This window comes from Manis javanica, chromosome 7 (assembly GCF_040802235.1).
Source record: "Manis javanica isolate MJ-LG chromosome 7, MJ_LKY, whole genome shotgun sequence".
Classification (NCBI taxonomy): Eukaryota; Metazoa; Chordata; class Mammalia; order Pholidota; family Manidae; genus Manis; species Manis javanica.
In genome coordinates this window covers 135,803,752-135,875,182 of record NC_133162.1, presented here as the reverse complement: position 1 = coordinate 135,875,182, position 71,431 = coordinate 135,803,752, and the positions used below count along the sequence as shown (strand labels likewise).

Sequence of the window (71,431 nt, the reverse complement as noted above, 5' to 3'; positions counted from 1 at the left end):
CCTCATGCCATATATAACAATAAATTCCAAAATGGGGTAGAGATCTAAATATAAAAGCCATAACACTTCTAGAAGAAAACATAAGAGAAAACTTTTGTGACCTTGGGTAAGTTGAAGATTTCTTAGCTAGGACACAAAAACATGAGTTAACTGGACTTCATCAAAATTTAAAATATTTCCTCATCAAAAGACATAGTTAGGTAATAAAAGACAAACCATAGACTGAGATAAAATTTTTGCAAAATACTTATGTTTTAAAGGACTTGTTGCCAGAATACATAAAAATTCTCAAAACTCAAAAAAAATCAAAGGTTTAAACAGACACATCACCAAAGAGGATATTGGAATGGCAAATAAACACATGAAAAGATGCTTATCATCATTAATGATTAGGGAAAATGAAATTAAAGCTACAATGATGTATTTCCATACAGCTGTTAAAACAGCTCAGAAACACACACATGTGAGCACTAAGTGGTGGGACGATGCAGGGTGACTGGAACATCTGTATGTTGCTTGTAAGAATGCAAAATGGCACAGCCACTTTTGATAAGAGTTTTGGCTTTTTTATTTTTGTATAAAAGCAAACATGTACTTAGCACATGACTCAGGAATCCCATTCCTAGATATTTTCCCAATAGGACTGAAAACATAGACCCACACAAACACCTGTATGTGAATGTTCTAGTGGCTTTACTTAAAAATAGCCAAGAATTGGTGAATGGGTAAGTACATACACTGTAGTACATCCATACAATGGAAACCACTCAGCAACAGAAGGAAACTACTGATACACACATCCCCATGGAGGAGTCTCAAAAGCTTTATGTTGAATGAAAGAAGCCAGGCTTACCCGGCTATGTACAGTAGGATTCCATTTACATGCCACAGAAATCCCGATCGGTGGTTGCCAGGGCCTGGGGGGTGGGGGCACGGGAAATCTGAGGGTGACAGAATGCCCCACACCGTGATTGTGCTGGTGGTACACTGTGACAGAACATGTGTCACACCAGAATTGTACATTTGAAGAGTGCATTATATCGTATGATTTTTTTAAAAAAGTCAGCGTGTCTTTGTGCCGCTGCCGCAGGCCTGCAGCCACCCACCTCCAGTCCCCGAGGGGCGCTCCGCAGAGCCTCTGCCTGCCTCTCCCGGCCCAGGCCGAGCCTTGCAGCGCCGTCCTGGGCTGGACGCTCTCTGTGCTCAGTGTGGGACCTCGCCTTCTCCGCCAACAGAGGAAGCCCGCTGCTGATGGCTTGTGAAGCCCCAGGCTCTGCCCACCTTGCAGAAACTATTTAATTAAATCCTTCTAACAACCACCCGTGGTGGATGCTATTTTTGGTCCATTTTACAGATGTGGAAATCGAGGCCAGGGGAAGTTTACATAACCCATCCAGGCAGGAGGCCAGTTGAGGTGTAAACCCGCGTGAGCCTGCGTTCTTCCCTCCGGTGGCCTCTGCGTTAGGCCAACAGAGAGGCCTGGGCCCTTGCTTCGGATTCGCCCACCTCCCGAGCTCAAGCTGACCAGGGTTCTGAGGCCCCACTCCGAAGGGGCTGGGCAGAGGATCTGATCGACCCTGGGGTCAGGGTCAGGCGACAGCGCAGGGAGTGGGGCGGGTCACGTGCGAGTGGGGCGGGACGGGGATCAGGGCTTGGAGGGGTGTAGTCTAGTCCTCCAAGGAGGGGGTAGGTACGCAGGAAATGGGGCGCCTCCGGCCCTGCGGGGCCAGGGATTTACGCTGATAGACGGCAGGCCCCACACAGGCTCCAGCCGTTCCCTCTGCCCTCTGCTTTCCTGCTTGTCAGCCATGAACTGACCGCAGCCTTTCCAGAATCCTGTTTATTTTCCTCACTTGTTCACAAAGGTGGCCAAGCGGTGCCAGAAGACCTGAATTCTAATCCAGACCTGCCACTGATGAGATCGGTGAATTTGGGCAAGTAACAAAAGATTTCTGAGTGTCCTCATCTGCCAAGTAGGGGTTATAGGAATAGCCAGGAGCAGGTGTGTGTGGGGGGTCTAGCAGAGTGCCCAGCACCCACATAGCAGGGACACTGAAGGCATGTCTCCTCATTTTACATCACGGAAATCAGAAATTGGGGTGGTGTGTCACTGTGATTGACAGTGACTCTTGTTTTACTCTGGCTCATGAAATAGGTGCATCTTGTAATTAATGGCATCTTAGAGTTGGTGAAATACGGAATCCTTCAGTGTGCTGATCTGGGGCAAGATGTCCCCATCTGCACAATGGGCCCGGCATTCCTCCCACAGCCAGCCACTCAGGGGCGAAAATGAGGCCACATCTTGGCAGTGCCAGTCCCTCACCCTCCTCCCTCCTGGATGGCACCGCTGGCGGGCAGAAGGCTTTAGACAAGCACTGCCATCCTGAGCTGGGAACTTGTTTATCTGTGGAGAGGGCGGCCCCAGCATCGAGGGCCGAGCAAATATTTGCAGTTACGGATTAACTCAGTTCCAGACTGTCATGGCGGCAGGAGGGCAAACTTGCAGTCCCACGGCCCACCCCAGTAAGTGCCCTTCAAGACAGGCCTGTGAGGGGGCTGGAGGGGGCTGAGCGGGCTGGCAACGCCTCGAGCTGGGGTTCCAGAGGCCAGCTGGAGCTGGGTGTAAAGGGGAGTCAGGGCTCTGCCGCCGGCCAGGCCAGGGCTGCTGGTTGGCATTCCTTAGGCCTGGGAGCCATGAGGTCTTCTTCCTTGATTGTCAGGCAACTGGAAGTAGGCTGAGGGCCTCCAGGGCCCAGGGCTACGGCCAGAGGCAGCTTGGAGCACAGGACCTTCTACTACATGCTCACCACCACAGACCTGGGGCATCGGATGTAAATGTCAGTCTCAGAGGGAGTCAGTGGGGGAAGAAGGTGAGGTCAGATGTTGGGGGATGCAGATGGGGCAGGAGGCTTACCTCTGCCTCGGTCTTGGAGGCAGTGAAGGGTCCTAGGTGTCCAGCCAGCAGGGTTACCTCTGAGGCCTTTTGGGTCACCCAGTGATTTGGGACAGGCTCCAGGTGTGGAGCCATACAGGCCTGGGCTTGAGTCCTAGCTCTGCCCCTCCCTGGTTGGGGGTTTTAATAAGCTACTTCACTCTTCTGAGCTTCAGTTCTCCCCTCTGTGAAGTAGGGTGACAACATTAGTACCTCTTGGTGGTCATGAATCTTGACTGAGATAATAGTAGTGCTTCCCGACCATTTGCTGTGTGCAAACAGGGTTTTAAGAGTTTTATGTGGATTAACGCATTTAATTTTCACACACCCCTGAAAGGCAGAGGTACAGTTTTCTACCCATTTTACAAATGAGGAAACTGAGGCATGTAGCAGTTAGGCCTCTTGCCTGGTGGTGCTGTCTGGACCTGGGATCTGCACCAGCTGTCTGACTTGGTGGCCCAAACCATGTACAAATTGTTGAAAGACACCATGAAGGTCTGATAAAAGTCATTACTCATAACATGGCCATTAGATCAGCAAAGGCAGGTCCCCAACCCTGTCCAGAGAATGGGGCGAGGCAGGGCACGGGTATTCTGGGGGCTGAGTCCCTCGATCTTCGTCAGGACTCGGCCCTTTCCACTTTGTCTCCTCACCCTTCACACTCAGAGCATGTTGTGTGAGCTTAGCTCCGTTTGGAGAAGGAGACTGAGATGCCAGGAGGCTGTCTGTCTGTCTAGCGACCAGGAACCCCATGATGGTCACCATTCACGGGAGGCCGTTTCACTCAGTGCCCACCTGCGGCAGGGGGTCAGGGGGGTCCAGCAGTCCCACCAGTGTGAGCAGGCACTGGTGGGGCTGCCGGGAGCTCACAAGTCCTCCTCAGACAGGTGTCAGCAACTCCAGAATGTGGCAGCTCGCAAGCCTCTTTCTGTTTGTGACCTTCTGGGGGATTTCCAGCACACCAGCTACTCTGGGTAAGGCCAGTCTTCCACCCCACACCCAACCCTCCTGGGACCCTCAGAGCCTCCCCACGGCTTCCCCGGAACCTGTGCAGGCCTTCCACATCTCCTCTGAGCTTCAGGCCTTGAGGACAGGTTACTGTGTGAATGCAGGGAGCCCCAGGGGCACTTCCTGAAGCTCCTTCCTGCCCCCTGGGGAGTGGATCAGAGCCCCTGGGGCCTTCCTGCACCACCCCCTCACTCCCTCAAGTGTGAAAGCCCCAGGCCCAGGCCACCAAGCCAGGGTGGCCTCTCCTTCAAAGATGCACATCTGCAGTTCCATTGCCCTGCCCCCCCCCCCTACCAACAGGAAGGGGCCTGGATGCCCCAGAGGCCTTCAGGAGGAATGAGCTGCCTGGTTTACGCTATAGCCCCCATGTCTCCTTGAGCCACACAGGCTGTTTCTTGCATGTCGGCCTCTCCTTGAGCTGCTTACCCACCCGGGGTGCCCCTCCCCTTGACTCCCACCTGCGGTCCACATGGCCATCTGTCTAGACTCAGTTCTGGCATGCCTTTATTTCCTGGCCTTTCACGCTCCATGAGCACACACTGTGACCTGATCCCTCCATCTCAGCTGTCCCCCTCTGCCCGAGACAAAGAGCCCAGGAGACATTTGTGGTGCTCACTGGGTGACAGGCCTGCTCCCCGCCAGGTGTGCCCGCCCACAGGTTAGGCATGGGAAATGCTCAGTGGGGGGAGGCCCAGGAGGAGCGGAGGGGAGCAAGGGATCAAGGGGGTTGCACAGGTGCATTCAGAGATTAACTGTCACTGTTGCCCACTTCGGTACTGGCCATTGTACAAGTGTTTTGCATGATTATCTCATCTTCAGTTTAGATGAGGTTTAGAGAAGTAAAGACACTGGCTGAAGGTCACACAGAGGCCAGGCTGGGGTTCACACGGAGGTCTGTCTGTCCCAGCACGTACACTTTGGCCAAGTCTCCTGTCCTCCAGTGGACAGCCACCTGCTTTGAGCAGAAGAGCAGGGGACCACATCCTTACCTGGAATCTGAAGTCCTGAGGGGCCAAGACAAGCCTTCCCAGCCCTCCCCCACAGCTTGGGCCCTGCAAGGCCCCCCACCAAAGTGAGCTCCCCTCCCCTCAAACAGACTCAGTGTTCTCCAGCAGCCAGCACGCCCACCAGGTGCTGCGGCTCCGCAAACGTGCCAACACCTTCCTGGAGGAGCTCCGGGCCAGCAGCCTGGAGCGGGAGTGCAGAGAGGAGATCTGTGACTTCGAGGAGGCCCAGGAGATTTTCCAGAATGTGGATGACACAGTAAGGCCACCAGCTGGATCTGGAGGATGAAGCTTAGGGGTGGGCTGGTGCCCGGCTGGTGCCTGGCTGCTGAGGCCTTCTTGGAGACTGGGGAGGGGGCTGGTGGGGGTGTGAGTGGATGAATGACACTGGCCCTGTGGTCTTAGTCTGGGCACATGTGGCTGTAAGAAACAGAACTCTGCAACTAGCTCCAGGAAGAGAGTTTGGGGAAGCCTTAGGCCGGGACTCCCACTGACCCCACTCAGGGAGCTCAGCCCATCCTCCACCTGACTGGCCACCACTGCGTCCCCGTTCTCCCTCTGTGTGACGGGAAGGCCGTCACCTCTGCTTCCACACAGGTGCCTGGTGCGTGTGACCCAAGAGCCCCTGACGTTTGTCCGCATACACTCACTGTACCTCAGTCTAAATTCTCAGGGACAAAACTGATTGCTCAGGAACCTGAGGAAAAGGTCTAGTCCTCTCCGGGCCCCATGGCAGTGGCCGTCAGGTGGCAGGATGGACCAGGGTAAGGGAGGAGGCTCAGCCCCCTCAATCTCCAAGGGCTGGCTTGGGCTGCTAGCACCTGGGGCTCTGTGCACCCCTGGGGCCCCTTCCAACCTGTTTGTAGGGGCGCCCTTCCCACCCAGACTGAAGGGGGCGCTCTAGCCTGCTCCTCTGTCCTCAGCGGTCCCCTCCTTGACTAGATGCCCCGCTTCTTTCCCCAAATGGCCTCCCAGCACACACCAACATGACTTTTCGTAAGCGCACCCTGTGCACATCCGTTCCTCCCATCCCTCCTGCCTCCCACCTCAAGGTCTCTGGGGCCGGCAGGGCGGAGGCCTCTAGGGTTCAGGCATCCCAGACCAGCAGCAGCGAGGCACCAGGGACCTGGTAGGGGGCGCTGTGATGGGCTGCGGAGTGGAGATGGGCACCAGGGTGCAAGAAGCCTGGCCTTATTCAGGATGCAGTGGCTGGCGACCAGCGGGAGTTGACTCCTCTTTGGAAGCCCTTCCCTCACCTGCCCACGTAGAGGCTGCCCGGCCTCGCCTGGGCCAGACCCAGGAAGTGTCCCGTGGGCTCCCCATATGCCCCCAAAGGGCCGTCGGCCCCTGACCCCAAGCCTTCTCTCCACAGCTGGCCTTCTGGTCCAAGTACCTCGGTGAGTGAGCTCTAGACCCCTGACTGCTGTGCCGTGGCCCCTTGGGGCTCTGGGCCACGGTGGGGTCGGGAAGAGGGCTGGTGGCACCAGGGACACCCCCTCACGCCACATTGCAGACGAGGACCAGTGCGCGTCCCCGCCCCCCGAGCACCCCTGCGACAGCACGTGCTGCGGGCACGGCAAGTGCATCGATGGCATTGGCTCCTTCCACTGCGACTGCGCCGGCGGCTGGGAGGGCCGCTTCTGCCTGCACGGTGAGGGGTGCGGCGCCGGGACCCGCGGGCGGAGGGGGCGCGGGGGCGCGGCGCCGGGGGGCGGGCCCGGGCCTGGCGTGCCACGTGCGCCCTGGGCGCCCCCTGCCCTCCTGCTCAGAGGTGCGCTTCGCCAACTGCTCGGTGGACAACGGCGGCTGCGCGCACTACTGCCTGGAGGAGGAGGGCTGGCGCCAGTGCAGCTGCGCGCCGGGCTACCGGCTGGCGGACGACCATGAGCAGTGCGTGCCCACAGGTGAGCCTCCCCAACCGGGGGCCAGGGGGAGCCCGGGGGGCGGGCGGGGACGGGGTGCGGAGGCCCGGGAAGGGCGTGTGCCCGTGGCCAGTTCCCGCCTGCTCTTCTCCTGGCCTGCCTGCCTTCCTCCGGCGCCCCTGCCTCCCCGCCCCCGGGGACGCTCACCATGAGTCCGTAGTGCGCTTGTCTCCCAAACTGAGCGGACATCGGGGGCCAGGCCTGCAGCGTCTTCTGCTTGGCTTGGATGGCTTCATTCCTTAAGGCACCCGTCCAGCCCGGCATCCCATTCTCCCTGCATACCTCAGGCCAGCTCTGAGGAAAGACAACAACACGATTCTGTTTTCCTTTTTATACATTTTACTTGTTATCGAATTTATATATGTACACATCCACAGAGGTGAGAATTTTACAGCTCTTGTCATGAATTTCAGCAGGCTGTGCCTGGGCGTGGGCCCTGGGTGGGCCCTTTAATGTGGAAACTATTCTCTACCTCTGGGAACATTTCTTCATAATTTCTCTGACAACCTCCCCTGTCTGTCTTCTCTCTGGGTCTCCTGTAACGTAGGTCGGCCTCCTCCAGACTGATCTACGTTTATCTCTTTTCCATCTCTTGTACTTTGTGTTCGTTTTTCAGGAAACTTTCAACAATCCTTTTCCAATATTCCAACACTTTTACTGAAAAAACAATTCTAACTTTTCACTTGAAGTACTTAGAGATTGGCAGGAAGTTGCAGAGAAAAATGCCTGGTGGCTGTGTGGGCATTCCTGTGGGGACGTAGGAGGGGACACTGGCAGAGCTCCTCTGGCTCAGATCCTTGGGGCTTGAGGCCATTTTTCTGAGAGGACTCCTCCAAGCTCATGCTTGGGTGGGTCAAGCCTGGCATCACGCCCTTGGAGCAGGTGGGGAGGGGATTGCCGTCTGCCCCGTCTGTAGATGTGGCTCCTCTGGTCAGCCTTGCAGGTCACGCTTTGCGGGGATGGTGCCTGGAGGCGCAGGTCACAGTCTCTGGTTCCCTGTGTGCAGAGTATACCTGTGGTCATCTGCAGGGGTGAGAGGACAGTCAAGCCACTGATGAGGGGGCAGGACAGAGGTCTAGGGCTCCAGCACTTTCCTTTACAAACTTCAGAACCAGTGGCTCCCTGGGGTTCAGGGATGCCAAGCAGCCAGCTCTGGCATCCCTGGGCACTGGCTGAGGTGTCCTTTCTGTTGATTGTCAGTCACCCTGTCTGCTGTCCAGCTTCTGAAAACGTAGTTTAGTGTTGTCTTCACTTGCGTCACTGTGTGGCTCCCCTGCTGATGGCTCCCCACTGCTCTCGGCCTAGCATGAAGGGCCCTCATGGGCAGACCTGCCAGCGCGTGGCTCTCGTCATGTGCTCGCTTTGCAGAGGACGTCACAGCCATGCTCAGAGCTACTCTGGGGCTCTCCAAGGACGCCCGCCTCCTCCTCCTAATAATATCTCACTGACTCTGTTAGGAGCCTGGCGGCATCCCAGCAGGAGGCCTTACTTACGTTATTCCCAACAGCCTGGGGTACTGTGAACCCCAAGAACGCAGCTTGCTAGACATGCAGCTTGGTCGGAGTCTTAACATCAGGTGCTGTGCAGGCTGCCTAACCCTAGATCTGCAGGTCAGGGAAACTGAGTGGTGTAAGCATCGCTCTCCCCTTAACCCTACGGTACCGCACACTATCCTGCAGGCAGGGGTGGGCAAGGTGGGAGGGCAGCCCCGGGAGCCCTGCAGGCGCTCACCAGTCCCGCCCCCTCAGTGAAGTTCCCCTGTGGGAGGCTGGGGAAGCGGATGGACAAGCAGCGCAAGAACCTGAAGCGCGACACAAGCCAAGCCGACCACATAGACCCACGGCTCGTCAATGGGAAGATGTCGCCGCGGGGGGAGAGCCCCTGGCAGGTGAGAGGACAGGCAGCTTCTCAGTGACGGGTGGGGAGGGGAATCGCTGAGCCCCTCCTGGGGGCTCCTGCTCCGGACGCACAAATGGGGAAGGAAGTGTTGGCTTCGCTCGGTGGGGGTGAGGAGGCAGTGCCTAGGGGGTGGGGTTTCCGGGAAAGGTGGAGGTGACCAATGGGAGAGGGGCAGCCAGGACGGGGTGCCCGGGGCTGAAGACCTGCGGGAAGAGCTGGAGGTAGTGTTCCGCTGGGGGGACTTGGGCAGAGGCCTGCTCAGGGGAGAGGGCTAGGCTGAGCACAGGCACTGATGCCCCTCTCTGCCAGGCACTAGGGGTACAGAAATCAGTAAGCAGGGGGTGGACAGGCCTTGGGGACTCACAGACCCAGGGAGGGTCAGGCGCTCAACACACAGCAACCCAACGGGGCCAGAGCTGCTATGGCTGGAGGAGGGGCTGAGGGAACCCCCAAAGTAACCTGGCTTCCCAGAGGACTCGAGGCCCAGCCTGAGCCCCAGCTGCTGAGCAGCATTCCCCGGCTATGGCGGATGACCGCAGGAACAGCAGAGGTGAAGGCAGGGAGACGCCCTGGAGGAGGCCACTTCTGTAAAAACATACAGAAAAAAAAAATGCCAGGAAGGGGACCTAAGTCCATGCCCACATGACCAGGGGACCCAGGAAAGACCTACGTGTGCAGGAGAACCTGTGCAGGAGACCCTGTGAATTAATGTCGTGGCCCACCCCCATCCCAGGTGATCCTGCTGGACTCAAAGAAGAAGCTGGCCTGCGGGGCGGTGCTCATCCACACCTCCTGGGTGCTGACAGCGGCCCACTGCATGGAGGACTCCAAGAAGCTCACTGTCAGGCTCGGTGCGGGCTGGAGCCAGGCAGGAGGGAGCCACCAGTGGCCTCTGGAAGGGGTGGCACCAGACAGGCTGGCTAGGTTTGGGCACCCCATTCTTTGGGGTGCTCCAGCTGTGCAGGTGTTTGGGGGGCGGGGCCTCTAAGCTGGTAGAATTTTAGACACCTGGAATTTTGCAGGTAGGGGGTTGGTTCTCTGACCTGGTACCCAAGTGTTTATACACATGTGTTTGCAAATGGGGGGCTACACGCACACTTGCCTCTTCACTCCCACTCAGTGGGGCAGGCTGCGTGGGGACCTCCAGGGCATCCACGTGGCCTGTCCCCAGGGCTGTGCCTCACCAGGGCTGATGAGCAAAGAGCTGTACGGCGGGGCCCAGCATCCGCCACAGCTGCTCCGCCACAGGGGTGCGGGGTCCCCAAGCCTGGGTCCCACTCCACACCGGCTTCTGGAGGCAGCTGTCACTCCACTCTATGCAAAAAGAAGGAAAAGCCCCACTGAGAATGACCAAGTCCACACTTCCTACAGTCCCTTCCAGCACGACCAGTGACCTCCGTGGAGCTCAGTTTGGGTTCCCAGTTCCCTCCCCTGCCAGGAGTCATTAGGCTTTTCTGAGGGGATCCTGTCTCTCAGGTGTGATCCAGATCCTTCTTGCCTGGCAGACACACGTGTCCTGTTGCTCTCCGGGCCTTGCTCCCTGCCCCCGCCCCCGTGGTGCATCTGTGCCTTGTGCTCGAGCCAGGCACTGTGGCAGGAGAGCCCGCTGTCTCCAGCTCTGGTTGCTCCGCAGTCCCTTTGCAGCTCTGGTCTGTTGCCAGCCTTTGCCCCTTCAGGACTGACACTATGGGCTGTGAGGTGCAGACAGATGGCCTGTGACAGAGGCTGGGATGCTCAGTGGCCACACCAGTTGTGGGTCCACTTCCCCAGCTCCACCAGGGCCTGCCTGACACAGTGATCGGGTCGGCCTCACAGGGCTGCTTGGGAGGCAGGCACCCTCAGGCCGGCTCTGAAAGCCCCTCTGCCCTCAGGGGAGTACGACCTGCGGCGCTGGGAGAACTGGGAGGTGGACGTGGACATCAGGGAGGTCCTCATGCACCCCAATTACACCCGGAGCACCACTGACAATGACATCGCCCTGCTGCGCCTGGCGCGGCCTGCCACCCTCTCCCAGACCATCGTGCCCATCTGCCTCCCGGACAGCGGCCTTTCTGAGCGCCAGCTCACGCAGGTTGGCCAGGAGACGGTGGTGACGGGCTGGGGCTATCGCAGCGAGACCAAGAGGAACCGTACCTTTGTCCTCAACTTCATCAAGATCCCTGTGGCCCCGCAAGACGAGTGTGCCCAGATCATGCACAACATGGTCTCAGAGAACATGCTGTGCGCCGGAATCCTTGGGGACTCACGGGACGCCTGTGAGGGGGACAGTGGGGGGCCCATGGTGGCCTCCTTCCACGGTACCTGGTTCCTGGTGGGCCTGGTGAGCTGGGGAGAAGGCTGTGGGCGCCTCCACAACTACGGTGTCTACACCAAGGTCAGCCGCTACCTCGACTGGATCCACAGCCACATCAGAGCTGAGGAGGCTGCCCCCAAGGGCCAGGTGCCGTAGTGCCACCCGCTGGTCTGCCTGGAGGCCACCCCTGGAGTGGGCCAGGTGGTGGGATGGTGATGTGGGGGACATTAAAGGGACATGCCAGCACGGTTCTGTGTGTCCTGTCCCTGCTTCTCTGGGCTGTTCTGAGGGAGTGACACATTGAGCATCTACTGCATTCCCATATTTTATGAATAGAATCTATTTAACTCCTACAGCAAGTCCATGGGGTGGGGGGCATCAAGCAACAGTTAGGGGCTGTCCATGAAAAGGAATACAGAGGGATCTGTAGGCTGAGAGCCCCTCCCGGGCCTCGGGAGGAGCCCGCCAGTGAGGGCTCTGAAGCTGCTTTGTAGAGAGCCCAGCAGTGAAGACAGGGTTTTAGCCCACATTTCAGAAGAGGAAACCAAGGTTCAGGGAAGTTCATGTGGAGCCAGGCTTCCCGATCCCGGGTGCTCCTGTTTCCTGCTGTTTCCACTGAGGGCAGCTGCTGGAGCACCTGCAGGGTGTGGAGGCCACTGCGGCCCTGTGGGGGGAGTAGCCAGATCTGGAGGGGCTGCTGCAGCCCAAAATGAGCTCCCAGTGCACCTGGGGAAGCTGCTGAAGAACGACGTCACACAGGCACAAAGAGCAGTAAGCAAGGGGCTCTGTCTGGACCGAGCCTTAAGGGAGCGATTGGACGAAGCAGAGAAGTGAGTTAGGATGTACCTGATGAAAGGAGAGAGAGGTGAGGCAGATAGTCTAAAATCAGAGAATTAGCCTGACTGTGGCCTCGGGCAAGTCACTTCTCTGGGCGTCAGTAAAGTGAAGGGGTTAGATAGGAGAGGTGGTTCTTAACCCCGACGGTACATTTGAATCCCTGGGGCACCTTTCCAAAACAGCTATGATCAGCTTCACCATTAGAGAGATTCTGGTGTAATTGATTTAGGTGGGGTACCCAGACGCTGGTATCTTTAAAACTCCCCAGTTCATTTCAATGTATGAGGGTCGAAAGCCACTGGACCACATGGCCTTTAAGAGTCTCTTCGGCCCAGGTAGCCCTAGTTCTCCCATCAGGACTGTTGAGAATGAAGAGCGGCGCTCTCAGGAAGTACAGCACAAGCCAGTCAGCCGTAAAGGAGACAACCTGGGGATCACGCCCAGTCTGTCAGGACCACAGCAGCAGGTTGCAGCCCAGAGGGCCACCAGGACTCACCAAGGTATGCCACAGGAAGAGGCATGCCTAAGAGGGGACTGCAGGGTCCACCTCCTTATGGGCTGGGAATGGGAGACATGGGACTGCTTGGAAGTGGGAGGAAGGCGGGGTGGCTGGAACCGCCTGTGGATTAGTGCACTGGGTCAGCACCCCTGAAGTTTGCAATGGGACATGATGGACTGAGAGAGTGAGAGTGACCGTATGCTAGAGGTCTTTGTCTGTTACAGATTCCTCAGGTGAGCTTCCTGTCACTGTGGTTGAGGAGCATGGTGGGAACTTTGGTATGACAGCGTGAGGAGACCTACTGACCTGCTGCCCAGAGAAACTAGTGAGAGGTATAAAAGCAAACACTTCCAGCTTCTGGAAATAGTCCCAGGGACAAACAAAACAAGATAAAAAATACAACTTTTAAACCAACACAAGAAAACTTATCTTTTCAATAGCAACAAGGAGAATAAAGATACGCAGCACATAAATCAATTGCATTTCTACATATTAACAATGGAACTGTGAAAACAATATCACTTTCCATCACGCTAAAGAAAGTGAAGTACTTAGATATAAATTCAACACAACATACCAGATCTGTGTGACCAAACTTACAACACATTGATGGGAGAAATTAAAGAGGCCTAAATACGTGGAGAGATGGAACATGTTCACAGATTGGAAGACTTAACACAGTAAAGATGTCAATTTTTCCAAAATCAATCTATAGGTGTAACACTATTCCTATTGACACACCAGCACGTATGTTTGTTTTTGTAGACATAGATGAGCTGATAAAATATATATTCGAAAGGCAAAGGGTCCAGAGTAACTGAAACCCTTTAGAGAAAGGAGAGTAGGTTAGGAGGAACCACTCTAGCCAGCATCATTCCTTATTATCTAGCTACAGTAATCAAGCCTGTGTTACTGAGTTACGGTAAATGCAAGACTATTGGTGGAGGGAGAGACACACAGGTGAACAGGACAAAGCAGAGAACCCAGAAATAGGCCCACACAACTACGGCCGTCTGGTTTTTGACAAAGGTGCAAAAGCAGTTCAATGGAGGAAGGACAGTCTCTCCTACACAGGGTGCTGGCACAGTGGGGCACCCACAGGTAAAAAATGAACCACAGCCTAGGCCTCACGCCTTATACAAAAATTAACTCAATGTTGCCTTAATTGTAAAACTATAAAATGAAGCAAGAATAAAGTACAATTAGGAAAACAATTCCATTTCCAATTACATTAAAAAGAATAAAATACCTAGTAACAAACCTACTCAAGGAGGTGAAAGACCTTTACTCTGAAAACTAACAGACACTCATGAGAGAAATTAAAGAAGACACCAATAAATGGAAATCTATCCTGTGCTCACAGATAGGAATAATTAATATTTTCAAAAGAGCCATCCTGTCCAAAGCAATTTACAGATTCCATGCAATCCCTATCAAAATACCTACCTTCTTCAATGAACTAGAACAAACAGTTCTAAAATTCATATGGAACCACAAAAAAACCCGAATAGCTAAAGCAATCCTGAGAAAGATGAACAAAACGGGGGGGATTATGCTTCCTGACTTCAAGCTCTACTGCAAAGATAGAGTAATCAAAACAGTACGGTACTGGCAGAAGAAACAGACCCACAGATCAACAGAGCAGACTAGAGGGCCCAGATATAAACCCACACTCAATTAATACACGAGAAAGGATCCATGAATATACCATGGGGAAAAAGACAGCTTCTTCAAGAACTGGTGTTAGGAAAACTGGACAGCTACATGCAAGAGAATGAAAATGGATTCCTGTCTAACTCCGTACACAAAAGTAAACTTGAAATGGATCAAATACCTGAAATGTAAGACCTGGAACCATAAAACTCTAGGGAGAAAATTTAGGCAAAAATCTCTTAAACATTAAATATGAGTAATTTTTTCCTACACATATCTCCTCAGACAAGGGAAAAAAAATAAAAAAATAAACAAGTGGGACTACATCAAACTAAAAAGCTTCTGTACAGCAAAGGACACCATAAGCATAACAAAGAGGCAATTTACAGTATGGGAGAATATATTCATAAATGATTTATCTGTTAAGGAGTTAATATCCAAAATATATAAAGAGCTCATGTGCCTCAACACCAAAAAAGCAAATAACCCAATTAAAAAATGGGCAGAGGATCTGAACAGACATTTCTCCACAGAAGATGGCCAATATGCATATGAAAAGATGCTAATAGTTAATCATTAGGGAAATGCAAATCAAAACCACAATGAGATATCACCTCACACCAGTCAGAAAGGTCACTATCTGAAAGACAAAAAAATAACGACTGTTGGTAAAGATGTGGAGAAATGGGAACCCTCCTACACTGTTGGTGGGAATGTAAATTGGTAAAACTACTGTGGAAAGCAGTATGGAGAGGTTCCTTACAAAACTAAAATAGAAATACCATTCAACCCAGTAATTCCACTCCTAGGAATTTACCCAAAAAAAGCAAAATCCCCAATTCAAAAGGACCTATGGACCCCTATGTTTACTGCCACATTATTTACAATAGCCAAAATATGGAAGCAACCTAAGTGTCCATCAATAGATGACTGGATAAAGAAGATGTGGTACATATATATAATGGAACATTAGCCTTAAAAAGAAGAAATCCTGCCATTTGCAACAACATGGATGGAGCTACAGGGTATTATGCTCAATGAACTAAGTCAGACAGAGAAAGACAAATTCCATATAATTTCACTTATTTGTGGGATATAAAAACAAAGCAAGGGGGGATCTTGCTCCCCAACTTCAAGCTCTACTACAAAGCCAACAGTAATCAAGACAATTTGGTACTGGCACAAGAACAGAGCCACAGACCCGTGGAACAGAATAGAGAGCCCAGATATTAACCCAAACATATACAGTCAATTAATATATGATAAAGGAGTCATGGACATACAATGGGGAAATGAAAGCCTCTTCTACAGATGGTGCTGGCAAAACTGGACAGCTACACGTAAGAGGATGAAACTGGATCACTGTCTAACCCCATACACAAAAGTAAACTCGAAATGGATCAAAGACCTGAATGTAAGCCATGAAACCATAAAACTCTTAGAAAACAACATAGGCATAAACATGAGCAACTTCTTCATGAACATATCTCCCTGGGCAAGGGAAACAAAAGCAAAAATGAACACGTGGGACTATATCAAGCTGAAAACCTTCTGTACAGCAAAGGACACCATCAATAGAACAAAAAGGTATCCTAGAGTATGGGAGAATATATTCAAAAATGACAGATCTGATAAAGGGCTGACATCCAAAATATATAAAGAGCTCACGCACCTCAACAAACAAAAAAGCAAATAATCCAATTAAAAAATGGGCAGATGAGCTAAACAGACAGTTCTCCAAAGAAGAAATTCAGATGGCCAACAGACACATGAAAAGATGCTCCACATCGCTTGTCATCAGCAAAATGCAAATTAAAACCACAATGAGATATCACCTCACACCAGTAAGGATGACCAGCATCGAAAAGACTAAGAACAACAAATGTTGACGGGGTTGTGGAGAAAGGGGAACCCTCCTACACTGCTGGTGGGAATGTAAATTAGTTCAACCATTGTGGAAAGCAGTATGGAGGTTCCTCAACAAGCTCAAAATAGAAATACCATTTGACCCAGGAATCCCACTTCTAGGAATTTACTCTAAGAATGTAGCAGCCCAGTTTGAAAAAGACAGATGCACCCCTATGTTTATCACAGCACTATTTACAATAGCCAAGAAATGGAAGCAACCTAAGTGTCCATCAGTAGATGAATGGATAAAGAAGATGTGGTACATATACACCATGGAATATTATTCAGCCATAAGAAGAAAACAAATCCTACCATTTGCAACAACATGGATGGAGCTAGAGGGTATTATGCTCAGTGAAATAAGCCAGGTGGAGAAAGACAAGTACCAAATGATTTCACTCATCTGTGCAGCATAAGAACAAAGCAAAAAATGAAGGAACAAAACAGCAGCAGAATCACAGAACCCAAGAATGGACTAACAGTTACCAAAGGGAAAGGGACTGGGCAGGAGGGGTGGGAAGGGAGGGATAAGGGTGTGGGGGGAGAAGAAATAGGCCATTAAGATTAGCATGTATAATGTGGGGGGACACACTATACATTTATATACAATCCAGATGCTTTGGGGCTGTGATTGTAATGGGGTTTGTGGGGGGGACTTGGTGAAGTGGGGAGTCTAGTAAACATAATGTTCCTCATGTAATTGTCGATTAATAATACTAAAATAAAAACAAAAAAGTCAACACCCGTCTTAAAACAACTTTTCTCTCTAAAACAAAAGCACAAATAGAACAGAACCACCTGGCGCACTTTAGCCTTAGTGCCATAGTCATTTCCCAGTTGGTGGCCTAAGGCTTGTTGCCTGACCTTCCTGAACCTTCATTTCCTTGCCTGAGAACTTGGGTTTCACACCCACTCCATCTAGTGGTTGTGAGGATTCAAACAGAACACAGCCTGCGGTGCCTGGTACTGGGGGTAAGGCCCTGGGTGAGGCCCTCTTGTCTCTCCTCACTCCCCATGCACCATCCAGGACTGGTGGTCACAGTAACTACTAACTCCAAAGAGAAGGGAGAGGCCAGCACAGGCGGAGCCACCTGTGAAGGTGGATGGTCAGCTCTCCAGTGGGCGCCAGCAATGTGCAGAGTGCCCTGTGCTGGGGCTGCTGGGGCAGGAGGTTGGGGGACCCTCCTGAATTAACCTGGGGCAGAGGAGTGGGGGCATTAAGGACAGATGGGAAGCTGCTCCCTGAGTTGAGGCCAAGAGGACCTGGGCAGGCTGTGGGGAGGCGGCAGGCAACAGGAGCTGCTGTGCAAAGGCCGAGGAGCAGGCGGGCCAGGTCCCGGGGAGGCTGGGAGGCTGGGCAAGCAGACGGCCCGGGGAAGAGCCAACAGGCCAGCCAGGAGGGCCTCCGGGTGGGCCACAGGCCCCGGGTGAGTGGTGCCGTAGGGAACCTCAGCGTTGCTGGCCCCGTGATGGCAGCCTTCTCACAGCCTTCATTTCATGAAAAGGAAGACGCTCCGAGGGCTCCCTGAGTCGTCCTGTTGGGGGTTCAGTGGCAGTGTGCTAGGCTCCAAAGTCCCTCTTCTCTCCCCTGTGACTCAGGGCAGAGTCATGTATGGTTGGACAGTGGCAAGACCTGGGCTCTGTCAATATTTGGGATGCGTCGATCATTAGCCAGCGGCAGCCTTGTCCCTTGGCAGGCTCCCCTCGGGCAGGGGCTGGCCAGCCTGGCCCTGGCTGCAGCCCTCTGGGACTGGCTCCGAGCCCCACCTGCCTACTGGGCTCTGTGGGGCTCAGCCGGGACTGTATGTGAAAGGCCGGCAGGTGGCAGCACCTGCCCTTCTGCTCAGACTCCCCCCCCCAGTAGGTGCTTCCTCACCTGGGCTCACCCCCCAAGGGCTGCGGGCCTGTCTCAGGGGCTGAACAAGCAAGAGCTCAGGGCACCAAAATGGTCGAAAAATGAGTTTTAAAAGAATCTGTCAAGAAAAAAAGGCACTGAAAGTCATCATGAGAAAGTCAGGATTCTGATGGACTTTTGTGTATTTATTTTGTGGTTAAGCATTATTTTTATTTTAAATTATGTATGTGGGGAAGGGAAGCTTCCTAGTGCCCAGAAACTCTTAAATCAGGTTCCACTTACCTGGACCTGTGCTAAGGGCCAGGGGATATTCTAGGCCCTTTATATATTCATTGTTCAATTTAATACTAATGATCTTAAGAGATACACATTGCTGCCCTCTTCTGTTACCCAGATGAGAAAACCGGGGCTCAGAGAGATTAAACTGCACTCCAAATGCACAGTGAGTATGGAGAGAATGAGCATCTGCTCCCAGTCCTGTCTGACTGCAGGTGAGGACCCATTAGCTAATGCTGTCCCTGAGAAAGCTCCAGAGTACAACAATCAGCAGGGGTGAGCGGGGCAGGTAGGTGTGTCCCCCAGGTTCTGGCAGAGGCTGGAGCTGAATGGGGCCCATCATGGGAATGGGCTGGCAGGGTCCTCGTGGCTAACACGTCCCTGTTGCGTGGTCTCTACAGATGGAGTTCTGATTTCATTACTAAGTGAGGTGTAGAAGGGAAGGACTACAGCTTTCCTGAGATAAGGTAAGTGTGCTGGAACTGGGTAGTAGTAACTGGGTAGCAACAAGCCTAAGTTGGCACCAGAGATCTACATTATTTGGGGGCCGGTCACTTCATCCCAGTGGGTCACAGCGCTTACTGTCCCTTATTTGGAAGGCAGAACCCAGACCACAGAGCAAGTTGGTGGTAGAGCTCAGCCTAAATCCAGGCCCCCTGGTTTCTAGTCCAGGCTCGCTCCCCTGAACACACCCACCACCTATACAATGAGCACATGGATGGGTGTGGATGCTGAAGTCCCACAGAATCTTCATCAGGCAGGAGAACACTGCACATGCTTAAAAGCAAAGTGAAAGTTACATATATTCATGTTTCAACAACCAAAACGGTATGGAGGACTTAATAGGTGTGTGCAATATAATGAGTCATAAGAAATACGTATTTGGTCATTCCTATGACTACATATATATATCACAGGTATATTTCTTCTCCATCCACAGTTCCTGAAAACACTGCCATTTTAAAGGTGAAACAGGTGTTTTGTCATGTTAATGAAAGACTTTTGGACCACCACCCAAGGGTGGGGACTGGAGGTTGAATCAGCCAATGGCCAATAATTTGGTCAATTATGACTATGCAGTGAAGTCCTCACAAAACCCCTGAGAGCTCTCTGCCTTTCTGCCCCGCCTTTCTATCAGTTTTTGCTTCACTTATTTTGACTCTGTTGTTAGGTGTAAACATATTAAGTATTTTAAGTACTGTTGTATTTTTTCAAATTGACCCTTTTGTCACTATGTAATGCTTTTCTTTGTCTCTGATAAATTTCCTTGTCTGAAGTCTGCTTTGTCTGAAATTAATATACTACTCCAACTTTCTTTTGAGTAATGTTAGCATGGTATATCTTTCTCTGTCCTTTACTTTTAATCTATGTGTGCCTTCATATTTAAAGTAGACTCCATCTGTTTTCTATTTATTGCCCTTGTTCTTTGTTTTTTCCCCCTTCCAATATTTTTTGGCCTTCTCTTGGTTTAATTGAGCATTGTATGTAATTCCCTTTTCTGCCTCTCTTAGCATATCTAGTATACTTAAAAAAAAATTTCAAATTGTGTTTCCCTTGAGTTCGCACTATACATTTATACACAATCCAAGTGCTTTTTCAAGTAACACTATACCATTTTATGGATAGTGCAAATATCTTATGACACTATTCCAAATTCCCCTCCGTCATCTTTTATACCATTGCAGTCATTGGTATAATCACTATTATTACTTGGAACAAACTGTTACCTGTTAGAGCAATTAAAAATAAAAATACTCTGGACGGTCTCATGTTGTGAAGGACTTCCTCATGTCCCTGCTGGTATTGCCCAAATAAAGCTCATTAGGTTTTTTTTGTTTTTTTCTAACACCCTCCTCCTAGTTTTCTTTTCATTACAGATACACACTCTTCTGAAGGTTTCACAAGAAAAACAATGTAGTTATCACAGTCACCCTTATTATCGTGTCCCCACCCATACCTCATTGCAGTCACTGTCCATCAGTGTAGTAAGATGCCACAGATTCACTATTTGTCTTCTCTGAGCTACACTGTCTTCCCCGTGACCCCACACACACCATGTGAACGAATCATGATACCCCACAATCCCCTTCTCCCTCCTTCCCCACCCGCCCTCCTCCTCCCCTCCCCACCCCTCCCCTTTGGTAACCACTAGTCCCTTCTTGGAGTCTGAGTCTGCTGCTATTTTGATCCTTCTGTTTGGCTTCATTGTTATACCCCACAAATAAGGGAAATCATTTGGTATTTGTCTTTATCCGCCTGACTTGTTTTACTGAGCTTAATACCCTCTGGCACCATCCATGTTGTTGCAAATGGTAGGATTTGTTTCTTTTACATGGCTGAATAGTATTCCACTGTGTATATGTACCACCTCTTCTTCATCCATTCATCTACTGATGGACACTTAGGTTGCTTCCATACCTTGGCTACTGCAAATACTGCTGCGATAAACATAGGGGTGTGTATGTCTTTTTGAATCTGAGAAGTTGTTTTCTTTGGGTAAATTCCTAGGAGTGGAATTCCTGGGGCAAGTGGTATTTCTATTTTTAGTTTTTGAGGAACCTCCATACTGCTTTCCACAATGGTTGAACTAGCTTACATTCCCACCAGCAGTGTAGGAGGGTTCCCCTTTCTCCACATCCTCGCCAGCATTTGTTGTTCTTAGTCTTTTCGATGCTGGCCATCCTTACTTATATGAGGTGATATCTCATTGTGGTTTTAATCTGCATTTCCCTGATGATTAGTGAGGTGGAGCATCTTTTCATGTGTCTGTTGGCCATCTGAATTTCTTCTTTTTAGAATTGTCTCTTCATATCCTCTGTCCATTTTTTAATTGGGTTATTTGCTTTTTGGGTGTTGAGGCATCTAAGTTCTTTATATATCTTGGATGTTAACCCCTTCTTGGATATGTCCTTTACAAATATATTCTCCCATACTGTAGGATGCCTTTTTGTTCTGCTGATGGTGTCCTTTGCTGTACAGAAACTTGTTAGTTTGATGTAGTCCCATGAGTTCATTTTTGCTTTTATTTCCCTTGCTCGAGGAGATGCGTTCAGGAAGAAGTTGCTCATGCTTATGTTCAGGAGATTTTTGCCTATGTTGTCTTCTAAGAGTTTTATGGTTTCATGACTTACATTCAGGTTTTTGATCCATTTCAAGTTTACTTTTGTGTATAGGGTTAAACAATAATCCAGTTCCATTCTCTTGCATGTAGCTGTCCAGTTTTGCCAACACCAGTTGTTGAAGAGGCTGTCATTTCCCCATTGTATGTCCATGGCTGCTTTATCATATATTAATTGACCATATATGCTTTGGTTAATATCTGGACTCTCTATTCTGTTCCACTGGTTTATGGGTCTGTTCTTGTGCCAGTACTAAGTTGTCGTGATTACTGTGGCTTTGTAGTAGAGCTTGAAGTTGGGAAGAGAGATCCCCCCTGCTTTATTCTTCCTTCCCAGGATTGCTTTGGCTATTTGGGGTCTTTTGTGGTTCCATATGAATTTTAGAACTATTTGTTCCAGTTTGTTGAAGAATACTATTGGTAATTTGATAGGGATTGCACTGAATCTATATGCTTTAGGCAGATGGCCATTTTGACAATATTAATTCTTCCTACCCAAGAGCATGGGATCTGTTTCCATTTATTAGTGTCCTCTTTAATTTCTCTTGAGTGTCTTGTAGTTTTCAGGGTATGGGTCTTTCACTTCCTTGGTTAGGTTTATTCCTAGGAATTTTATTCTTTTTGATGCCATTGTGAATGGAATTGTTTTCCTGATTTGTCTTTCTGCTAGTTCATTGTTAATATATAGGAATGCCACAGATTTCTGTGTATTAATTTTGTATCCTGCAACATTGCTGAATTCAGATATTAGATCTACTAGTTTTGGAGTGGATTCTTTAGGGTTTTTTATGTACAGTATCATGTCATGTGCTAACAGGGACAGTTTAACTTCTTCCTTGCCAATCTGGATGCCTTTTATTTCTTTGTGTTGTCTGATTGCCGTGGCTAGGACCTCCAGTACTATGTTGAATAAAAGTGGGGAGAGTGGGCATCCTTGTCTTGTTCCTGATATTAAAGGAAAAGTTTTCAGCTTCTCGCTGTAAAGTATAATGTTGGCTGTGGGTTTGTCATATATGGCCTTTATTATGTTGAGGTACTCGCCCTCTATACCCATTTTGTTGAGAGTTTTTATCATCAATGTATGTTCAATTTTGTCGAATGCTTTTTCAGCATCTATGGAGATGATCATGCGGTTTCTGTCCTTCTTTTTGTTGATGTGGTGGATGATGTTGATGGATTTTCGAATGTTGTACCATCCTTGCATCCCTGGAATAAATCCTACTAGATCATGATGGATGATCTTTTTGATGTATTTTTGAATTCAGTTTGCTAACATTTTGTTGAGTAATTTTGCATCTATGTTCATCAGGAATATTGGTCTGTAATTTTCTTTTTTTGTGGCGTCTTTGCCTGGTTTTGGTATTAGAGTGATGCTGGCCTCATAGAATGAGTTTGGAAGTATTCCCTCTTCTTCTACTCTTTGAAAAACTTTGAGGATGGGTATTAGGTCTTCACTAAATGTTTGATAAAATTCAGCAGTGAAGCCGTCTGGTCCAGGAGTTTTGTTCTTAGGTAGGTTTTTGATTACCAGTTCAATTTCATTGCTGGTAATTGGTCTGTTCAGATTTTGTTTCTTTCTGGGTCAGCCTTGGAAGGTTGTATTTTTCTAGAAAGTTGTCCATTTCTTCTAGGTTATCCAGTTTGTTAGCATGTAATTTTTCATAGTATTCTGTCATAGTTCTTTGTATTTCTGTGGTGTCCATAGTGATTTTTCCTTTCTCATTTCTGATTCTGTTCATGTGAGTAGACTTTTTTTTTATTGATAAGTCTGGCTAGAGGTTTATACATTTTATTTTCTTGAAGAACCAGCTCTTGCTTTCATTGATTCTTTCTATTGTTTTAACCTTCTTGATTTTATTTATTTCTGCTCTAACCTTTATTATGTCCCTCCTTCTACTGACTTTGGGCCTCATTTGTTGTTCTTTTTCTAGTTTTGTTAGTTGTGAGTTTAGACTGCTTATATGGGATTGTTCTTCTTTCCTGAGGTAGGTCTGTATTGCAATATACTTTCCTCTTAGCACAGCCTTCGCTTCATCCCACAGATTTTGTGGTGTTGAATTATTGTTGTCATTTGTCTCCATATATTGCTTGATCTCTGTTTTTATTTGGTCATTGATCCATTGGTTATTTAGGAGCATGCTGTGAAGCCTCCATGTGTTTCTGGGATTTTTCATTTTCTTTGTGTAATTTATTTCTAGTTTCATACCTTTGTGGTCTGAGAAACTGGTTGGTACAATTTCAATCTTTTTGAATTCACTGAGGCTCTTTTTGTGGCCGAGCATATGATCTATTCTTGAAAATGTTCCATGTGCACTTGAGATGAATGTGTATTCTGCTTTTGGGTGTAGACTTCTGTAGATGTCTGTTAGGTCCATCTGTTCTAATGTGTTTTTTTTAGTGCCTCTGTGTCCTTACTTACATTCTGTCTGGTTGATCTGTCCTTCAGAGTGAGTGGAGTGTTGAAGTCTCCTAGAATGAATGCATTGCATTCTATTTCCCCTTTTAATTCTGTTGGTATCTGTTTCACATATGTAGGTGCTCCTGTGTTGGGCGCATAGATATTTTTAACGGTTATGTCTTCTTGTTGGATTGACCCTCTTATCATTATGTAATGTCCTTGTCTCTTGTGACTTTTTTTGTTTTGAAGTATATTTTGTGTGATACAAGTACTGCAACTCCTGTTTTTTTCTCCCTATTAGTTGCATGAAATATCTTTTTCCATCCCTTCACTTTTAGTCAGTGTATGTCTTTGGGTTTAAAGTGAGTCTCTTGTAGGCAGCATATAGATGGGCCTTGTGTTTTTATTCATTCATTGACTCAGTGTCTTTTGATTGGTGCATTCAGTCCATTTACATTCAGGGTGATTATCGATAAGTATGTATTTACTGCCATTGCAGGCTTTAGATTTGTCGTTACCAAATGTTCAAGGTTAATTTCCTTACTATCTAAGAGTCTAACTTAAGTCATTTAATATGCTATTACAAACACAATCTAAAGGATCTTTTTTTTTCTCCTTTTTCTTCCTCCCCCATGCTTTATATATTAGGTATCATATTCTGTACTCTTTGTCTATCCCTTGATTGACTTTGGGGATAGTTAATTTTGTATTTGCTTAGTAATTAACTGATCTTTATTTTTCTGTGTTAAATCTGAATTCATTCATTCATTCATTATTAAAGTATGATTGATAAACTCTTATGAAGGTTTCACATGAAAAAACAATTTGGTTACTACATTCACCCATATTATCAAGTCCCCATGCATACCCCAATGTAGTCACTGTCCATCAGTGTAGTAAGATGCCACAGATCCACCATCTGCCTTCTCTGTGCTATACTATTATCCCCATGATCCCCCCCACACCATGTGTACTAAACATAATGCCCCTCAATCCCCATCTCCCTCCCTCCCCACCTGCCCTCCCACACCCCTCCCCTTTGGTAACCACTAGTTCATTCTTGGAGTCTCTGAGTCTGCTGCCATTTTGTTCCTTCAGTTTTGCTTCATTGTTATACTCCACAAATGAGGGAAATTATTTGGTATTTGTCTTTCTCCACCTGACTTATTTCACTGAGCATAATGTCCTCCAGCTCCATCCATGTTGTTGCAAATGGTAGGATTTGTTTCTTTCTTATGGCTGAATAGTATTCCATTGTGTATATGTACCACATCTTCTTTATCCATTCATCTACTGATGGACACTTAGGTTGCTTCCATATCTTGGCTGTTCTACTTTCTTTACTGTGGTTTTTACCTCTGGTGACAGCTATTAATCCTTAGGAACACTTCCATCTACAGCAGTCCCTCCAAAATACACTGTAGAGATGGTTTGTGGGAGGTAAATTCTCTCAGCTTTTGCTTATCTGTAAATTGTTTAATCCCTCTGTCAAATTTAAACGATAATCTTGCCGGATAAAGTAATCTTGGTTCCAGGCCCTGCTGCTTCATGGCATTAAATACATCATGCCACTCCCTTCTGGCCTGTAAGGTTTCTGCTGAGAAGTCTTATGTTAGTCTGATGGGCTTTCCCTTGTATGTGATCTTATTTCTCTCTCTCTGGCTGCTTTTAGTAGTCTGTCCCTATCCTTGATCTTTGCCATTTTAATTACTATGTGTCTTGGTGTTATCTTCCTTGGGTCCCTTGTGTTGGGAGATCTGTGCATCTCCATGGCCTGAGAGACTATCTCCTTCCGCAGATTGGGGAAGTTTTCAGCAACTACCTCCTCAAAGACACATTCTATCCCTTTTTCTCTCTCTTCTTCTTCTGGTACCCCTATAATGCGAATATTGTTCCACTTGGATTGGTCACACAGTTCTCTCAATATTCTTTCATTCTTAGAGATCCTTTTCTCTCTCTGTGCCTCAGCTTCTTTGTATTCCTCTTCTCTAGTTTCTTTTTCATTTATTGTCTCCTCCACCATATCCAATCTCCTTTTAATATCTTCCATTGTGCTCTTCAACGATTGGATCTCCAACCAGAATTCATTCCTGAGTTCTTGGATGTCTTTCCGTACCTCCATGAGCATGTTAATGATTTTTATTTTGAACTCCCTTTCAGGAAGATTCATGAAGTTGATGTCATTTAAATCTTTCTCAGTTGTATTATTTTACTTTGAACCAGGTTTCTGTGGCATTTCATATTTCTATATGGTGCCCTCTAGTGCCTAGCAGCTCTACTCTGTGGATCTGCTCAGCCCCTGGAGCAAAGTCAGGGGTCACAGGGAGTGTGGTCTTGGTGCCTCGGGGGGAGGAAAGAGCTGTTCCCTGCTTCCCGGCTGCTATGCCTGTCTCCCCTGCCTAAACCAGTGGGTCAAACACACAGGTATAAGCCTCTATGCTTTGCGTTTGTAGTTGTTGTAGACAGATGTTCCCTCTGGCTGGTCTAATGCCAGGGTAAAGTTTGCCGGTTTGCGAGCCAGGTGGGGCTGGCCGGGAGAAAGGCGTAGCAGGGTGCCTATCACAGAGGGGGTCCTTGGAGCTGTATAGCCAGCCAGGGAGCTGGAGCACCTGAAGATCGTGAAAGCTCCCAACCTCTGGGCAGAGTGCACCCGGATAATTTTGTCTACCTGTCCTTTCCTGAGCAGTAAGCTCTGTGCAATCCTTGCCCCTTTAGCAGCCCTCTTGCTAAGGGCTTCCTTGTTAGGAAGTCTCTCAGAGTGCCCACCTTTTTTTTGTCCTAGAGCAGCCAGATATGGATCCCTGCTTTCCACAAGTGGCTGGAATCTCAGTCTCTCCAGGAATTCTGTCTTAGCTTTCCAACCTTGTAATCACGAGTACCATGCAAGCACCATGAAATGTAGGTTTGTGCTCCCAGAGCAGATCTCCGGAGTTAGGTGTTCAGCAGTCCCAGGCCTCCATTCCCTCCCTGCTCCATTTCTCTTCTGCCCACTGGGTGGGGGAAGGGCTTGGGTCCTGCCAGGCCACAGCTTTGGTACATTACCCTGTTCCATGAGGTCTGCTCTTTTCTCCATGTATATGCAGTCTGGTGCAGTCCTCTTTCAGGATTAGTTGTATTAATTATATTTTCATATTATATGCACTTTTAGGAGGAAGCCTGTCTCACCTCTCATGCCGCCATCTTTAATCCTCTCCTTGTACTTTTAATGTTGTTGAAACTAAGTGTAAGAAGATCCTGAGATTTTTTTATGAGTAAAGTGCATGAATTTTCTACTATTTTGGCTGTTCAGAGGTTTTTGTGGCCATTAAGTCTCTCATGTGGTTTTTAAAATCAGGTTTGCCACATACTCTATCCCAATTTGTATCAGAGTAGGAATTCTACTGTTAAATTACTGATTCTTGGATTCAGTCATCTTGACTGATCACAAATATTAGGTCTGCAGTGACTATTAAAGTTTCACAAACACAGAATAAGCTATAATTGGCTCTATTCCAATGGCCTGACTGCCATCAGCAATTGGTGTAGTGATTTTCAATCATATTTGTATTTCTCTTAAGTATTTCTCAATCTTTCTTTCTAATTATAGCATCTCCCAAGGAGAAAAATTACCTTTAATTAAGTAATTAAAGCTTCCTACCAGGAGAAAGAGTGAGAAGTTAGTTTTTGCTAATATTTTAACCCCAACTGCAATTCCATTCTGACCCTAACTGACCACCGGAGCTAGCATCAGACCCCACAGGCTCAAGAGCTCAGGCCTCCCCCAGACCGCTTCTGTCCTGGATGCCAGATCCAAGTGAAGTCCGCCCCCTCTGCCCACTTTCAGCTGGTTCCAAACTTTGGGGTTCCCATCATCCCGTCAGATTCCATAATTTGCTAAAATGACTCAAAGAACTCAGTAAAGTACTATATTTACGATTATTTTTATTATAAAGGATTCAAATAGAGAGGACAGCCAAATAGACACACACGGTGAGGGGTCTGGGAGGAAATGCAAAACCTCTGCACCTCTTTGTAGAATCAAGGGACATCACCATCTCAGCACATCGGTGTGTTACCCAAACAGGAAGCTCCACTAAGCTTCAGTGCCAGTTCTTAATTGGGATCTCACTACTTACGCAGGTGATTACATCCTTGGGTGCCTAACTGAACTCAATCTCCAGCACCCTCTTCCCCCCAACCCCAGATCAGTCCTGCATGCAGTCCCAACCCTCTAATTATGTGGTAGGGCTTTCCGGTGGCCACTCCCCATCGTAAAGCAGTCTAGGCCTAGGGGAGTCACCTCATTAGCATCACAAAGCCATTCATATCACTCAGGAGACAAGGGTTTTAGAAGCTCCACAGGAACCTGGGTCAGAGACCAAATTTTTCATTATACACAGCTGAGCAGTTGAACTTTGAAGGGTCACAAACTGCTCATCATCAGATGTGTTTTTCACTTATCATGAACCAATTTTCACACCCACTGAGAACGCATCCTCTAAGACAATGAAGAGACAGCCCCCAAAACCAGAATGGCATTTATTGTGTAAAGCTTATAGAAGTATGAGCAGTATTCTTCTGTACAAAGTACACAACAAATGGTTTTAAATACAACTGAGAGGAACCCAAGTCACGACAACATTGATACAAGTGGAACCATTTACAGATACGTTAAAAAAATTATTTTTTAAAATATCATGTTCTTTCTCCAAAGAGTCCATTGCGCATTTCTGAGAGAAGAGATGGGGACACATCCCAGGTAAGGTCACAATGGCATTTTATTGCCCTCGATGCTGATTTTCACTGCGTGTGCAGATCTGCTTTTTTTCCTGATATCTGTGAACTTTCTCATCTGTTTATCCAGCCGACTGATACCCTTCTTGGAGGTCCCCTGAAACTAAGGGTGGGGTAAAAATTAAAGAGCAAATTATTGAAATCCACGTCTAGTTTTGTCTTTGATCTTCTTTTATCTGAAGTCAGCATTTAGAAGAGTTCCTAGCTCTGGCATAACCAGACTATGCTTTGGTGACCTCAAGAAAAGCAGAGCAAGTGTACTCAGCAGTATTAGAGAAACATATGAAACTCAATGAAGGACAATTTTGGTGTCGTGTGAGCCTTATTTTTAAGTTTTGCCTCAGTCCACAGAAATCTCCTAGATGAGAGAAAGGGAAAAAGTTGAAAGCATGATCCCCAATTCCATCAGATTACATTTTGACTGCTTTTCCAAAAAAGACCAAGCGAGGAGTTGACCACTTGACAGGTGCACCTCTGAACAGTGCTGGCACACAGAATAATGATCTTCCAGGGGAGGGCTGGCCATCTGAGGAAAGATCCTTAAGCATAGCGAGCAAGGTTATAGGATTAGTAAAGCGAACCCATGAGGTGCTGGAGCTCTCGCTTCAGACTTGGGGTGAACGCCTGCTTTCCCTCAGCAGGGTCCGCGACCACAGGCAAGTCATGCGCCTGGTCGGCACTTCTCTCAGGACTGCTGGGAGAAGTAGTGAGGTAACTGTCAGACAGGAGCAGGGGCCAGCACACAGTCTGTGCTCAAAATAAGCATCAGTTACTACTATTATTGCTACAACTTTGTCATCAATTAGATTTGTGTTAAATTAGTACACATGACACACAAAGAAAAGTTGGTCTCTTCATCCAGTGGCCTATTACCTCTTGCATCTTTTCCTGCTTGCTCTCTGTATTTAAAGGTTTGGTTGTTGGGTCCTTTCTTTTATATTCTGAAAAGACTGCATATATGTTGAAAAGATGTGCTCCAAGAAATTGACACCTGCTAGAAATGCTGAAAAGGTCTGCTGCCATTCAAAGGTAAGGGCAGACTCTTCCTGCTGCCTATGGTGCCACCAGCTCTGATCCTTCATAATGTTGAGAGCTTAGAAAGATGGCTTTTTCTAACTCTTCTCTCCAGCTGTCCACTACCGAGTCACCTAGGAAGCTCAAGTCAAGGACTGCTAAACTATGGCCAGGTCAGGAGATGCTCCAGGGCTGGCACCAATGTGGTGCAGTTGTTTTGTGTCGGGGAGCCTCCTAAGTCTTATCGCACTCCGGTCTCAGCTTCACCTCAGATCTGAGCAAGGAACCAAGTCAGTCTTCAACGAGAGCCACGTTGATCATCCAGCCTAGACTTTCTGGGAAAATCCCAATGCCACGTATTATTTTATAGCGATGTTAATACTCGGCACTGGTTCTCCAAGCACAAAATCAGATGAGAAAGAGCTATGTTACTATCACTTTACTGAATACCCCAGATTTCCTGGACAGTCCCAAATATCTAACTTCCTTTCAGTGTGCCCTGATTTTTAGAACTTGCAGTCAGTCCTTATTGGAAGCCTTCCCTGCTCAGATCTCTGCTGTCCCAGCAGCTCTCCACGCCAGCCTGGAGTTCTCCTTGCCCACCCCTGGGGTCTTCTCTGACAGCCTGAGCCCTCTAGCTTCAGCAAACGGGCACACCCAGGTGGTGCTCGCTGCTCCCAGCTCCAGCTCACGAGACCTACAGCTGCCAGATGCCTAGTGACCCAAGCCTGAAAACCCACAGAACACAGTACCTAACACACGAAGTGGAACTACCTCTCTCCTGATTCATCAACTTTTACTTAAGGACAGTAAAAGTATACATGATGCACTGTTTCAACAGTAGAATACTGTAAGTAGCTTAAGATTAGCAGGATGGGTTTGCTTAAAAAATCATGGCACAAATATACTATGACATATATTAAGTCACTGAAGAATGTTTACTCAAATGAATTTTTACCATGTTAAGTGAAACACAGATCCAGTAAGGTATAAAAGAATATGATCACAATTTAGCTTAAAAGTTAAAAACAAAACAAAACCCCCAACCAGTAATAATATTTATATACACATATAAAAAGGACCAAAAAGATATAAGCCACTATTGTTGTTAAGGTGAGGTGGGATTATAAGTGACATTAATTTTATTTGTGCTTTCTGTACTTAAAAGTTTATATAAAAAACATACATTGCTTTTGTCATTTAGTGTTATCTTAAAAATATTCCACAGAATAAATTAACATATAAACATATAATGCATGTAGGTCACTGCATTATTTAGGAGTGAAAAATGAGAAACCAGAGAGGAATGAATAAACAAATTATATATTCACATGACAGACTATTATGCAGCCATTATAAATGGTAAGTCTACATGGTGGTTTAATGAGGGGAAGTGATCAAAATTAAATACAGTATAATTTTGACTATATTAAAGTATCAGTAGAAAAAAAAGCAAAACTTGTATCAAATTGCTTTTGAATGGTGACTTTTCTCTTTATGATCTCACATTTTCTACAATTATTAACCAGAAAAAATTAGATTTTAAGAATTGTTAGAAATATATTTAACACATCAAGTTATTAACAGTGGTGACTTAGAGGAAAAGTAGGACTTTGGGAATAGATTTATTCTATAGCATTTTATATTTATTCATGTAATTTCAAGAAGTCAAATGACATTTAAAACAAACTTTCACTTGAAAGCCATTTACTCACTCTAATTTTCTTCTTGGAAAATGTTTCCTAGTAATGCTCACTGTCTGTGCCTGTGGAAGCCCGGAGTGAGTGTGCAAGGAATCTTCCCCAACAGGGAGGGAACAGCGTCAAGTGTTTTCAGGAAAATAACATGGAAATCTAACATGGGGTCACCAGCCCCTAAACCATGCCTCATTTTTTTTTTTAAACAGAGCTCTATAAGCCAGACTCAAGCCTAGATGAGCATCTACACACTATGGCCTTGGAATGCTGGGGATGAAGAAAAGGAACTCTGCCTGAACCTCCCTCTCCTCATGCTGGGCCCCCGCTGCCCACCGCTGCCCACCTTCCCATCACCTCCTGGGAGGGGGAACCGGCAACGCGAGCAGACAGGCCCTGCACTTCAGGACACAAGGTTTCTTCTGAAGCAGTCTGGCCACTAATTTTCTTTATTACATTTTCTTTGCCATATTGTAATTTTCAATTCTCAAAAATAAGTGTGCTGAGGAAGAAAAAGTATTATAAAAGAGGGATAAAAAAAAGAGTAGAGACAGTGAAAAAAGTAAATGTAAAAAGAAACCGGTGAGAAGGGATATCAAGGTACATGGATTTGGATGAAAGTAAGAAAAAAGGAAAGTACAGCTAGCCCTTGAACAAAATGGGTTTGAACTGCATCATCCACTTACACAGATTTTTTTCAACAAATATACTGGAAAATTTTGAGATTTGTGACAATTTGAAAAAACTCTCCCAACTGTATAGCCTAGAAATACTGAAAAAAAATTTTTTAAAGTTACATATATCATGAATGCATAAAATATACATAGGTATTACTCTATTTTAACATTTACTACCACAAAACCAACAGTAGACTACTAGTAGTTAAGTTTTGGGGGAGTCAAAAGTTGTATGTGAATTTTCAGCTGCACACGGGGGGCGGGGTGGGGTGCTGTGAGTGTCCCTGACCCCTGTGCGGTTCAAGGGTGAACTGTATAGCAGTTTTTGGCACTGAACTCATGCTCCTCTGTCCTTCATTCATCTCAGTAAACATGAAAGCATGCTTCGTACTGGTAGTGGCTCAGTAGCAGAGAGACCTGGAAAGTGAGCACAGTCTATGGAAATAAGCTGCCAAGCAGGGGTCAAGGAGAGGTCACAGAAGGCAGGCAGCACATCAGTACAGGGCACCTGCAACAAAGAGGCCACTCCTGAGCAGCGCACAGGTGAGTCTGGCTTTTTAAATGGCTCAATAAATGTTTGTTTCATTTATGACCATGTCCTGAATACATATTAGTCAAAATGTATCTCCTAAAAAACAATGTATCTTCTAAACATTTGATGTAAGGCAGTGGGTCCTGAAATGCACTTGCTGGGCCGTTGACACTAGGGAAAGCAGCCTCCTTCCTCCCTTCCACTGAGAAGCTCCTAACCGGCTTCCATGCCTATAATACAGACCACTAGGGTCTTGGTCCTAACAAAAGTCTTTTTAATAAAACTGGGTACTAGTCAGAAAGACCTAAATGCTGATCGGGGAAGTAATTATCAATTAGTCTCTAGGGTACTGATAAAGGAAGGTACGTACATACCAATTTCTAAATAGTCAAGAGAACTCAAGTGTCACTCACTAAGTGCCTGTTAGGGCCATTATTTCAGAAACTCAAAGTGGGCCTGGCCTTTTCTGGTTAAGAAAGCACACACACACTTGTTTCCACTCTGGCTGCGGACAATTCAACCCATGCAGAGAGCATGCTTCCCTGGGGATACCTCCCGGACATACTCTGGTAGGGCTGGGCCTACAGGGGCATCCTGTTGCCTTCAATGCTGAACTGGACAGTACGGTGCACTTGGCTGAGTCGTTTCTGTTCTGCAAATCGTCTCTTATGCTTTTCCAAGCGGCTTAGGCCCTTTTTAAGAATACCAGGCTAGAAGAATAGTTTGAATGGAGAATAAAACAGATTACTGAGAAGCAATGAAGATCACTGAGTAGTATTTACAATGATGACAGAGGCAGTGTCTACACTAAATATTTCACCACAGAATTCTACTTCAAATAGGTGAGGAGAAAGGGAGGGATAGACTGCAGAAGCGAGTTCTGTTTCTCATGGTTCTAAAAAATATATCAGAACACTCCAGGTTTCAGGATGCCACTCAAATAAAGGTATTAATAAAAAGAAAGTTCCTGCTCAGTACTGTTGCTATTAAGTCTGAGGTAAAGCCCCTGAGTAAGGAATGGCCTGGCTAGCTGGGAGACTAGGAAACGGCTCTTCAAACCTCAAGAGCTGTAAGGGTTATTAAATGCAAAGACAAAGACAACACAGCCACCTGTATCTGAGGTCCACCTTGCTGTCCCCGGGCTTGCTTACCCTGGATGACTCCATTTCCACATTCCACTTGGGCCTGACAACATAGTCCTTGTTTGAGGGCATGGGGACCCTCGCACGCGCACAGAATCCAGGATCTCCAGGTCTAAGAGCCCTGAGAATGGACAGAAGACATGCTGCTTACGTAGCAACCCCACGGGGCATCCCATCCAGCTGCTTCCAACCTCCAATGGCCTCCCCATGTCAGCGAGGCCGCCCACTGCTGGCTTAGCTGGCCTCAGCTCTCAGCTCTCTGTGCCAACACCTCAACTTCCCTCCCAAAGCCAACCTCCTCTGCACTTTCAGGATTCCTTTCCTGCCGCAGTTTCAGATACAGTCACACCTCTCTCCTTTCCCAGGCTGGTTCCTCATCAGGACTCTGAACCCTAGTTTCTCTGGTCTAGAGGAGCAACTCTTGGAGTCAGTTGTGAGCTGAAAAATGGGGTAGTCAAATGAGCTCCCAAAAGTATGCTTGTAAAGTACTTTATGTGTTTTGCACATATAATTTTTGTTTTAAAAAAATTTTTGAGACAATTACAGATTCATATGCAGTTTTAAGAAATAACAGAGTGATCCAGTGTCTCTTCCAATGATGACGATATGCAAAACTACAGTGCACGTGCCACACAGCCCCCACCTCACAACCGGGACTGACGGCGATGTGAGCTGTCGGTTTTTACCTATACTCCCCTGGTTTTACATGCACTGACTTGTACTTGGTTTTATGCAATTTTATCAGATGTGTAGGTTTGTGTATCCACAAGGGTGCCTCCTGTTGTCCTTTTATAAACACGTCCACCCCCCTACCCCATTTGCCCACTCCCTAACACGTGGTGACCACAAATCTGTTTGTTTCTCTAATTTTGGCATGTTCTATGAATGGAATAATATACAATGTAACCTTTCAAAATTGGCTTTATCCACTAACCCTGATGCCCTTGAGGATCTACCCAAGTTGTCCACCTGTCAGCACACTGTTCCTTCTCTTTGCAGAGCGGTGCTCTACGGCACGGATGGGCCCTGCTTCTGTCTGACTGTTCTCTTGCTGAAGGGTGTTTCCAGTGTGGGGCGACTATGAATCAAGCCGAACATCCACACATGGGCTTTGAACAGGCGTAGGCTTACACTTCTCTGGGATAAATGCCCAAGAGTGCAGGTGCTAGGCCGCACGTGGCGGCTGCATGTTTAGCTCCTAAGAAACTGCCAGACTGTTTTGCAGAGCAGCTCTACCACCTCACCCACGGAAATGCATGAGGGTCTAGTCTCTACGCATCCTTCCCGGTGGAGTCACACAGAGCGACTTTTATGCACGATTTCGAGAACCACCTTGTAAAGCCTATGTGACGATGCCCAGACATTCAAATCATCAACCTTGAGGTAACTATCCATTCTAGCAGTAAATGAAGAGTGGGTTTATGTGTATCTGGGGGTGCGGAGGGAGAGGAAGGATAAAAAATTCTAGATTGTTTCCATTGTCCTATACAGTTTAATCCATTCCTAACATCAATCTTCTATAACCTTCATGTACAAAAATAAACTGGCTAGCCCAAGAAAATTTCCTGTAGCTCTTATTTCCCCCCCTGAAGCTACCATCTGCCTCATGGCCATACCTCTGAATAAGTCTATTCCCTTCAGCTCATCTCCGGCTCTGCTCCTGCCATCTGGGCACTGCTGGACGGCTGGCGCTCAGCACACCAAGCCTCTGCAGCGCCTGCAAAGCGCCCATGCCCTTGGCCACGGCCCCTCCAGCGCGGCCTCACTCTTCTCTAGGTCCCCTTCCCACATTAGCACTGTGTCCGCTGGCTCACCGTCATTGGCTACACCCCTTTTCCAAGTTGTTCAGTTCATTTCTTAGTCTACACTTTCTTGATTCAAGATCTTTTCTATGGAAGTTACTATCAAAACTGTGTCTCTAGCCAAATTCCAAGTTCTAGATCCATGATACTTACAGGAATATCTCATTAGGCATCTCTCATTTAATATGCTCAAAACAGAACTCAGCTATGTCCTCAAATCTGTTCTCCATTTTTGTAAATGGTAACACCATCATCTCAGTTACTTGGGCTACAGTTTTGGTTGGCATCTCAACTCCAGCCTATCCCCTGCCCACTAAGTCACCACCTGGCAAATACGCCCTTTGTCTTCTCAACCTTCTGCTTCCCATTACTGCCTCAGTGTAACTATCTCTGCCTCAGTTCCTCTGTTCTCCATGCTACCAACATCAGCAATCCACATCAGCTCCGATGACTCCAGTCCATGCTTCAGAACTTTCTATGGAATCACAAAGAGAAGCAAAACTTCCCCATTTTGACTGAAAAGCCCTTCAAAATTTGGTCCACATATACATTTCAACATTATCTTCTACCCTCTCTACCTTCACCACGACCACACTATGCCCACCACGCCAGTCTGCTGGCTATTCCTAGAACGGGCCTTGCATGCTTACCTCGCATCTTTGTTTACGTGCTCCCCTTCGCCTGCGTGATTCCTCTAAAGACTGAGAGCATGGACTATTGTTAAATCGATTTTGATGCCCACAGCTTAATGCAGTCTAGTATATAGCTAGCAGCAACAAAATCTTAATTTAACGAACTATTTCTCAAACTTCTTATATTCCCCAGAGCACCCAATATGTTTTGTGGATAGTTTTAATGAAAATTATCCTGCCAATGTGAACATCACTTGCTATTTTTCTTAAAGCAGCAGGCAGAACATTCCCTATATAGTCTAAGAAGAAAAAGTAACACAGAAATCTTACTTTTCCTCTCCTGTCAGCACCTTTTCCAGGTCTCTTCGGGGTGTCTGACCACCAGTGCTGGGGAAAAAGTAATCAATGAGATACTAGGAATGTTAGAACCTTATAACTAAGAAAAAAGGAGCAGAGTGTAATATCTTTCTTAGACCACAATCAGGTCCTTTACAGTGGGTCAGGAAACTAATTCCTTATCTTGTAAACTACTATTGATTTTCACAGTGATGGTCTGCATGCCAGCCTGCATTACGGTGACAGTAACTGCGTGTTAGTAACTTTATGACCCTGCCATCCTGGAGGCAACTCTAGTTCACTGACACAAACTGAACCAGTAGCTTTTTTTTCTCTTAAGAATGTGGAAATGAGGCTGAGAAACAGAGGGTTTCTGCAAGTGGCTGGAACAACATAAGCAACCTCTGGACACATGGCAGAGGCCACATCCCATCAGATCAAACGAGAGAAGTCTGGGAGGTTGTGGACAAAAGTCACGAACTACACAGACATATCAAGCTGAGGAAAGACAAGACCCCACCCTGCAGGCCTCTGAACACTCTCATTCACAGAGACTGAGCCAGCACATGGGCGGTGTGCGCCCCACGCCCTCCCACCTGCTCACCCTCATTCACAGAGACTGAGCCAGCACGTGGGTGCTGTGCGCCCCACGCCCTCCCACCTGCTCACCCTCATTCACAGAGACTGAGCCAGCACGTGGGTGCTGTGCGCCCCACGCCCTCCCACCTGCTCACCCTCATTCACAGAGACTGAGCCAGCACGTGGGTGCTGTGCGCCCCACGCCCTCCCACCTGCTCACTCGCCGCCGCTGAGGCATCTGCTCCAGGTCTCGCTGCTCCCTCTCTTCTCTGGTCATTCCTTTGTAGTTCGATGTGAGACCGAATATGGGCCGAGACCACTCATCTGTAGTGAGGAAAAGTCAGTTATTTACCTCACAAAGTAGCGTTCCTTCCACCAATCCTTGAAATAGACACACCAGTGATGTCATACTCTAGGCTTTCAGAATATTCTTTCCTTGAAGATTTATTTCAGGACTATTTATAGGATAAACTGCATAGTATTGGTAGCATAACTAGTTCCAGCTGTTTCAGAAAATTTCATATAAAAGGTCATTTAAACCCATAATCGCCACAGGCTTTAAGAAACTAACATCTGACTCACACTGATAGTCCCTAACTAGCTGTGTTAATATTTCATAAAGACAGCCTAGTTTTTAAATTTTCTGAAAATAGACAGTCTTGAAATTCTTCTACTTTCCTATTCTAACCAAAACAAGCCCCCTTATTACTTGTCAGATGGTCTGAATCTTTAAAAATTATACTTTAACAGTACAGGTGGAGAGTTGAAGTCTAGAGAGCTGCTAAGGTAACTGTGAGAAAATGTCCTACACGCCCACCGCTCACTCGGTCAGAACATCCAGAGATGCTGGCGGAAGCTTTTGTGCTGAGACGTTACGTAGCTTGCTCCTGCGCTTCACACACTATCAGCCCAGCAGAGGGCCTTCACGGACAGAACACAGGTGCTGTCAGACCAAGAAGGAAGCAGGGAGTCTCAGGGGGTCTGCGTATCTTTAAAAACTTTACTGCCAATCCCACCCCTGGACAAAGTCATGGATGCCACTGGGAACATCCTACTATTTCTCTTAACCCAGGGCAAAAAGATTTGCAAACCACTGCATGAAAGCATCAAAAGTTTATCATTTAACAGGCAGTAAACTGCAGATTAGTAACCAGCACAAAGGTGTACAAATTCCTCTAGTTTATAAAAAAAATTTTAGTTTCTCTAAAAGCTTTTGATAATCTCAAAAATCCAACAGAAAAATAATTACTATATTTAGATAGAGTAGTAGTTACTTTTTTGATGTAGCCTTGAAATTTAAAAAATTTCTTTCTAACATAGAACACAGGAAAGCTAAGGAGGATGAAATCAGTTTTCCATCCTAAAATGGAAATTTCATGAATGATACAGCAGCTGACAGATGCACTTCAGTGAGCCTCAGCCAGGCCCTCTAGGCGTCTCTGGCCTCACTCGGTAAGAACACGTGGAAGCTCTGGAGAACACTATACAGGTACTGGCGGTGGCAGCTGCTAACATCTGAGGACCTACTGTGTGCCAGGCACTGCGCTTTACATATACCCTCTCATCTACTCTTTATGATAACCCAAATTAACACATCGCGCTCTCTTTTACTGAAGAGAAAACCAAGGCTTAGAGCTGGAATCACTAGCCCTAAGATACACAGTAAACTAGGTGGTGAGTTTAGGATCTGAACCCAGGCATGACTGACTCTGGCGCCTGCACTCTAACTGCGCCCCTCTGTATGATCTTGATCCTCAGTTAGAAAAGGTACCATTTTTACCTGCTATATTTAATACTGGACAGCATACTTAAATATACTGAGGAGTGCTGTAAGTCTAAGGGAAAAAAGCTGGTACCTGAAAGAAATTATCAAAAACTTTCAATTCACTGACTCCTTTTAAATGAATATCGGTAAAAAACACGATAGACTGTACATATACATGTCTGTCTACACACATAAGTACAACAAACAAAAAGCAGAATGTACATACTGATGAGCTTCCCCGCCATGTCCTTGTTGGGCCGTGACTCCTTGGGGTGCTTGTAGAGGTACATCACTGCCCGTCCGATCCCGCTGTGCTTCAGGGTCTCCTGGCTCACACTAGGGAGCTGGGGACACAAACACACACACGCACGTCATCACTCAGCGGCTGGGAGTCCTGCCATCTATTCTAGAATACCTCCAAGCCTGGGTTCATTCACAGTATGGAACAGAAAAAACAAAAAATTCCATTTTCAGGATCTATAAACATTGACTACAAAGAGACTTTGTGTATTTTTGAGTTGAGAGTTCAGAATTTCCACTGAGTCAAAGTAAAACTTCACAATGTAAGAAAGTATAACTAAGCACACCCAGAGGTTAACAGTTTAACACAAGTCAGCACAGGCTTCAGAATCAAATAGGCCTAAATTCTGAACCCAAACAGTGAGCCGCTAGTTATATGACCTTAGACAAGTCATTTAACTTCTCTGAGTCTTATTTCCTCACCTGTAAAATAGAGACAGTACACCTACCTTGCAGGTTTGTTGGGAATAAACGAGCCAATACCTATAAATTATAAAATTGAGCACACAGTAGTTCCTTGGAAATTCCTTCAGAAGTTAAGGAGCTTCTCCAAGGCACCACAGAGGGTGGCCACCTCAAGACTCAAGTGCAGGTTTATATGACTCTGAAGTCGGTGCTCTTTCTACTTCAAGTTCTCCTTAGAATAGGTCCACTACTGTTTCCTTCTCGGATAAGCCACAGCCATTCTAAGATTTTTTTTCTTTAATATTACAGTTAGATGAAGTTTTATACAGCCTTCCTTTTATGCTCATTTGATTTGGCATGTTCCTAATAAAACCCCTCTTCTGAGGGTAGGGGTTTAAACAGGCTAAGGCAGAGACAATGTATAGCTACATGGTAAAATGCAGGTTATACTACTACAAACCATGTTAGGTAATCAATGAGGAACAGTCAGTCTGATTATCTGCCTCTAACCTCTTGCAGAATCTTTAACAGCTCCTCTCGAATCTTCAGTGCTGGCAAACTCCGATCCGGTAGAGGTGAGAGCCATTCTTTGATGGCAGACATCACACCACTGTCAATAAATGTTTCCTTAAGGTCTTGCCTGCAATAAAAAAAAAGTCAAGTCTATGAACCTTGGTCTATTGTAGCTTCTTCTGGGTTTTCTTACATATTCAGTGATGCTTTCAAACACTGCTTTTAAAGAGTTACTTGTATATGTTATTTACTGAGCACCTATTCATTGGTTTCAAAAGTGGTATGAAATTTAGTTCCTACTTTCAGGTAGATGTGATAGGTAAAGACAATTTGTTAAAAACAGAAAACCCAAATTACTCAAGATAGACTAATGCTGATATCAATGAAACAGACATAAGGATAAAGAGCTCTAATTGTTACAACTAAAAATTTAGGTTTGATCTATCAAAATAGTGATCCTACGACTGTTTCAGGTGATAAAGAATCCAGAATTGTGCTATTCTTTGCAGGACACCAAGAATACTGTTCTCCTAGCAGAAAAAATCCCCATGAAACACTGATACTTAAATTCCATTTATATACAGACTCAATTATGTTGACAGAAAACATGACAATATCATGTAATATATGAAACCATTCACAGATAATTTTGTCTGTTGGGATAGAGGTAGCAATTTTCTAGCAGAAGGTTCTGGACTACTGGTATACTAGTGCATTTCTTCAGCCATCAAAAGCAAGCTATGGCTAGGTTCCAAGGAGAAATCAGTTACCCAGGGATACGAGTAATCAATGAATGAGCTTGGTAACAAGGCTCTATCAAGAAAAGAGGCCTTATTCCAGAAAGACCAATGGCATAATTCATGGAGCAGGCCATATAAGCCTTGTGCAACCATTTCAAATACTCAGCCAGGATTTTTTTGTTCTCAATCACATTGGGAAAACAGATCCAATTTTACGAGGCTCGAAGCAGTCTATAAAGAGCAACATCAGTGATTTCCAAGTTTTCTTTCGTTACTATCAGTTTGCTATTTGTTTGCATCAGGCATCAAGGTTTAAGAAAAACTCGAGAGGAAAGTCTATTTTTTTTTCTGTGTATTGATAAAAGGTAATCATTTAGTAATATCTTAATATCTTTAATATCATTAATGTAGTATTTCCCAAACACCAGTATATAATTCAAATATCATTCCATTGAAAGGAAAAAGGATTTTCAAGGAAACAGAATACTTACTTCTTAAGGTGCATGACCACAGTAGGTAATAATGTTAGTTTTTTCAGTGCTGGTTTTTTCTGATTGTTCAACTGTCTGTCTTCCTATCCAGGAAGAAAAAGATGAAAAAAAGAAAAAGAGGGCAGTACTAATTGTTAATTATGAAGTATAACCACCACAACCCTAAACTTTAAAACAGAGTGGCAATTTCTCTGAGAAACTATGATTTTTCCTATAACAAAGGATGACTCAATAAATAAACTTTTTGGAGAGCCCTAAATTTGTATGTCTGTAGGGATGAAATAAATAAAACTGTTAGTATAATAGCTTTAACAATTAAAAATTTAGAGTAATGATTCTTATTTAAAATATTGGCATAACTGTCAAGTTTTCAAAAAGTTCATTCAAGGTACAAAACTATGCCTAGGAAAATTTGGTTTCTCATCAGGAATAATTTTTCAGCTGTGAAGGCTTGTATGATAATTATTACAGAAGAGTTTCAGTATTTACCAAGCATTTTTCCTATTTTTTAATTACGGAAAAGTTTAAACACAGAAAACAACATATTGTTATGTACACTTAAACGAACACACACGGCCAGTTTTGTTTCAGCTGTGTGGCTGCCCACGCTTCCTGCCACACTTAAATTATTTTGCAACAAATCTTACGTACACATAAGTGGACCCAAAACGACTCCAGCAAGTGTCTCTCCAAGAACTGGTTTTTAAATAAGCAAAATCATTCCTCCAGAAAATTAGCAAAGCCATTCAGCTAAAAAGGCTCATTTTATTTCCATTCTTAAAATTTGGAATAGTAAATGTTTATTACTGAAAACAAAGTATCTGAAATGTAGGTTAGGCAAGGGTTAACCTTAAAAAAAAAAAAAGGCCACACACTGATTCAGTGGGAGAAACGAAAAGATGAAACTCGAGTTTCCCAGCTCACCTCTGCAGCTTCATTCATCTTGACAATCATGGCGCTCACAACGTCGTCGGCGTCACTAATGAAAGTACCACCATCCCGGTTACGTCTGCGCTTGCCACTCAAGCTCTTTTTCCGCTGCAACATCATCTCAAAATCCGACAGAAAGTCCATACTAAGCAGCAACACAAAATCAAGTGAAATACAAATTCCCTTTTAAACACACATTTCCTTTGATCAGAGCTAACCACCCACTGTATTAGTTCTCACTGAAGTGCTACTTTATCTTTTAAAGTATAAGCACTTCTAACTTGCTTTCAGAAGAACAGTGATCTGTCTCCTGTTCACCTTCCATACTGGCCCAACTGCTCTACGCTGAACACCAATAGCCCTGAGCTTTTCATATACTCTGTTCACACTTGCATCCACCTGTCTGAGAAGAAACATTTCCAATTTCAAGTTCTCCTTCAGGACACAATGCCTGCAGTTCCACAGTTCAGTTTTAGTTGCACTGCCTTTTGTGGGGGAAATAGAGTGGTGTTCAATTATCTGAATATTTTTATCTTATGTAACCCAAGTAGAAAAAAAAGAAAAACTGCTGCTTTTCTGTGATAAGCAGAACTCTCAAAAACTAATGCACTTGAGATAAACATAGGAACCTACAGACCTGCAGGGAGCTTCAAACCTGCAGAGCGTTCACCTGCATTATTACACTTTACGAGAGTTAACTTGCTCTCTACTACTATCAGAGTGAGACGGCAGGGCTTGTACAACTTAATTTACACGACAGTTTCATTTCCAAAGATACTGCCAAACCATTCAGCCTAATTCTTGCATGTCACTAGGTATTAAAAACGACAACTACTTTTTTAAGGCATTATCTTGACAACTATAAATAGTAACTGATGTTTGGCACTTTTCACAACACCAGATTTTTCTGAACAGATTCCAACCTTTTCAGCAAAAGTATGTGAAATACAATCAAGTAATAATTTGTAGTTAGGACTTTAGCCTGTTTTCCTTTGGATTTCAAAATCAGTTTTTCTCTCAAAAAACGTATTTTTTCTTAGGTCATTTTTCATCACAGCTTACTTGGTGAGATATGAAGTAAGAGCCTGGCACTCCACAAATGAAGAGAGCTAAGCACAGGGCGAATAAACTACAAAACCAAAACATGAGCAAGTAATTTCTGGACAGCACTGTGTGGAGAGCGGGGAGAAGGGAGAAAAATGGAACATGTTCTTTCCTATACTTAGCAAGGAGCCAAAATAAGAAAAAACAGAGTTTGATGGCCTTTATCTTCATTAAAAAAAAAAAAGTCTTTAACAAATAAATCCCTTTAAAAATTAAACTTACTGTTTTCCTCTCTTTATGTTATCATCAGAATCTGAATCTTCTGCTTCTTTAATCAGTATTTCACTTTTTTCTTCTTCCAAATCTTCTTGGTTAAAACCCTAGGAACAGGGTATGTTAGCCAGGGTTACCACAACTCCTTAACAGAATTTCTTCTGTAAAACTGCTAATTCTCGCATTTTTAAAATACTACAGTCACACAGAACAAAAATTAAATAGGTCTCAGAAGGCATATAGCAAAAGCCCCTCCCACTCTAGACACTTTCTTAGTTTCCCTAAGCCCAGAAATAGCCTACAATCATACAAGCACTTCTACATACTTAATTCCCCGTTTTATTGTACAAATGGCAGCATATGATACATGGTATACTGTATACACTGTGTACAGTACAGTATACTGTACCCACATTTAACAATAGAATTTGGACACCAATTCATATTGGCATTAAGTATCCCCATTCTTTTTAAGACTTCAGACTATTTTGCCATGTAACTGCACCAATAACTTGTTTACACATTTCCCTACTCACATTTAGGTATGTGTGTTTGAAAGTTTGTGAAGTGTTTGCCAAACTACCCCATAGAGATTAGACCAATGAACTGTCTTAGCGGCAAAGCATGAGCGCACCCGCTTCCCCGGCTTCCTGCTGCTGTGCAGGCTTATCAGACACTGGCCGTTTGCCAGTCCCTGGGCTGGAAAGCAAAAGGCACCTGTGTAGTTTTCTTTGCATTTTCTTAAAGTAAGTAGGGTTGGGCTTTTTTTCATGTTAAAAAGCCGTTTATAAATCTTTCTCTGTGAACCCCCAAAATCCTTTGCCCATTTTTCTGTTGGATCTTTATCTCACTGGTGTAGAAAATCTCTAAAAATGAGGGAAATTAGCCCTCTGTGACAGGAACTGTACAATCCTCACATTTATACAGCTTGATTTTGTTTATGGTAAGGTTTTCCAGGCATTATTTTCTATTCTTATGTAATTAAAATGGTCAATCTTTTCTTTACAGCTTTCTTTATGTCATACTTAGCCCAATGGTTCACCTAGTATGTTGTTTTTCTCACTGAACCGAACCTACAACCAAGCTGCTATTTATTCTCCAAACCAGAGAAATATGTCTTATTTTTGTGAAACAATGTTTATAACTGAGTATGAGCTCCACAAGGACAATGTACAGACCATCTCTGGCATACAGGCTCTCGAATATTTGTTGAATGAATTATCCCCATCTTCCTTAGATTTACTTTTGTTATTTTTCGATCATCTTGAATTAGACTCTAAATCCATCTATTTTCACTCTCTTGCTTTATTAATAAAAGTACTGATTTCTTTTTTACTCTAAGAACTGTTTAACAAGGAAGTCGCATTTCTGGGGGCAATGGTGTTTTGTTTGCTGATACTGTTGTTTTATTTCAAGTTCATTACATACAGAAAAATGCTGTCTATACTTCGTATTTTCTGCAAAAGCTTGGCTTAAAATTTATGTGGAAATGCAGAGAACCAAGAAAATCACTATCATCACGTTTGAGACTGCGGTTCTCTAGGTTGCAAATGACTCAAAGCTGGCCTAAAATCTGAGCAAAGGATATTCTACTTCCAGTTTCCCCTAATCGTAAGAGTTCCAACCCAGAACACGGGATTTCAGAGTATCCCAACCTCAGCAGGCGCCGACCTCCAAATTTTGTTTCCTGGGCCATGAAGCTGTCAAAACTACTATGAGTCTCTCAGCCTGAACAGGCAAACATTTCAGAAAAAGTCGTTCTAAATGCTGAGCTTACCTTTTCAGGTTTCTGTCTTTTGCTGGAATTTGGCTTTGTAATTCTTTTCTATCTTCTTCCTCTGATGATGAGCAGATTTTTAAACACTCTGTCTAGCTTTTCTAGTCCTTAGCAGCAAGGCTGGTCCAAATTACCTGGCCTGCCACTGCCTGAATCAGCAGTTTCATAAGTTCTGTACATCTTCTTCTTCAGAGCAAGTGCCTTTCACTGCCTCTGTGTCCCCTCCCACCTTACTTCAACCGTGCCATTTTCTCTCCATGCCTTTGTATATTCTTTTCACTTTTTTAATCCCTTTGTCTAGATTTTTCTACTGAACACATCATAGCTATTTATTTCTACTTACTGGAATCATCTATGAGAGAAACACTATCATAAAAACAAATAATGAAAGCATAGTCAAAGAGGAAATATTTCTATTATACTTACTGTAAATTCTTCTTCTTCTTCATCACCAGATTCTCCAAATATGTCTGCAATAAGATTTCTAGAAGAGAAGGAAATACCAAAAAAAAATTTCATTTCTGTCTTCTCATTTGCAGAGGAACCATTAAAATCTTTTTCTGATGGGGTGTAATTTATGTATAGTAAAATGTGTGGGCCTTAAGTATCCATTTCAATGGGTTTGACAAAAGTACACACTCATGTACCCATTACCTAATCAAGCTATGACACAAGTCCATCTTGTGGCTGGGAGGGAGGGAGAAGTGGTTTAAGGGGCACTATAATCAGCAATAACAATATAGGTGGGTCATGGGGAAGGCAGTACAGCAGAGAAAACAAGCGATGGCTCTATAGCATCTTACTATGCTGATGGACAGTGACTGCAGTGGTGTGTGTGTGGGACTTGATAATATGGGTTGAATGTTGAAACCACAATGCTGTTCATGTGAAACCTTTATATGATTGTGTATCAATAACACCTTTATTAAAAAAACACATATATATGTAAAATTTAAAAACCCCACAAAAACAAGTCTATCTCCCAAGAAAGGGCCCTTTCTAATAAATCCCCTACTACCAAAATCCTAGAGCCAACCACCACTGTAATCCCTACCGCCACAGATAAGCTTTGCTTGTTTTAGAACTTCACCTAAATTGAATCAGACATGTCCTCTCTACTTCTTTCACTTGGTATTTCTGAGATTCACCCATGATGGATGCAGGTGACAGCAACGGTTCAGGAGTGGCAATCCGGAGCCCCTCAAACTCATGCCATTAGGCGGGATGCATCATATTACACCTGACTGTGAAATCTTGATACAAGTCTAAAAAACTCCAAACACAAGTTCCTTTCTGCCACCTGATGTGACCCTGAGAAGTCATGTTACACTGTCACTTACTCTTCTTCATTCCCTGACTCACTGTCACTCCCGAACAGATCCTTCTCCTCATTTTTCTTATCTGACAAGTCTTTCCCTACTTCTTCTTCACTGTCAGAGGCTGGAGGCTTCCGTCTTTTGCCTGGTCCGTCTGATATGATGTCACTGTCAGAGTCATCTGCATCAGAGACAACACGACTCTTCTTTGCTGTATAAAGAAAGAAAATCACCATTAATTTTATTCTGTCATGGTTACTGTATGACTAAGTACACAGGTGCTTTAAAATGATAGTACATGGCAAAAGTCAAAGGCCTCCTGACACACAGTTTAGAAAAAAAAAATAACTAAAAGGTTCATTCGGAGTCATCTTACAATACCTGTTACTACTTAGGAAAAAGTGGCCCAAAGATGAAGAATGAGATCACCAACATAAAATGGGGCATCAATAGCTACCTTTCCCTTGGGGGAGTACAGAAAACGACTCGACTGACATGCAGAACTGGAATCCCTTCTGCTATGCTGTCCAGTACCAGCAGAACCAAAAAAGGCCTGGCTGTTCTCGGGTGGGACCCCATGCTCCTTGTCACTGGTCAGTTTGGAATTTCTCCTGTCCCTTTAGCACACGTGTGGTCCTCTTTTCCCTTCTACTGTAACAGTTGTCAGGCTTTAAGGGAATATGTCTTCTCTAAAAACACTAAGGGCATAAAAAACAGTAATCAAGTAAAAAAAGACTGTCCATCAAAATGGGTCCCAGGTAGCAAAGACTGGAATACTCCGCAGAGACATGGAGTCTCTAACGAGCCCCTCACAAACTTCTTCCCACTTGTATATTCAGCTATGCTTAACAAATGAAGACGTACCCATGGGAGCTCAGTTACTATCTGGATGGGATCCAGTACATGAACTGCCGGGAAGGGCCACAGCTGACTGGGGCCAACTGGGCTGCCATGTACACACATTTGGTTGAAACATTATCCTTTCCCTCCTCCACCTCAACCAACAAACACAAAACACCTAAGTCCTCCACATTCCCGTTGAAACTCAGTCAGGTTATCTGTTAAGTCAGAACTTAGCAACTGCTGCTGCTAGAACACCTCCAAGGAAACATAATACTAAAACTAGCCCATGAAAACCAGGGGAGACCGGTGATACTTTAGAACATCAAGTTCAATGAGAGACTACAGATCTAACATTCCAGAAAAAGACACTATACTTCACAGTCAAAAGCTTAGACAGTAAATGAAGCTATGGATAAACAGCCCACCAAATTCCTTACATGCTTTCTCTTCATCGTCACTATCAGAGAGCACGGCAGCTTTTCGCTTCGCTACTTTCTCCTCCCCCTCTTTTTCTTCATCCTCATCACTGTCAACTTCTGGCCTTTTGGCTTCCTCCACCTCGCTATCAGAAGTGTGAAGCCTTCTGCTGTCTCTGTGGCTGCCCAGGTGGAAGGAGTCACCCTGTGCCTCCGTGCCCTCGCCCCTATTCTCCCCGTCACTGTCGTCACCCGACTCTGGCTTCTCCTGGCGCCTGGAGGCATCCTCAGTTTCCGAGTCACTGGCAGGACCCTTCGGAGGCTCCTCACTCTCAGAGTCACTGACTTGGGGTTTGGGAAGCTCCTCATTTTCCGAATCACTGGCCTGGTTCCTCAGGGGCTCACTTTCCGAATCACTAATCTGGGGTTTGGGAAGCTCCTCATTCTCTGAGTCACTGGCCTGAGTCCTGCGAGGCTCCTCACTCTCTGAGTCGCTGACCCGAGGTTTGGGGAGCTCCTCATTTTCGGAGTCACTGGCATGGTGCGTCGGTGGGTCCTCACTCTCGGAGTCAGTAACTTGAGGTCTGAGGGCATCCTCTGTTTCAGAGTCACTGGCAGGACTTTTTGGGGGCTCCTCAATCTCTGAATCGCTGGCAGGATGCTTTCCATCATCTTCGTTTGCAGAGTCACTTGCATGCCCATTAAGAAGCCCCTCGTTCTCAGAGTCACTGGCAGGTGGTTTCCGGGCCTCCTCGCTCTCAGAGTCGCTCGCATGATGATTGGCACCCTCGTTCTCAGAGTCACTGGCAGGAGGCTCTGCCTGCCCTTCTGATTCAGAGTCACTGCCCTTCTGCCCTGCAAGCTCCTCGCTCTCAGAGTCACTGGCATTAGGATTTGAGGGGTCGTCGTTCTCAGAGTCTGTAATACGTCTTTTGTGGAGACCATCTTCTTGATCACTAGGTTCATTCTGGAAAACCAAGGGAGAAAAAATTAGGAAAGTGCAAACAGGTAGTAGTAAATATTAAAATTTTTCAAGTTTTTTAAAAATGTAGGGATATACACACTTGAATGTTAAAGCCTTGTCCTTTTAACATCCCACTTTAAAGAAGGCCATCTATTTGCGAAATGGCTAACATGATTTGGACCCCAAAATGGGGAAAGATAACCGGCCTTCTACAAAACAAATGTGTAAAGAAAGTATATCCCAGGTTATTTAGTGTGTGTGTGCATGTGTGTGTACAGACAAACTATGCATAATACACACACTTATATACTGAAGAGCCAGATAAAAAAAGGAAAAGAACAAAACCTTTCTCATGTAACTCTACCTCCCAGATATATTCTTCAAAGAAATATGAGCAAACTATATACCCAAGTTCTTTAAAATAGGAATTTTATGAGGGTTTCATGAGGATAAAATTATTTTAAGGAAGAGAACTATAAAGTTTAACTTAAAAACTGTAAAATTTAATTTAATATATAGTATAGGGCATATTCTCCCAAGAGAATCCAAACATCAAGGAGAGGGGTAGTCAACGTTAAGCACCTAGTAAGAGCTGAGCACCATGTTAGGCCCTCTCCTGGAAGTTCACTCACTTCTCCAACAGTGCTTTTCAGGACAAGAAAAGGAGGCCTGGAGGAGTCTCGGTCATACACCTAGTAGCCTGGATGGAAAGGCTTTATTTTAGGAAAACATGGCTATACTAACACACAATGTTACAGGAAGTCATCTGAAAACATATGCTTTAAGGTAAAACTTGACAGAGAAAAACATAAAATTAAACACATCAAAATACTAATAATGAGGATCTGAGAAATTTTTTTTTCCATCTAGCATCTGAACTTTTCAGTAACATAGTGCTTTATATTCTGGTTTAAAAAATGACAGTGTTTCTGTGCTTGCGTTTTCCCTTAAACTTACTGAGCCAAATATTTCCTTTTAGAATATATGACTAACATTACTTGAACTACGACAGATCAATTTTCAAGCAGCCAAGGTCTTTAATAACAATATGCCCACCATGATGCTATGAAATATACTAAGTGACAAGAGAATCCAATGACAAGATAAATGGCATGGAAATGTTTCCCTTGGGCTTATTTAAAGAGGACTAAGTATACTGTGTTTACAACTTCAAAAAAAAAAAAAAAGAGTACAGAAAGTATAAACCAAAAGCACTCCAGATGACTACCAGAAAAAAGAGAACTGTCCACAAAGCTTAGGAGTCTATGATGAAGAAGCCAAGTCCTGCCTACCTCTCCAGACCCACCTCTGCCCTCGCCAGCATTGACCCTATGCATTGCATCGGCAGTTGCCAAATTTCAGTGCACTTAAGGACTGCTTGGGGAGCTTCGGTGAAAAACAGATTTTTTGTGCTTCTTATCTTCAGTATTAATTCAGCAAGTCTAAGGAAGGAGTAAAATAATCTGCATTTTGACATCTATTCCAAGTGATTCTTACCGCATCTCAAAATTCTACTGCAGACACATAGAAATACTAACTTCCCAATGTCACCTCTGAGCCTTTACAAAGGCTTGTTACCTTTGCCTAGAATATCCTTTACCCACTTTGTCCTCTTTAGACCTAAAAAGGGGGCAAAAACACCCCCGTTCCAGAAGCCTCTTCCAGCCTCTCTCTAGGTAGAATGGACTTTGTGCAATATGATGGCTAAGAACACAGACTTTAGAGTCAGAAACATCTGGGGTCCAAATTGTAGCTCAGCTATCTTCTACTGTGTGATCCAGGAACATTTTAACATCTCGAGGCCTCGATGTCCTCCATCTGACAGAGTTAGCATAGTATCTGTACCTTAGAGGGCTGTTCTGAGGATCAAATGACGTAAAGCAGCCAGCGAAGTCTCTATGAGCATTCAATACATGTTATTAGCCAACTATCCACAACAAAACCTTATTAAATATTGATTCATTAGAAAACATTCACCCTTCAAGCCTCAGCTCAAATACATCATCTGTGAAGGCCGAGCTTCGGAGCGCTTCCTCCTTTCAGATCCCACAGCATCCTGTACCTCTACCTCACTCAAATATTCTTTACACATCTATCTTTATAATACACTGCCCTTAAGATCAGAGAGACCTTTTTTAACAAAATGTATCTTTTACCTTCAGTAGTTACTCAAAATAAATTCAAAATGAAGCAGGAACCACACAAGACAAGGCTTAACAGAAAAGAACCATACTGCAAAGTACTGTTTTTCTCCTCAAACTGGCAGACTCAGAGACAAGGGCTGAAACCTAACACAAAGGGAAGCACAGACGGACTCAAACTAGTGCAAGAAACCGGGGAAACCAGGACAGCAGTGGCCAAAAGGAACCCTCTTGCCGCCGGCGTTGCCAAGGCTAGCGTGACCTCTCCGTGGGAGGGCCCTGGGGCAGCAGGCCGCCAGCACCGCTGTTCTACTCATGAGTAAAAACTCACCCTCTCCAACGGCAGACAGGTGGCTGGGCCTGCTGTGCTTGGCCTACAGTTAGAAAACAACGAGAAGCTCAAATCCACTTCCCAATGGCCTCTCGCTCCACAGTTCCACGTGCGGGGTCTCTCTGTGAGAGCCTAAGGAGAACACTCTACGTTCTATGCAGACTTCCTACAGGCTTCTGGATTTTAAACACACATTGCCTTCCATATGTTTTCCACAGAATAGAAACCAACTGACGACACAGCTAATTTCATGCTGCTCAAGAGAATACTCAAGAAAAACAACAAAAAATAGATCTGGCAAACAGTTATAACAGGTCACATCTGTGCTCAAATTGCTTTATTAAAAACTGTATTTTTAGTGATGAGTATTAAAAAAATTTTCATGTCCCCTTTTCCCTGTCAACCCTGCCACCAAAGGCCGTGCCAAGTCTGAGTTCTCAAAAGTGCTCTACAAACAACACACACTTGATGAACATTCTACTGATATTTACTTCCCGTTTAGGAACCTAGTCAGAGTTAGTAACCTGAAAACAAGTAATTTAAGTATCAACTTACGACTTATCAGTCATCAACTTGTTACTGCAATGTTTAAATAGAGATTTCTTTAAAAAAACAAACTAAACCTAACCTCAAGAACATTACTTTTAAATTTTACTTCATGCGTGGTCACCCCCTCACAGATTAACTGTCCTGGCCCAAGAAATAACACCTCTCCTAGTTCCTCTAAGGATAAAAGTAATGAGAGGAAATCAGATTAGGTCACCCAAAATATGCCTTTTGACATAAAAACTTTGAGCTGAAGGCAATTAAGCAGCAGCAACCACAGGAGCAGCTAGATCTCCACCTTCCTTCCTTTTCTGCCTGAAGGTAGAATATAAATTCTTTTACTGGAGATAGACTCTTACCAGCCCAGAGGTGGCAGCAGAGGAACGTGCAAACAAACCTTACTCCAGCAGGTTCTTCCCATACCACCTGCCCAGGGTGCTGACCCTGGGAGCCCAGAGTGCTTTCTTTTACCCCGTCATTTCTCCACAAATTATTATTATTTGCTGGAGATGCCATTCAAGCCAGAATCCTAAGCCACGGTTTTGAGTTAACTTTTGTTGAGGTTTCTCCCATGTGATGTGCCCTACACATGTAAATAAACTTGTTTCTCTCTTGTTAATCTTTTCTTTGTTCCAGCTGAAAACCAAAGATAAAGTTTTGCCTCCCCTACATAATAAATCAGTATTACAGTTTCCAAGTTGTTATATAAGTTTTTACTTAATCCTCATAATCTTTTCAGCCCATTGTCAAGATGGTGAAGCTGAGGCTCAAGAGAGATGCTGATTTTCTCAGATGCTGACAATTATTCAGTAGCAAAGCCAAGATTTAAACTACACTCTGGCTATCACACCATAGTACTTTTCGCTCTAAAGAGCAAAAGCAAATGCAAAATGAAATCACCACCCCACACAGATCTGTTATTACACCTCTAACCCAAACTTAATTCTACACTATCACCTTCCATCAAGTACTGGCCACAATACTCATTCCAGCCACAAAGATCATTCTTGAAATATAAGTCCTCCTCAATTCTAGAGCTTTGAACTAGGCACTCCCTCTACCTAGAATTACCACCACCCCTAACGAGTTTCTCCATCTGGCGAGGTCACACTCATTCCTCAGAACAGCTGAGAGATATGTACTTAGCCACCTTCCTACAGTACTGTGTGTATGTCCCTGTATGAATTTTTAATACTTAAAATTGTTCAATGCACACCTATAAATATAGGTGAACATATAAAATAATGGCAGAGTTCTTCATTATTTTCTCTTTTGATTTTAAAGATTAATGTGCAAATGCAGGAAAGTATAAAGAAAATTAAAATTACATTTAATAACACAACCCAAAGATCACCATCATTTACCTTTTGGTACAAGAAATCTTGCAATCCAGTCTCTCTGTGAATTTACTTTAAAAAATAAACGAATAGCCTGTTTCTTTTAAGTAACATGTTCAATTCCCCCACGTCACTAAATATTCCTTGAAAACAATTTTAATGGCTGCATTGCTATCCTTAGAATTGTTCTATTTTATATTTTAAACACTCACTTTTTATGTTGTTGACTATTTATTGTTTCCTTTCTGATACTTACCATGCTTATTTGTCCATTTCAGTGTTCTTAACCTAACGGGGCATTTGTGGATGCGATGAGCCATTTTTGGTAGTCAAGAAGCTGGGAGGATATGTTAGTCAGGAGCATCTCATTTAACATTTGGGACCCAAGACATTAGATATCCTGCAATATAGAGGCCGGCCTCCAAATGACAACAGCTGGCTTACTAAGGATTCCCTGCTTACAAAAGCAGTACGAGGCTGCTCTCCATTCAGGTGGCTGCAGACAGGACCCATCCACACACAGGCAGGAGACCCAGGGAGATGAGAGAGCTTTATGGGCCTAACAGAGGTTGCAGCAATAGACAAGTAAAGTGTACTGGGTTCTTCTGGGATTTGAACTGGGGAATATGGAGAGGTTAGTCCAATTAGTGAGTTAAAAATGAAGCCAGATGAGAACTTCTGTTATGAGAGAACGAAAAGCTTTGCTGACCTTCTCCATAATGAAACTGGTTAAAAGTACTTAAAAACAACCATTTGAAGCCTCTAGAAATGGTCCTAAAAGTAAAGAGCAAAAGAAGCAGCACCAATCCACAAAGATCTACAAAAACTTGGTAATTTTTTGGTAAGGAAAGTCTCTATTATTTGAACCCAGCCCACCGCTCAGCAAGGAAGACTCTACCCCAGGCTGCTGCAGCCATGGGCACTGGACACCCCTCCTCCAGCTCCCGGGTGGAGGGCTCTTCCTACCCAAAACATTTCTCATCCTACCAACATCTGCCTGTTGCTGAAGTTAAGTTCCAGGTGAGTCGGGCTGAGGGTGGGGGCTGCCATGTTTTACCCAGCCCTCAATCATAGAAAGAAGGCTCCACCTTGGGAAGGGCCCTAATCACCTTTGCCCCAGCCTGTGACACCGTGGTTTCCATGCTGAGAGAGAGGCCAAGAGCACTTCAGGCTGCTATCCAATCTGCAACCTCCACTGAAAGCTTCTGGAGCTGGGGTGTCACTCAGAAACTTGCCATTGCCCCCCACAGGCAGCCCCAGAGCTCTGGCTCAAAGATCCTGCCTGGGTTAAAAGCAGATAGTAAACCAGATAGCTTCTGATTTCTTCCCAAAGAAAATGACTTCATATGTAACCAAGCTTGGGCAAGTTCAGGCGAAAGCACTTTCAAGAATACTGGAAGTTGTGTGAAGGGCACTTGGGAGAAGAGTCAAGATTCAGGAGAAACTGCAGGCCAGCTAGTTTGCTGGAGAGAACCAGTGAATAAATAGGATAGGTGAGAGGAGCCATCCAGGGGTCAGAACAAATCAAACCCAGACCTCAGGAAGTACTCCTCCAAAGGAGTTAGAATTTGACTGGATGAAGCTGTTGAGGAATTCATGCCACAGGACATTACTGAAAATGACAGTACAATTAGTGAAATTCAACAGTCAAGGAAAGAGAAAGAGAGTCCTAATAATACTACTGTCATTGTGGATGACTGTGGCATGTCCCAAACTGCATATCCCCGAGGAGGAAGTACCAGAAATATAAAATTGTGGGTGAAGAGAGCAAACCATTAAAATTATCCAGTCAGTCACTAAACAAATAAGCAAATAAAATAATCAAGTGAAACTATTATTAAAGAAATTAAAATGCAAAAAGTTTTAAAAATAGCTATAACTACAATAATTTGTTAATTGACATACAAGTTAAAAAGATGTAAAATGTGAGGGGTTAACAATGTAGAACTTCACTATGTGTATGAAACTGTAAGTTTAAAATAAAGTGTTATAAATATATTTAATGTAAGCCTCTTTAACCCAGTTTGTTGGGTTAAAATTACCAAGGATGAATGTTGAGTGTTGTCAGATGTTTTTTCTGCAACTATTGAGATGATCATGTGGTTTTTATCCATTTGTCAGTACGGGACATCACACTGATTCACAGATGCAGATTGATTTAGGATACAGACCCATCCTTGCCTCCTAGAGTGAGTCCCAATTGACCATGGTGCACAATCCTTTTAATGTAATGCTGAATTTGGTTTGCTAGTATTTTGTTGAGGATTTTTGCATATGTTTATTGGGGATGTTGGCCTATAATTTTTTTTCTCATAGGGTCCTTTTCTGATTTCAGTATCAAGGTAATGCTAGCCTTCTTTAAATGTTTGCAGAATTCAGTAGTGAAGCTATCTCTTCCTGGACTTGACTGTTTGGAGGTTTTTGATTACTGATTTAATATCCTTATTAGTAATTGTTCTGTTCAAATTTTCTATTTCTTTATCATTGAGTCATAGTAGGTAATCCACAAAGCAAAAATCTATAGTAGACACACAAAATATTAAAAAAAAAAAAGAATCTAAGCATACCACTACATTCATTGAATAACAAAGAGAGAAAGTGAAGGAAAGGAATTACATAACCAGAAAATAATGACCAAAATGGCAATAGTAAGTCTATACCTATCAATAATTACCTTAAATGTAAATGGGCTGAATTCTCTAATCAAAAGGTATACAGTGGGGCTGGATGGATTAAAAAACAAGACCCAACTTCATGCTGCTTATAGAGACTCACTTCAGCTTTAAGGACACACAGACTGAAAGTAAAGGGATGGAAAAAGAAAGTAAGTCAAACTCAGAGAAACAAAGAGTAGAAATGTAGTTGCCAGGAGCTTGGGGATGGGGAAATAGGGGAGAGGTTTCATCAGTTCACCAGGCTTCAGCTAAAAGATGAGTAAGGTCTGAGGATCTAATGTATAACATGGTGGCTATAGTTGACAAAATTGTATTATATAACTGAAATTTGCTAAATGAGAATTTAAATGTACTAACCAAGTTAAATAAATGATAAGTTAATGAGTGTGTTAATTAACTAGATGGGAGGAATCCTTTCATAATGTATATGTACATCAAATCACGATCTACACTTCAAACATCTTATAATTTTGTCAGTGTATTACCTCAGTGAAATTGGGAAAAAATGCACAGATGTGTTATAACCCCTGCCAAAGATGTGAACTCCTAATAGGACTGAACACCCCAAAGTACACAATGGTATGGTCTAGTAAAAGATTCAATTAAATTGAATTACTCTAATTTATTCAATGATTCTCTCATTTTGCAATAATAAAAATAACTTTGATCTGAAAAATATCAAAATGTGTTATATTAGAAAATATTCCCTTAATTAAAATGAAAGTAAAGGGAGAACAGAGGAACAAAAAATAAACAAAACATACAGAACAAAGTAAATGGCAGATTCCAACTCTACCAATAACATTAGATGTGAATGGATTCAACGAGCCACTCAAAAGACAGTAATAACTGGATAAAAAAAACATGATCTAACTATATGGTGACCACATACAGGTTTTTTTTTTTAACTCTGAATCTAAAGATTAAAAGAGATTATACATTCTTCTCAAGCACACACAGAACATTCTCCAGGATGGAACACATGCAAGACCACAAAACAAACCTCAATAAACTTAAAAGGATTGTTATAATAGAAAGTATATTCTCAGACCACAATGAAATAAATTAGAATTAATTGTAGGAATAACATTTTGGAACGATCTATGAAATTAATAAAACAATTCCAATTACTAAGAAAAAAAAGAATAATATACTTGGGAATAAATCTAATAAAGAAATGCAACATTTGCATACTGAAAACTATAAATCATTGTTGAAAAAAGCTAAAGACCTAAATATAAATAAAAAGACATCCCATACTGATGGATCAAAATGACAGTATCTTCATCTCTATCCCTCCTTGCCCCTCCGGTTGTACTTCCATACTTCTAGTCTCCCCAGCCTTCAGCTTAGGACATGTTATAACTTAGGTCAAATAAACTGAATTCCCAGGAGGATGGCTTGGGCCAAGGTGGGTGTGGGCTGCTCTGTGCCCAGCCATGTCCATGGATCTCAGCAGAGAGCTGGGACCTTTTCTGGTTGTTTGCCCCTACATCTCTTCTCAATGCACTTTAACAATGTAACATATTACTAATAAGAAACCTATTTATTAAAAAAATTTTTTCTTCAGTCATATTGTCAAGATGACAACATTCTCCAAACTCATTTACAGATTCAGTGCAATCCCTACCAAAATCCTAGCTAACTTCTTTGCAGAAATTGACAAGCTGATTCTAAAATACCTATGTAATTGCAAGGAACCCAGAACAGATCTTGGAAAAGAAGAAAGAAGGACTCACACTTCCTGATACCAAAACTTACTCGTTACTGTGGTCCTGGCTCCAAGACAGACATAGATATGAATGGATCAGAACTGAAGGTTCAGAAATAAACCCATATATAATCTGCAAAATCATGTACCATCTTCTGGCACGCAAAATAAGCCCTCCAACTCAACAATGTCCAAATCCTAATCCCCAGAACCCATGAGTTACTTTAAATGCAAAAGGGACTGCGCAGATGTCAGTTAGGATGTTGAAATAGGGAGACAGTCCTGGATGATCTGAGCAGGCCCAATATAATTGCAAGGGTCCTTATAGGAGGGTCAGAGAAAGAGATGGAGATATGATGACAGAAGCAGAGGTCAGAGAGAGCTTTGAAGATGCTATGGTGCTAGCTTTGAAGATGGAGGAAGGGACCACAAAGCTAAGGAATCCAAGTGGTCTGTAGAGCTGGAGAAGGCAGGGAAACAGTACTTCCTTAGGGAAGGAACATAGCCCTGGTGACACCTTGATTTGAATCCATTTTGGACTTCTGACCTCCAGAATTTTTTTTTTCCAGAATTTTAAGACAATAAATCTCTGTTGTTTGAAGCCACTAAATTTGTGTCAACTTGTTATGGCAGCGATAGGAAACTAATACACATACCTGCAGGTTTTGGCCTGTAATCTGCATTGCTCCATTTAAGACAGCTCTACTCTTTAGCATCCATTAACTTCTTTTTATGGGACAACAATCCAAAATTCCTCCTGAGAAGCCATTTTACACAGGCAAAAGAGCACTAACACAAATCCCAAAGCCTCAAAAGGCACAAACGGCACACTCAAACTACCAGTAGTGTAGCAGATGAGGGTGACCCGCCTAGAGGGGAATATCTATGAAAATTACAAAAATCAAATTTACAATAGACTTCATTTACAACAGCTGAACAGTACACATGTCAACAATTTGAAAACTGTTGAATAAAAAATGATGCATCGATATTAATTAAAATATGCAACTTTTAAAATTATGCTTAGTAAGAATCTTTAATGACATAGGGAAATACTTACATATAATCTTAAGAGAAAAAAATTATATAGACACAATACATAAAATCTCAAATAACTTAAAATGTATATACACATTAAATATGAGAGAATAAAAACACAGGAGAAATAATATAAAAATCTAAGTCATTTCTGTGATAGGACTATGCTGATTTTAATTTTCTTCAAACTTTTACCTCATTTCCAAATTTTCCACATGCACATTTATTTATTAAGAATCCACCTCATTACAAAAAAGCAATTGAGATGTTTAAAGGTCAGTCTTCATTATGTTTGTAACTGAAGCATGAAGACATGAGTCAATTTCCTGATGCTGTTTTCCAAAGCAGTAACTAAGATATCACACTGTAACTGTAATGTGTTTGTTATTATCAGGTCATTTCTACCTATCAATTAATATATTAATTAGAATTCATTCTAAATGCTTTATAATATATAAAAAACTGACATCAAAATAACTAAAAGATAATAAGCCTGTGTCCTGTCCATTTAGCTTCTGATCTCACCTGCCCCCTATTTACTCCAGTATTGACACACTGGCTCCTTGGTGTTCCTTGAAGACATCAAGCACATCCCACCTTAGGGTCTTTGCCTAGAATGTTCTCCTACAAAGCCATGTGGCCATTCCTTCACCCCCCTTCACACTCTGATTCTAATGTCACTCTCTTTTAATTAGGCCTGTATGTACTTATTTATCACCCAAACCTGACCTCCATCCTGCCACCCTTCATTCTGTTCTACCTTTCTCCTTTCTTGACAGCATTTACAATTTCTAATATACTATACAATTTTACAAAGTAAATGCTGTTTAATGTTTTTCTCCCCCTACTGGAAAATAAATCCAAGAGAGGATTTTGGTAGTGGTGAGACCTCATTTGGTTACTAATGTCATAAGAGTTTGACACATAGCAGGTGCTCAATAAGTATTTGTTGAATATATGAATATACTAATGACACATCAAAAGATAGAGTCAACAATACAATCTCTGATAAGTGTATCTATTACTTAAATTTGGACTATCTTCTGTGCATGTGTAATCAAGCAAATTATGTGGCATATTAAGTTCTTAAGTGAAAATCTGGCCATCTTCACCATTCCTATGTGTTTCAGTTTGTGTTTACAAAAAACTTACAGCTGACCTATTGAAAAATGTCCCAATTTTGTCAACATGGCACAGTATTACCAGGGAAGCAAATGAGATTGTTTTATAAATATTTACCTATTAGATCAAATATGCTAAAATGCTGTACATAAGATCCAATACCGATCTACATAACAAAGCAAAAACAGCTTAAGTTACACTTGCTGTTCTACATGCTTCTCTCCACCAGAACATTTCAGACCGAGAGAGCCAAATCCCGGTACAAATTTTGGTAGGTGATTATCCCCCTAATTTTTTATTTCAATTGGTATTTCTTCAGATTCCAAATGCTCGTTGACCCAGTAAGATATCCTTTCAGGAATGGAGAAACCTAGTCAAATATCAAAAGTCTGGCCAATTTTCTGAAATCAACATGCAGCTGAAAACGGCCTAGTAATCTGAAATGAGACTCAGTCGTAACTTACTCTCCTGTGGTTTCATTAAGTAAGCAGACTATCCCTATTTTTAAAGCAGTTCTCTATTAATTTATAATCCTTTACTCCCAGTGTTTGAAGCCTAACCCCCGTGACAAGTTTTCTATAACCTCCTAAATAAGAGAGGTCTCACGGAACGCAAGGAAAAAGCCTCCCCAAAGATGTTCAGCCGATACCTCGGAAGGCCGCTCCGCGCTTCCGGTGTCTGATCCCGAGTGCTGCTCATTCCCGTCGTCCTCAACGTCTGACCCTGAATCCCGTTCATCCTGTACTGGGGTAGCGCCACCATCATCTGCTTAAAATTAAAACAAAAACCCACTTAAGGTGTAAGATGGATGACGTCTACAACTGAAATGAACACAATGAATCAAGAATAACGTAAGAGCAAAGGTTACCACTGAGGAAGCGAAACCAATGATGCTAACGTTCTAAACAAGACAACAGTATGATTCTTATTTAAATACCACAATCAGAACATGTAACAGCCACAGCAGCAAAAATACATCGTAAAAGGAATGTGAAGCTTAAGAAACATCGGCTAAGGACCAAGTAAACAACCTCTAAATAACAGCGCACTCTTTATTTCAACTTTATGTTAAAAACTGAGTCTACTCCACAGCACGCACTTACCACCTTCTAATATACTACATGACTTACCAAGTTATTTTGTTTAATGGGGGTCTTTCCTCACTTGAATGAAAGTGCCAAAAGAGCAGGGATTTTGGTTCACTGCTGAATCCCTGAAGCCTAGAATAGTGCTTGGTGCATGATGTATAGTAAGCATTTGTCAAGGAGCTCCAGTCTAGAAATAGTGTAAACTCCGTAAAGTATACACTGTACTATTATAAAATGGTAAAAAAACAAATTGTTACCTACCTTTAACCAATACTTAAAAAATATAAAGTAAAACTGTATTGAAGGAATACAGTGAAGGGCTGTTGAGAGGATATAGGCAGACTTGGTTAGAAGTTTAATGAAATTAAAAAAAAATTTTTTTAATGAAGCAGTCTACACGAAAACCAAAAAGTTGTATAAAAATGGAATCACTCACAGTAATAACTACTCCACTTAGCTAAGCAGTAAAAATATGTATAGTCACAATAAAAATAAATGTGAAATGTAAGGAACAATTTTGCTGCAACAGAGTATGGGAGAGAGGGAGGCACATGAAAGGCTAAAAGCTTGCCCTAGCATAGTAGGAAATAACTTAAAATGATGCAACAAGAAATAGTATAAATTAGGAATAGGCTAAAAATGACTAAAAGAATGGAAAGTCAGGGAACTGCTATTTTTCTCAAGTCTTCTAGCACTTAATCTATATGCATGTGTTACATATAATTACTCAAAAATACTTTTAAAACACAAATGAACTGAAAATGATTTCGTCAACATCAAGAAAACGGTTTAAGCAAAAAAGCAGTGCATGCTGGGAAACGCATCTACAGTCATTACTATTTGCTGTCGTATAAAAGGAATCAAGTGAACTCGAAACGGAAAAAACGTTAACGTTTACAGAACTTTTAAGCACGTTTGACAAGAGAATTCCCAGTGGACTAGTACACAAAGACAAAAAGCAAAGGTAACGTTTTTCTCCCCCACGAGGCCCTGCCCTATTCATCTTTGTGCCTAGCACAGTGTTAGCAGAGCGGAGCTCAGTAAGGATTTGCTGGATAAACAGCAAAGACAGACCAAACTGCAGTGAAGATAAGGAGGAAAATCTCAAGGTGAAGGAAAGGCACAAAAATTAGCAAGGTGCCAAAGGTACACGCCTTCCTCTAAAACACTGAACGACTCTTTACTGGAAAACCAGCGCTGCAGGCGAGACCGGACCAGCTCTAACTCGGAGGGAAAAGTCTATGCAGGATCTCGCACGCCCACCGAACGGTCCCCTTGGATTCTCGAAAAACATTCTCAACTCCTGAATAAAAATCCTGTTAACAGGAGAGACTCTGCACTCAGTAAGCGCCTTAAATACACGGCCATGGGTTCCCAGTTTCAGCAAAGCCCCCGGCCGACTCAGGACGGCTCCCTCTGGAGCCCGGGGCTCAAGGCCCGACCTCCGCGGCCGCGGCAGGTGCCGGGCTCCGCCTCCACCCCGGGGGGCCCGGCGCGCGGGGACCGTCCCCAGGCCTTCCGCCCTCCCCGGCCAGCCGCTCCGCCCCCAGCCCTGTCCCCCGGTCCCGACCCCACCTGACTGGTCGCCGCTGTAATATTCCGAGTCCATGGCAGGCGGGCTCTCGGCGGGGAGTGTCCGCGCCCCGCGCCGCCCCCGTCACCTCCTTCCCGACGGTGTGACCCCCGATGGCGCGGCCCGGGGCTGCAGGCTCCCGGCCGGCCGGCCGGCGGCTTTGGAGGGTGCGGAGACCAAGCCAGCGGCGGCGGCGGACGGAAACTCCCCGGCCGAGAAGCCCTGGCAGGAGAGGCTGTCCCCGGCAGGCGGGTCGGAGGGCCGGCGAGCGATCCGGTGCTCACTTCCCAGAAGCACCTCTGGGGCCGAAATGGCGTCTACCCACGACCCTCACAGGAAAGCAGCGCGCAGGCGCGACGCCTGCCACCCGGCCAATGAGAAGACGCAACGGCAGAAACGCCGGACGTCGCCGTGAAGGAGACTCCTGGGAAAGTCGAGTGGGCTCTCCGCGGCGGCTCAGTACCATTCCCTGCGGGACCCTGATCTGTGCTGGTGGAGGTGGAATGTGACTTTACTGCTTCTCTGTCGCGTCCTGTTTGAGGAACTTGTGGGTTACTCTTGCAAAAAATGAAGACCCGCTAAAATGACGCCTCCGTCCAACGGCCCATCAGCTGGCTTCCCACGCGGCGGCGCGCGCTTCCCGCCTCCCCGCGCCGGAGGGAGGGCACTGGCCCTCTGGGACGTGGAGTCCAGGCCGGGGCTGGGTGCTGGCGAGAGCCGAAGGGCTTTCTTGCAAGGCATTTTTCTTTCTTTCTCTTTTAAAATAACGACTTAATTTCATCAACACACCATTAGGAAAATCAAATGGTAAATGGTTAGGAAATAAAAAAATTTTTTTCAATTCTATCATTGACCAGGGGCTCATCTTCCTTTGAATATAGAGCCCCTAGAAATCGATAAAAAGTCTAGTAGAGCAATAGAAAAACGGACAAAGGATATGGGAATTCACAGAAGAGAAAATATCAATTGCTCTAAGATACATGAAAAGATATTCATCCTAAAATAAGATAAAAGCAAATTAAAATCATACTGAGATACTATTTTTCACCTCTTAATTGCAAAAATCCGGGAACATTCCATTGGTGAGGCCATGGAGAAAGAGGCCCTCTTAGGTACTGGTGGGAATACATTGGTACTCCCTCTACAGAAAATAATTTGGAAATATTTATATGAATTACAAATGCATATGCCCTTTGGCCCAGCAATTTCACTGTAAACATGTATCCTACAAATATATTTGGCCATGTACAAATGATGTATCTATAAAATTGTTCATTATAGCACTATTGACAAGATATTAGAAATAACCCAAATGTCCAAATAGGAATGATCACAAAATCATGAAATATCCATACAATGGAATGTTATGTAGCCATAACAAAAAGTGAGGAAAACCCTCTTATGTACCAATGTAAAGAGATATCTAGGCTGGATTCAGTGAAAAAAATGTAAAATGCAGAACAGTGTTAGAGTATGCCGTGTTTTGTAAAAAGGGAAGGATAATGTATTTGTTGTTTGCAACTGTATTTTAAATTTTTGAAAATTGTATAAGAAACAAAGTATTGGTTGTGTGTTCCAAGGAAGGAAGGATGGAGTAAGTGGGGGGAAGCTACCCTGGACCAATTTGCTATGACTGGTCCTCATCTCCAGGCCCCATGATCTGCGCAGAGATACCTGAATGGACTCTGGTCTTACTTTGTATAGAAACCATATGTGTGCCCTGCCCTGAGGAGAGCCCCACTTTGATGCATAATTATGGTGCATGGCTGAATAATTACTCAAGTCACAGAAGGAGTCTTTGTTTTTGTTTTGTTTTGTTTTGGGTTTAGGTTTGGTTTTGTGGTGAACTCCACATCACTGGAGGTGTGTGAGCAGAGGCTGTGAGTGTGCCATAGAGGGGTTCAGTTTTAGAACCATGGCTGGGCAAGAGACCTTCACAGCCTTTTTAAACTATCACTTAGTGTAGTAAAATTTATACAGAAAAAATGCATCATTTTAGCCATTTTCAAGTGTACAATTCAGTGGCATTAATTACAGTCACAATGTTGCGTACCCATCACCACTGTCTATTTCCGAAGTTTTTCATCATCCCAAACAGAAACTCTGTTCCCACTAAACAATAGCTCCCCATGTTCTCTTCCCCAAGCCCCTGGTAACTTCTAAATCTCCTTTCTTTCTCAGTGAATTTGCCTATTTTAGATAGTCCATATTAGTAGAATATGTCCTTTTTATGTCCAATATTTGTCCTTTTTTAACTGGATTATTTCATTTGGCATATTCTCAAGGTTCACCCATGTTATAGCAAGTGCCAGGACTTCATTCTTTTTTATGGCAAATAATAGGCCATTGTATATATATATATATACCACATTATGTTTATCCATTCTATTGCTAGACACTTGAATAGTTTCCACCTTTGACTATTGTTAGTAATGCTGCTATGAATAGCAAAGTTGCAGAATGCAAAATCAACACATGAAAATTAGTTTTATTTCTACATACTAGTAATGAACAATCTAAAAAGAAAATCAAGAAAAATTCCATTTATAATAACATCAAAAAAAATAAAATACTTAGAAATAAATATAACCAAGGAAATGTAACACTTGTGCCCTGAAAACTATAAAACATTGTTAAAAGAAATTAAAGAAAATGTGAATAGAGAAAAAGATATCTCATGTTCCTAGATTGGAAGATTTAATATGTTAAGATGATAATACTACCCAAAATTATCTATAGAGCTGATGTGATCCATATCAAAATCCTAAGGGCATTTTCTGTTGAAGAAATGGAAAAACCCATCCTAAAATTTGTATGGAATTTCAAGGAACTTACAGAGTCTTAACAATCTTGAATAAGAACTAAGTTAAAGGACTTACATTTTCTTATTTCAAAACTGCAAAGCTACATTAATCAAAACAGTGTGGCATTGGCATAAAGCTAAACACATATAGACCAATCAAATAGAATTGAGAGTCCAGAAATAAACCCTCACATCTATGGTCAATTGATTTTTGGCAAGGGTGTTAAGACCATTCAATGGGGAAACAACAGTTTCTTCAACAAATGGTGCCAGGAAACTGGATGTCCACATACAAAAAAACCAAAGCTGGACACTTACCTTACACCATACACAAAAGTTAATTGAAAATGGATCAAAGACCTGAATGTAGGAGCTAAAATTGTAAAACTTTTAGAAGAAGCATAGAAGCAAACTTACATGACCTTGGATTTACTGATGGTTTCTTAAATAGGACACCAAAAGCATATGCAACAAAAGAAAAAGTAAAGGGGACTTCATTCAAACTAAAAACTTCTGTGCATCAAAGGAATACTGTCGAAAGGGTGGAAAGACTGCCCACAGAATGGGAGAACATTTTTGCAAATCATATATCTAATAAAGCTTTAATATGTAGATTTTATGAAGAACTACAACCCAGTGACATGGGGACACACAACCCAATTCAAAGATGGCAAAGGACTTGAATAGACATTTCTCCAAATCCAAAGACACACAAAGCAGCCAAAAAACACTAGAAAAGATGCTCACAATCATTAGCATCATTAGAAAATGCAAATCAAAACCACAGTGGAACCACTTTACACCAACTTGAATGGCCATAATCAAAATAATAGGAATGAGCAAGTGTTAGTGAGGAAGTGGAGAAACTGAAAACCTCAGGCAGTTGCTCATGGAAATGTAAAATTGCACAGCCACTGCAAAAAAGTTGGGCCATTTCTCAAAAAGTTAAACATAAGATTACCCATTTAACCCAACAGTTATACTCCTAGGTATAGATCCCAAAGAACTGAAAACGGGCTCAAATGGATTCTTTGTTTTGTAATACACATCTAATTTTGGAATAATTTTAGATTTACAGAAAATATGCAAAGGTAGTATAGTTTCTATATATCCCTTATCCAGTGTCCCCCAATATTAACAATGTACATTACCATTTGTCCTTACATGTGTCCAAACCAAGACACTAACTGGGACATACTATAACAAAACAATTGACTATTTAGATTTCGACAGTCTTTCTACTAATGTCCTCTTTCTGCCCTAGAACCATCCAGGACACCACATCACACTTAATCTCATGTCTTCCTAGTCTCCCCTGGACTGTGACAGTTTCTCAGACTTCCCCTCTTTTTCATGATCTTGACGGTCCAAGGCATCCTGATCAGCTGTACTGTAGACTGTCCCCCAGTTCGGTTTACCTGACATTTTCCTCATGAGCTGACTGAGCTGGAGTTTGGGGGCAGAGCACGACCAGCTGAAGCGCTCTCCTCATCACAGCCCAGGAACGTGACTCATCACTTGAGACGTTAAACTTGACCACTTGGTGTATGAGTCCTTCAGGGCTGTCCTGACAGCCCCACACACTGGGCAGCTTAAACAACAGGGCTTTGTTTTCTCTCGGTCCTGGAAGCTGGACGTCCACGATCGCCGTGGCAGCAGGGGTGGTTTCTCCTACGCATTCTCTCCTGGCTTGAGATGGCCGCCTTCTCCCTTTCTTCCCGTGGCCTTTCCTGTGGGCATGTCTGTGTCCTGATCTTATGAGGATGTCAGGCTGGCTCAGGGGCCCACCTAATGACCTCATTTTGCCTTAATCACTTCTTTAGATGCCCTGTCTCCAAATACAGTCACATTCTGAGGCACTGGGGGGCAAATTCAACATATGAATTTCGGGGGCACACATTCATCCTTGGTTAGGGTGGTGTCCTCTAGGTTTCTCTGATGTAAAGTTACTAGTTTTCTTTTCCCATACTTTATTCTTTGGTAGTGAGTCACTAAGTCCAGCCCACAAGGGGAGATGTGTGGAATTCTTTGACCAAAAACACTCAAACAAGCAAGTAAGCAGAGGACTCCCTGGCAAGTTCCTTCCATTTGCCCAGTGTCTGTGTGAGCCCCAAGTCATGGGCACTGCATGGTCCTCTTGCACCCTGAAACCTGAAGGCTTTGTGCAGAGCTGGGGAGCAGTAAACGCCTGCCAAGCACGTGACTGAGTGACCGTGTCAGAGAGCTCCACAGTGGACCACCTCGAGACCCTGGACTTCCTTTTGGTGCCAACAGTCTATTTGAAGGTAGTTTATATTCTTGGGTCCAGATTTGACAGGAGATGGAAAGCTGAAAACATAGTGATATTAAGAGCATATTTAAGAGAAGTGACTAGGGGTTGTGACTATGCAGAAAAAAATAAGTAGTGTTTCCCAAAACCAGTTTAAAGCAGCAGTGAGTTTTCATGGACTGTGACACTTTTTCCAAGGCTCTGGACAGAAATAAATGCCAGTGTGGAGAACAAATCGCTCCCTGCCTTCCCTGGCCTGTACAGTTTGATTCCCGCTGGCCTGCAGTTCCCTCAGCCAGCAGGTGTGGTTTCCTCTGCACCTACCTGGCCAGCGTCGGATACTAGGACAGATGGGATTGACATCACTGCTTCCTGCCCACAAGGGGCTGCATTTTCTTTGTATTTGACCAGGATACAAGCCAACATTCCTGAGACAATTATGGCTAAGATAGTATAATTTCTGGAAGCTCATTAGTCAAGTTCATAGGTTGGAATACAGCGTCTGTCAGTTTTTAGCTATGTGACCTTAGAGAAGTTACTTAACCTCTCTGTGCTTCAACATCCTTATCTATAAGTTGGGGCTAATAGGACTACTTATCTCATAGAGTTGTTCCGAGGAATAGATGTCTTTATACATGAAAAATTATTCTTGGTACATGATTTATGTGAGTCATTATGTTATTATCAGGCACAGTTGAAGATCTAACATGAAAAAAATCTAACATGCTTCTTGCCTTGAGAAGCATGCAATCCATCAGGAAGTCCTACTCTGAAGAAAACACATGCTAAGAGGCAAATTACGTGATCTGAGTAACAAGGGTCTCAGAAATGGAAAGGAGGATGAGGCTAGAGTGAACTTCTAGTCAGGGCAACTTCCTGGGAGAGGAATGTGGCTGGTATTTGAGAGACAAAGGCAGATTTGGAAGGAGAGGGATCATGTTTTAATCACAGTAGATTAACTTTTGTAACAACAAATTTCAGTGGCCTGAAATTTTGACACACACACAAAAAATGGGCAGTGGGATCCTTAACGAGGTGGAGGTGGTGCTGTGCTCCCGGGAGTCATTCAGGAACCCAGGCCCCTTCCACTCTGTGGCTCCGCCACACTCCACAGCGTCGGAACCCACGGCTGGATGCTCTGCGTGTCACAAGCAGAGGGCAGGAGGAAGACAGGGCAGGACAGCTCGGGAGCTTCTATGGGCCAGGTGTGGAACTGGAGCCTGTTATTGCCCTCACTGCACGGCCACTCCTAACTGTGAGTGAGGCTGGAAAGAGTGAGGGGTGGGGCCAGGAGGAAAAGAAGCCAATGTGGGTGCACACAGAGCACTCCAGCCCAGGGTGAGAGCCATCCTAATGCTTCTTGCCTCAGAAATGAGGCTCTCAGCGGTGCACCTTCCACCCTCAGGCTCTGTCTAGAGCTGGGCAGTGTCACTGTCATCATCACAGTTAGCATCGGCATCATTCACCTGGGTTATTGAGTTGCCCCCTAATCAAGTCCTGTTTTCCCCTCTCACTGCCTGGACCTCCCCAGGGCAATCAAATTAGTCACCAGGGTGCTATTGATCCTGGTCATGGGGCAGAGGCTCCCTGTTTATGACCAGTGGCCTCGGTTTAAATACCAGGGCCCAGGACTGAGATTTATCTACCGGATCACCCACAGCTCTGCAGAGGGAAGAAAGTGACTCTTAAATTTTGAGCCCCTACTTTGCTGCCCCTGCTGCTTTGGACAAACCTCTGGGTGGGTCCCCCAGATGGACTGTGGTGGTAAAGCACAATCAAAAATGAGTCATGTCCTCCTGGACTGAAATGCTGGATGCCCCCCTGGCCCACTGGGACTTTGGACCCGAGTTCCGCCCAGTCTAGCAATGTCTGCCTTACAGTCGCTGATCCGGGGGGATGAAGTACGTGGACCGGCCTGATGACACGGTCATTTCCTTGGCTTGTCGTAGTCGAGATCCTCTGGGGAACGCCAGTCCAATAGTCCCTTCCTGGTATCCTCCATATCTTCTGAACCTATCTTGGTGCCTTTCACAGAGGCCAAGTCTAGGGTCATCTCCTACAGGAGGAGCTTGCTGGCCTGCTCTTCTCCCCAGCTGCGATTGTACCTGGACTTGTGAGCTATACACTGATTCTCAACTGGGACTTTTGTCTCCCAGGAGCCACTGGGCAATATTTGGAGACATTTCGATCACTTGGGGAGTGCATGTAATGGGTAGAGGCCTGGATGCTGCCAAACATCCTGCAGCCCCTCCCAAGCCTGCCACCCATCCCCATCCCCAGCAAAGAACAGTCTTGTCCAAAATGCCAACAGTGCCAAGACTAGGAAAGCTTGAACCTCCCAGGTAGAGTGTGCCCTGTGATGTACACTCTTGTACTGTGCACAACTGTTTCCAGGGAAGCATCTAAGCCCGCTTCTTCCCAGATATTTCTCTGCCCCAGAACCCTGGAGACCACAGAATGAAAGGGGAAAGACCCTCAGACCTGAGCTAGGGTAAGCCAGCCGGGGAAGTGCCTTCTCTGAAAATCCTGAAAAGCAGGATGTCTCATCCGACCTTGGGGTGGGGAGCGGGGAGTCCAGGTTTGAGGGCCGCTGTGGTATAGGGTAGCGTGAACAGCCCTGGCCCTGGGGTCGGGTACACCGCCATTCACATTTACCCCTGCCACTTTTAGCTGCGTGACCGATGCAAGTTTGTTAACCTCTTTGGTTTTAACTTCCTTACTATGAAATGATGATAAGCACCCCAAGTCTGTAGGCTTTTGATGAAGGTTGAATGAGATGGCACATGCAAAGGGCCCAACACACAGAAAGCACTCATTAAATGCTACTTCTCTTTGGGGCTGAGAATTCTAAAGTTCTCTAAAGAGCAGCTCAGTCACAGAGATCTGCGCTGATGGTGGAGCCATTTTACAGCATTAATGGATAACTTGGCTGCTTGGGAAGATTAGGGCCACTAGGAAACAAGCACCTTGAGGTTGCTTTATGACATGTTTGTAGAGCTGAAACGAAATGCTTACCGTTTTAGCTGTGGTGACGATACTACAAGGGCCCTAATCATTGAACAGGAATGGAATGAAACAAAGGTTGTCCCGCGGAAGCATTTTGGCTCAGTTCAGAAGCATATTTTTAAAGGTTAGCATAATGCTCATGTTTTGAGGGGAATTCTGGAGGGAGCATTTGGCCATGGAAGAGTCAGCTTTGCTTACAAGTGCCCCCACTACTCCCAGCCCCTCTTCTTGATTCCCAAGGGTTGTGACTGGAACCTCAGCAATGGAAAACCTGAGGCTTCCGGAGAGCTGTCCCTCAGGGGTCCCCCTCTGAGCCCTGCCCGCTCGCACAGCAGGCAGGCCAGGTCCTTTCCGTTGCACGCACGCCTTTTGCTGAGAGGGAGGGCTTGTCCTGCCCCTTGTTTCAGAAAGTTCTCTTCTGGAATCCTCCTGCAAAGTCATCATGCAAGCAAGGCTGTGAGCACAAATTTGTTCACTGCGGTGTGAATAAGGGCAAAGGACTGGATGCCTCCGGGTGTCTGCCCAGGGATGAAGGTCACCCAAAGGTGGGGCACTTGCAGGATGAGCTGTAGTGCTGTCTTTAAAAGCTAAAGCGCAGGTGGGTGGAGTTTGGTACAGTGGAAGGAGAGGTTTATGATATAATATTGAATGTAAAAGGAAGGCAGGAGACAAGTTTGTAGATAGAAAATGGGTTTCTATCAAATTTTGTTTAAGACAGCGTCTGGCTAGAGATACCTCATAAACCATCTTGTTGTACACGCACGCTCTGTTCCACCATTTGTTGGCACGAAGGCCATGGAAGAGGGCCAGAGAGGACCCGGCCTGGAGCTGGGAGCCCCAGAGTAAGGCACTAGCCGTGGTGGGGGCCACCGGGCAGCAGAGTCCCGGGCAAGTGAAGTGGTGTCTCAGCCAGAGAAGCTGTGCACTGTGCGAAGCCCCCAAAAGCAAGCGTTGGCCCAGAAACTGGATGAGAGTTTACGGAGCAAGAGGTGAGATGGAGCCAAGCTGGAGCTTGGGCCCCGTGCTGGCAGTAGGTGGGGGGCCGGCTGAGAGGCTTGCACGGGCTTTCTGTGCCTGCACGCCATGGCTTTCCTGCCTTGCCACGGGCAGTTGGCAGCAAGAAGAGAAACCGAGCCATCTATGCAAAAGCAGCCTTCAGCAGCAGGAGGCTGGGGACCCCATCAGCCCTCCGTGGGAAGCACACAGCCCTCCTGGGCCACGCGGTCGCCCG

General features: G+C 44.6%; 2 protein-coding genes across 10 annotated transcripts; one reads left to right on the top strand and one right to left on the bottom strand.

The window, feature by feature from the left end:
* The first annotated feature begins 2,360 nt into the window (after positions 1–2,360).
* PROC (protein C, inactivator of coagulation factors Va and VIIIa) lies at positions 2,361–11,306 on the top strand. 2 transcript variants are annotated; one of them, XM_036996093.2, is made up of 10 exons: positions 2,361–2,523; positions 3,820–3,906; positions 5,037–5,203; positions 6,317–6,341; positions 6,458–6,595; positions 6,714–6,848; positions 7,802–7,897; positions 8,615–8,754; positions 9,499–9,616; positions 10,637–11,306. In XM_036996093.2, exons 1-10 carry the CDS (start codon positions 2,481–2,483, stop codon positions 11,212–11,214), a joined length of 1,527 nt encoding a protein of 508 aa, XP_036851988.1. In that variant the 5' UTR covers positions 2,361–2,480; the 3' UTR covers positions 11,215–11,306. The 2 variants fall into 2 exon arrangements, with proteins under 2 accessions (XP_036851988.1, XP_036851989.1); XM_036996094.2 differs by lacking the exon at positions 7,802–7,897 and having other exon boundaries at positions 2,378–2,523.
* A 16,799-nt stretch (positions 11,307–28,105) lies between these two features.
* IWS1 (interacts with SUPT6H, CTD assembly factor 1) lies at positions 28,106–63,454 on the bottom strand. 8 transcript variants are annotated; one of them, XM_073241644.1, is made up of 15 exons: positions 62,125–63,454; positions 60,111–60,229; positions 47,618–48,563; positions 46,362–46,548; positions 45,448–45,505; positions 43,254–43,351; positions 41,922–42,072; positions 40,998–41,080; positions 39,764–39,893; positions 38,775–38,892; positions 36,996–37,107; positions 36,199–36,255; positions 33,444–33,555; positions 32,858–33,002; positions 28,340–28,478 (listed from the first exon to the last, which is right to left on the bottom strand). In XM_073241644.1, the coding sequence occupies exons 1-14, from the start codon at positions 62,156–62,158 to the stop codon at positions 32,874–32,876; spliced, it is 2,334 nt and encodes a 777-aa protein (XP_073097745.1). In that variant the 5' UTR covers positions 62,159–63,454; the 3' UTR covers positions 28,340–28,478; positions 32,858–32,873. The 8 variants fall into 8 exon arrangements, with proteins under 8 accessions (XP_073097742.1, XP_073097743.1, XP_073097748.1 ...); XM_073241645.1 differs by having other exon boundaries at positions 60,111–60,226; positions 62,125–63,451; XM_073241641.1 differs by lacking the exon at positions 32,858–33,002 and having other exon boundaries at positions 28,106–28,478; positions 62,125–63,445.
* Between the last annotated feature and the right edge of the window lie 7,977 nt (positions 63,455–71,431).

Coding starts and splice junctions, on each gene's coding strand:
- IWS1 (XM_073241641.1), bottom strand. CDS start 62,158: ATGGACTCGGAATATTACAGCGGCGACCAGTCAG. Junction 46,549..47,617: donor TGACGATGAAGAGAAAGCAT/GTAAGGAATTTG, acceptor TTCTTTATACAG/CAAAGAAGAGTCGTGTTGTC. Junction 38,893..39,763: donor TGTTAAAGATTCTGCAAGAG/GTTAGAGGCAGA, acceptor TTGTGTCCCCAG/CTCCCTAGTGTGAGCCAGGA.
- PROC (XM_036996093.2), top strand. CDS start 2,481: ATGGCGGCAGGAGGGCAAACTTGCAGTCCCACGGCCCACCCCA. Junction 3,907..5,036: donor CAGCACACCAGCTACTCTGG/GTAAGGCCAGTC, acceptor CCCCTCAAACAG/ACTCAGTGTTCTCCAGCAGC. Junction 6,596..6,713: donor GGGCCGCTTCTGCCTGCACG/GTGAGGGGTGCG, acceptor CCTCCTGCTCAG/AGGTGCGCTTCGCCAACTGC.